At 44.3% G+C, this 63529-nt stretch overlaps 1 protein-coding gene across 1 annotated transcript; it reads right to left on the reverse strand.

Annotated features, from left to right (window-relative positions):
* Positions 1-9119: 9119 nt before the first annotated feature.
* Positions 9120-23310, reverse strand: LOC120932251 (sulfate transporter-like). The gene is made up of 3 exons (XM_040344506.1): positions 23178-23310; positions 13155-13754; positions 9120-11048 (listed from the first exon to the last, which is right to left on the reverse strand). The coding sequence occupies exons 1-3, from the start codon at positions 23184-23186 to the stop codon at positions 9453-9455; spliced, it is 2205 nt and encodes a 734-aa protein (XP_040200440.1). The 5' UTR covers positions 23187-23310; the 3' UTR covers positions 9120-9452.
* Between the last annotated feature and the right edge of the window lie 40219 nt (positions 23311-63529).

Here is a 63529-nt window from a genome sequence, read left to right on the forward strand (position 1 = left end):
TAATTTTGGCAATCAAAAACACAGTAGGGCTTATTTTCGGGGTAGTGCTTACCATTTCACGTTCTGTCTTCTTGCCCCCTCTCCCTGCCTGCCTGGCAGGAATCCCCAGTGTGAAGTGAATCAAACACGGTTGTAAACTCCAAGAATCCTTTCTATTACAGTAGAATATCATGAAAAAGGTATGTGTTTCTGTGTCACATACCTTCTTACAGTGCCACTCGGCGCTTCCATAGACGGCTGGAGCTCTCTCCCACGATCCAAGCATTGCAGAGGGAGGGGGGGCAGACCTCCCCACCGACAGGCAGGAAAATAAAACATCAGCTAAGCGCCCCTCTGCGCCTTCCATAGCCCGCTGCGATCCAGCTTTGCAGAGGGAGGGGGGCCCGAGATCCCTGCTGAACGCCGAGTGTCACTGTATATCGAAGGTATTTGACTACAGATTAGATTACAGAAACACACACGCTAGGTCTTATTTTCGGGGTATGGCTTATATTGCAGCCATCCTTGAAAATTGGGGTAGGTCTTATTTTCGGGGTAGGTCTTACTTTCGGGGAAACACGGTAGGACCGTTTTCATCAGACGAACCGATCGTGTGTATAGGGCATTAGAGTCTGCAAAACACTTGAGACTGGGGCAGAGGTTTACCTTCCAGCAGGACAACGACCCTAAACATTCAGCCAGAGCTAAAATGGAATGGTTTAGATCAGAGATATGCAATTAGCGGGCCTCCAGCTGTTGCAAAACTACAAGTCCCGTCATGCCTCTGCCTCTGGGTGTCATGTTTGTGGCTGTCATAGTTTTGCTATGTCTCATGGGACTTGTATATCTGCAACAGCTAGAAGTCCGCTAATTGCATATCCCTGATTTAGATCAAAGCATATTCATGTGTTATAATGGCCCAGTCTAAGTCCAGACCTAAATCCATTTTATAACGATCGTGGGTGTCCAATTACAGCGGGAGCGGGTCTCTGGTGGTACACGCACTCCAGACCCAGGAAGAGGAAACAATGTACAGGTGCTGTGGCTCAGATGAAGAGGGTCCTTCTTCGTAATTCGTAAGCCATTAGCGATGCCATCTGGTTCAGGTCCACTTGCTGGAGCACTGATAAGCCTTTTTTATAACGTTCATTTGTGAGTATTACTCTTGTTACATTTTTTAATACATTTTATCTTTGGTAATGAACAAGGTTGATACGCCCTCCTTTTCTTTCTATGTTGTTTCATGCAGCCAGGTGCAGTATATGTACAGTGGGCCTTCCGGAAATGTTTAAGGTGCTTCAGATAACAGGAGGCGGGGCAGGGTTTATGATCATGTGGCCGCCATGGTTGGTTGTCACAGCGGTCACATGACCCACCAAGAGGCGGCATATTTGCGTGCTGTCAGTGCCAACAGGTTAAACTTGTAGGCCCAGATTCAAGTAGAATGGAGCAATACTTGCGTGGGCAAAGAGCAAAGATTTTTCTCTGCGCCCACGCAAATATTTCCATTTGCCCAGCGATTCACGGAGCAGTAGCTCCGTAACTTGCGCGGGCGCTATGCTAATTAGCCCTGCGTAAGGGCGCCTAATGTAAATGATCCCGCCGGGGGCGGGAATCATTTAAATTAGGCGCGCTCCCGCGCCGAGCTAACAGCGCATGCTCCGTCGGGAAACTTTCCCGACGTGCATTGCGGCAAATGATGTCGCAAGGACGTCATTTGCTTCTAAGTGAACGTGAATGGCGTCCAGCGCCATTCACGGTTCACTTACGTAAACGACGTGAAATTTAAATTTCACGGGCGGGAGGCGCAGCTATACTTTAGCATTGGCTGCGCCTGCTATTAGCAGGAGCAACCTTATGCTAAAGGCGCCGTACGGAAACTCCGTACCTTGCGTACGCAGGGCCCGCGCAACTTTTGTGAATCGGTGGTAGTATGCAATTTGCATACTACACGCCGATCACAAAGGCCGCGCCCCCTAGCGGCCAACGCAAGAATGCAGCCTGGGATGTGAAGGCATAAGGAGGCTTATGTTTGTCACATCCTAGGCTGCATTCGGTGTAACGAGGTTCCTGAATCAGAAGCACTCGTTACACCGGAGCAAGTAAGCACTTGCGCCGCGCAACTATGGTTGCGCGGGCGCAAGTGCTTCTTGAATCTGGGCCGTAGTGTCTATGGTGGTAACATGAATAAAGCCTCAATTATTTTTGTCCATATAGTAATTTTGGGACGTAAGTGCTTGTCATGAGTATGAACTTTCTAGCATAGGACTCTACTTAAAGCGGTAGTTCACCCTCCTTTCCATCATTAGACCATTAAATTCGGCATCGTAGCGCGAGCTACGGTATGCCGGTCTTAAATTTTTAATCCCCGTACTCACTGTGGTATCGTTGATTGAAGAATCCGACTCCCGCGGGGAATGGGCGTGCCTATGGAGAGGGAGGATGATTGACGGCCGGCTCTGGCACGTCACGCTCCCCGAAGACAGCCGGAGTAGGTCTCGGCTATTCACGACGCCTGCGCACAGGCTATGCGCAGGCGCCGTGAATAGCCAAGCCTATTTCGGCTATTTCCGGAGAAGCGTGACGTGCCAGGGCCGGCCGTCAATCACCTTCTCTCTCCATAGGAACGCCCATTCCCCGGATTCTTCAATCATCGATAGCACGGTGAGTACGGGGATAAAAAATGTAAGACCGGCATACCGTAGCTCGCGCTACGATGCCGAATTTAATGGTCTAATAAAAAAAAACTTTTTTTTTTTTTTTAACAGGGTGAACCCCCGCTTTAAGCTCTTTGTTGTAAATGCCTGTTTGTACATTGAATATACATTATGTACGGTTATTAATTTCTTCTCATATAAAATTTGTATTATTTCTATACTGGCATCTATATGCTTAGGATTCCTGTTATATGCTGATTGCAGTAGTTCTTCTGCCTTCAATTAGTTTGTTTCAATTATTAATTTTTTTATGCAGGAATCCCCTCTGTTCACAGAGACCCTGTCCTGGGCGGAAACACTGCCAACTTTTTTAACAAGCGTACTCTTCCACAGCAAAGTTCTGTTATTTACCTACAGGTTTAGTGCAATATCCTGTTTGGGGAGGGACATTTATTATACCCCCCACACACAAAAGAAGCCTACACAGATATAAAAAATGACCTTGACTACTAAAGCATACCCCAAAAACTAAATTTTATATTTATTTTAATCTCACGGAACGTGAAATGTTCACTGCACTTCTAACAAAATCATTAGGTATTTTCTGTATTTAATGACAGTGTTCTTAGCCTGAAAAATAAGAAAATTTATGCAGCCACCACATCTAAGCACATTGGGAGCACGAGGAAGTGTTCATGGCTATGCAAATAGCAACCCTAGGAAAACTATTTCAATAGCCAAATCATTAAAGCGGACCTTCAGGCCCCGTACACACGACCAAGTTTCTCGGCAGAATTCAGCCAGAAACTCGATCGGAGCCGTATTCTGCCGAGAAACCCGGTCGTGTGTACACTATTGGCCGAGGAAACCGACGAGGAACTCGTCGAGCCAAATAGAGAACACGTTCTCTATTTCCTCGTTAGTCAATGAGGAAACTTGGCTCGCCAAAAACTATGTGTTTTGCCCGTCGAGTTTCTCGGACATGTGTACGGGGCCTTAGTCATTTTCATCTTCCCATCTTGTAAATCTTCTGCCCTTGTTGTTTGTGGTGGACAGGATAGGATCAGATGGCGACAGGTATCAGCAGACATGTGTCCACTGACATCCGTCGATCCATAGAAGAGACTGGTGGGTCTGATCAGGTCCAAGTGAAAAACTGACAGTCTGATCTGATTGGGTCGCATGTATGAAAGGGGACTAATGGCTTCCAGAGTTGCTGGAGGAAAAAATCTGATAAAACAGGTGTGTGCTATAACAGTTACTATAGCATCTTGATAGTTCCCCCAGGTTAAATACTGTAATGATGAAAGTGTGATTATTTGCTGGACTGAGTTAAATACATGAAGTAATAACTTAAGAAAAATCTTTTTAGTTCTGAAATTGGCATAGTTCAGTTCCCTGATTATTTTTTTTTTTACTGTTGTCTGCGACAAAGTCATAGATGTGTGCAGCATATTGCATTAGGGTGTGCACCCCAAAGCTCAAACACACAATAACACCACCTGCTGTCACAGGGAGGAGGCTCTGATGGTGGGAGATAGTTGATTGGGAGTATATTACACTGCATCCTGAGCTAGATTCAGGTAGCTTGGCGTATCGTTGAGTGGGCGTAGCGCATCTCATATGCGCTACGCCGACGTAACTCTGAGAGGCAAGAGCAGTATTCAAAAAGCACTTGCTCCCTAAGTTACGGCGGCGTATCGTAAATGGGCCAGCGTAAGCCCGCCTAATTCAAATTTGGAAGGTAGTGGGCGTGTTGTATTCAAATTAACCATGACCCCATGTAAATGAATGGCCGAACGAACGGCGCATGCGCGCGCATGCTCACAATCACGTCGCATATACTCCCTAAGAAACGACGGCTTAATGCGTACGACGTGAACGTAACCTACGCCCAGCCCCATTCACGTACGACTTATGTAAACAACGTAAAATACGACGGCTGTTCCGACGTCCATACCCTAACATGACTTACCCCTGCTTTAGGTGGGATAACTTTACGTCGGACGTACGCCTTACGTAAAAACGGCGTAGCTTACTGCGACTTTCGCAAGTACGTTTGTGAATCGGCGTATCTAGGTCAATTACATATTCAACGCGTAAATCAATGGAAGCTCCCCTAGCGGCCAGCGTAAATATGCACCCAAGATACGACGGCGTAGGAGACTTACGTCGGTCGGATGGAGCCAGAATTCAGACGTATTTGGTTTAAAGAATACGGCTCATAGATACAACGGCGCATCCGTGGACTTACGCGGCGTATAAGAAGATACGTCGGCGTAAGTCCTACGTGAATCTACCTCCCTAAGTATAGGTGTAATGTTTTCCTACAGTTGAACCTAGCCTTTAATATAATGGTAGCATTTACACTGGCCACTGGCACCCCAACCACCCACCTGGTGCCATCTCTGGATAATGCTAATGCACGTGAGGTGATTAGGGTGTGCCCAGGCACATCAGACACACCCTGTGCGCATGCCTATGGGCAAAGGCAAGGAGCTATCTCTCCAACTTCAGTCTTCTTTTGGCAGTTTGGGCTTTGCTGTGAGCTCTTGGTTTCTAACTCTGGAGGAAATTCTTCAAATGCTCATATTGGGAATCCACTAGACCAGGGGTCTCCAAACTGTGGCCCGAGGGCCAGATGTGGCCCTTTGCTAGCCTTTATCCGGCCCTTGGGGCACAATTCCTCCCAATGACATGAGGCACTATTCCTCCCATTGACACCAACAATGGGGCACTATATTATCCACTGATACCAATGATGGGATACTATTCCTCCTACTAATAGGAGAATACTCCTCTTTCTATTGACCACCAACCCTGAGGCCATATTTGTTCTCACTGATGCAGAGCCCATGACATTTTCTTCCCTTGCTGGCCCCAATCCGGCCCTCCTAAAGTCTGAAGGGCAATAAAGTGGCCCTTTGTTTGAAAAGTTTGGAGACCCCTGCACTAGACCAGGCAGCACCATCATCATGTAAGCTGTTAAGTAGTGAGCCATACTAAAAGCTACCCTAAGCCACTGATGTACTCAAAACATGTGCTTATTAAAAAAATATATAAAAAAAAAACCTGACATTTACGATATTACATTTTAAGCTTGTGTTTATTATTACATTACAAGAACTGCATGCACAATGCATGTGTATAATATACAATAATCATTTTGAGATGTAACATACATAAAGATTTAACATACGGTATATATTTAAAAAAAATACTTGTATACTTTCAAAGAAATCACCTAAAAACAATCTAAAAAAACATTATTATTTACAGTTATTTTACATCCAGTAGGGCATTGGTCTTTTCTAATGAATTATTTTTAATTTTTTAATTTTTTTTCTGCTTTTTTGTTGTGTGTTGTTATATCTTTCCTAATAAGTGAGATTTATTCATTTTTCATTAGAAAGCGTTGACAAAAATTATGTTTTCTTGTTCAATTTTACACATTAAAATATGAGATAAGAAAAAAAAAAAAACATTGTGCAGCATGTTAAAATATTGTTCCATGGATTTTGTTCAATCTTATTTTTGGTTTTGAAAGCACATCATTTCACATGTGGCTTTAGTTCTTTTTCATCATTATCCTCAAATTTTACATCAACTTTACTTGAAAATGCTGGCAAAGGTATTGTGAAGAACAGCTGTAATATGCAAAATGCAGTAAACTACAGCAGGAAAAAAAAAAAAAGTTTACTGAATTCATATCAATGAAAAATAAATTGCTGATTTGCTGTCAATGTTTTCTACTCTAGACATTTCTCTTTACCTGGATTTGTGTGGATTTAAACCCAAAAGAAAACATTTATTACTAATATATTAAAAATATGTGCTTTTAAAAAGAAATGTAAAAAAAAAAAATACTATTTTTTTAGATGTGATGGCTGAATTTGTTTTCTTTTTTAAGCTTTCTTTCCTATATTTTCATTCGATAATGCAGCTAGTAAGCTCTCCAGCAGCATTTATCCATTACAGAGATGAGACAACCCATTTATCACTAGCAGGGGTGCTTACAATGACCAGATTATATTTATTCATGTAAAACCTTTATCTCAAAAGGTAAAAAAAAAAAAAAAACTGTAACTGTTTATACTGGAGTTTGGCTTTATTTGTTAGTGTATTTAAATCTGCTAATACATCTAACACTCCCCATCCCCCAGACTGGAAATATTGCTGTTTAAAGGCACCCCTGTGATCCTTCATCCAGAGTGGGGGCACTCTAATATAGGAGGTGTGTTACTAGCCAGATCACCAGGTGAAAAGAGAGGGAAAAATAAATAAAAAAGAAAACTAATATATTGCATTTTGGTTTTGGGTTTATTACAACTTTTATAGATTTGTCAAAATCTGTAACAAAATAATCTAATTTTCTTATGTACTTAACACAGTTGTAAGGATGTCAGTACAATATATAAACATAAACGCAAACATATGTGACACAAGGGAATAAGGATTTGCCAATGTAGCATTCTGAAACGACTGGAACACCGTTGGCTATATTATATATGCTGTTACCTTACAGCTGTAAGGTAAGGGGACACCCTCACTAAACTTCAAAAGGATATTGGAATTCTTTTTCTGCACAACCTTCACGTTGAATATTTCGGCACCAGCACTTTATTGTTGATTATTTTGATCTTTTAAACAGCATTTGGTTTTTGCTGTTTTTCTGCATGGACACTGATGCGATTTCTTAGCATCACTTATGTGTGTTGTTTTAGTTGTGCTACTTTATATAGCAGTGCATGCTTCAATGTAATATCACTGAGCACTTTGTATTTGTGATTGGATGTCATTTGTATTACCAATATCAGCGAGTATTTTTGCTTTGATGTACACATATCAGTTATAGCAACTGTCTTTTCTCTAATTCATTTACCCTATCACACAGCGCAGCACTACTTATTTACCTTAACTTTTAATTTTGTGTTCTATAAACAAAAAAAAAGCAACATTTTTTTAAAAAAAAGCTATATGTTTAACTTTTTGCTATAATAAATATCCCCCTAAAAAATATAAAAAACACATTTCTGCATCAGTTAGGCCAATATGTATTGTTCCACATATTTTTGGTAAATTGATATGGTTTGAGCAAAAGTTACATCGTCTACAAAATAGGGGATATATTTATAGCATTTTTATTATTATTATATTTTTTACTAGTAATGGCGGTGATCACTTTTGACACTTCTTTGGGACCATTGACATTTATACAGCGATCAGTGCTAAAAATAGCCACTGATAACTGTATAAATGTCATTGGCAGGGAAGGGATTAACACTAGGGAGCGATCAAGGGGTTAAATGTGTGTCCTAGGGAGGTGTTTCTAACTTTGGGGGGGGTGGGACTGCCTGGAGGAGGAGACCCATTGCTGTTCATACTTAGTACTTAGTTAGGCCAATATGTGTCTGTTTATATTGATAGATCTCCATTCTGTCTCTCTCAGGAGCGATCGCGGGTGCCCACAGACATCGCGGCCGCTGAGCACGCGCATCGGCTCCGTTGTCGCGCCACAGGTGCATGTATGCGCCACCTAGTGGTCTTAAAGAGGCCGACGTACAGCTATGATGGCTCGCCCAAGGGAGCCAACCTGCCGCAATATACTGCGGGGCTGGTTAAATCAGTGCTTCTCAAACATTTTTCAGTCAAGGCATCCTTTACTAATTATGGACAATCTCGAGGCACCCTTTAAAAATTACAGACAGTCTCAGATTAGTAAGTGTAGTGGTTGGAGTTTCTGATGGGTTGGAGATATTGACAGAACAGCAGCCCTCTGCCTGAGCCCACTGAAGCTCAGCTCATACACATTAGGGCTGGGATTCAGAAAGGACTTACGATGACGTATCTCCAGATACTCCGTCGTAAGTCAAAATGTGCGCCGTCGTATCTATACGCTTATTCAGGAAAGCCGATACGCCTGAATTTTGGCAAGATACGACCGACGTAAGTCTCCTACGCCGTTGTATCTTGGGTGCATATTTACGCTGGCCGCTAGGGGTGCTTCCGATGATTTACGTGTCGAATATGTAAATGAGCTAGATACGCCAATTCATGAACGCACTTGCGCCCGTCGCATTAAGCTACGCCATTTACGTAAGGAGTACGTCCTACGTAAAGTTACCCCTGCTATATGAGGCGCAGGTAATGCAAAGGTATGGACGTCGGAAACGTCAAAACAGCTGTCGTATTTTACGTTGTTTGCGTAAGTCGTACATGAATGGGGCTGGGCGTAGGTTACGTTCTTGTCGTATGAATGGAGCCGGCGTATCTTAGGGAGTAAATTTGACATGATTCTGAGCATGCGCGCGCATGTGCCATTCGTTCGGCCATGCATTTACATGGGGTCATGCTTCATTATAATACAACACGCCCACTGCCTTGCTACTTTGAATTACGCAGGCTTACGCCGGCCCATTTATGTTACTCCGGTATACATATGGGAGCAAGTGCTTTGTGAATACTGTACTTGCCTCTCAATGTTACGACGGCGTAGCGCATATGAGATGCGCTACGCCTATCTAAAGATGCGCCGATCTCTCTGAATCTGGCCCTAGGTCTTTAGAGGGAAGTTATACAACACAGAATCACATGGCACAAGGCTACAGTCTAATCCAGAGTATTGCAAAGCGGGTGCTGACCCAGTGGACTTTTTATAATTGTGTTAGCAGTTATAGTTGTTGCCTACAGTTGATCATTCAAATTTGACCGATGCTGATTTAATTTCTTTATAAGTAAAATCATTTGAAAATATATAAATCAGATTTATATTAAACACTTTACTGAATACTAATTGCTTAATACAACTGAACATTTTCACTTTGTGAAGTCATTGCTTATAGCTTGATCTGGATCAAATGAGAAGGCAGCATCCCTCAACTGAATTTCTTTCTGTTTTTCTTTAAATTGCCTCTCAGAAAATGTCACTGCATCATGTACACTGTGAAAGGCAAGCAGCTCTATATCACCGCTGATGTTGATGAAATATCCTCCATCGTGAAGGGATCGGCGAACTGATGGATTGCAGTTAACAAGGTACACTCGTACACCTATCTCCTCATAGTCACTGCGGACTTCTTTAAGAACACCTAGCCCCACTGAGTCTATAAACTGCATGGCCCCGCAATCAATAATAAGGGAGTGGATGTCAAGCTGTGGTACAGACGTTTTGGCGATTGTCCTCTTCTCGGTTTTAATCAAATTAAACCTAGCAATAAACCTATTGCCTGTAACTCTTGAAGCTGATTCTTCTTCTTTCTTTGCCTTCCTTTGTAATGTAGACACTATGGAGGGGTTAATGCCAGTTTTGCTATAAAGAGAACTTCTAAAGTAGTCTTTGTTGGCATAGTAGAGAGAGGCATCAAATCGAAATATTTTTACATTAGGTATGTTGTTCAGCTCTTTGTATGTGAACTGGTCTTCATAAATCTCTGTTCCGCTCACTTTACCTAATAAAGTTGCCCTTGGCCTCTGAGTACGAATGATCACACAAAGCATGGAGAAGCAAACAGCCACCAATAATCCAATCTCAGTTGAAATTAAGGAAGACGCCAACATGCTGACCCACCAGACCACTGTGTCGATTTTACTAATGCCCCACATTTTTGGAGTGTCAGCAAATTTTCTCAGCGCTCCCCTAAGGCTGCATATGGTTATGACACCTAAAATGCAATTTTGTAGTGAATAGAACAGAGGGGCAATGGCAAGCAGCACAAGCAATAATACAGCTGAGCTGATTATACCATTTAGCTGGGTGTTGGCACCTGTAGATTCTCTTAGAAGACTTTTGGCAAGAGCGGCACAGCTTGCAAAACAGGAAAAGAAAGATGGGATAAGATTACACATGCCTATAGCAATCATCTCCTGATTGGTGCTGATTGTGTAACCATGTTTTTTGGCAAATATTTCAGCAAGAGATACTGTCATTGCAAATCCAATGATTGCAATTGGCACTGCATCAACGGCTATGCTGGAAATCAAGCTCCAATCTGGGGCTTTTGGAACCTGGAATCCAGTGGGAATGGTGCCACAGATTGAGGATTTATATGTCACATTAAAACTGAAATAATAGGAAACCAGTGTGGCCACAATAATCACTATTAGTTCTATTGGAAAGGGGACTTTCATCTTCTTTTTAAATCGATCATTTATTTCCTTGCAAGGGATGATAAGGGTTATTGCAACAATGCTAATAACTAAATCACATATATTAGTGCTTTTTAAATTGGAGAAGATGTCAATCCAAGTAAGAACCAAGGCCCCAGAGCCATCACGACGAGGGATCTTTAACCCAAGGAGATACTTCATCTGTGAGGTCAGAATTGTCAATGACGACCCAGTGACGAAACCACTCAGCAGAGGCTCTGACAAATACATTGAGATGAATCCTAGCTGAAAGATTCCCATGAGGATCTGAAAAGAAAACATAAATAAAATGAAAGTACATCTGTTTTCGTTTTTTTTTTAGTTTAAAGCAAATAAAATGATAAAAGGATAAAGAAAAGGGACTCTTCTTTTTATTTTTTATTTTTTATTTTTTTGCTTGAATTTTTGAATTCTTTCCTTGAAAGTTATAGCAAGGTTTAGCTGTAAGAACGTTTTATTTACAGTGAAATGATCTTAGATGCTTTTGGTGCTCATGGTATACGTATCTGCTCTATGCAATTGTATTGCACAGAGCAGCCCACACCTCCTCTTCTGGGGTACCCCGCCAGGGCTCTAGGCTCCTCCTGCACTTTAAAGCGGAGGTCCACCCAATTTTTTGGCCAAGCAATCACTCGTCTCTCAGCTTCCCCCACCGCCATCCTCGGTGAGGGAATCAGGAAGTGAAGCGTTGCGGCTTCACTGCCCAGTTCCCTACTGCGCATGCGCGAGCGGCGTGGCTTGTTCTCACTGGTCCCCGCTGTCTCCTGGGACCAGTGTGTTTCCCAGAAGACACCGAGAGGGGGGCGTGACTCCCACGGGAGTCTATTCCCGGAAGTGGGTGCAAATATATGTATTAAACAGGTATCTGCACCCCCTCCCCCTGAAAGGTGACAAATGTGACACCGAAAAGTGGAAGGGGTCCGAAAAGCAGAGGTTAAATTTTTGTGTGGACCTCCGCTTTAAGCCCCCATAAGAAGCCGCTTTCTATAGTGGCATTGCTGAGTTGGGCTCCCGCTACAGGTATGCTTTTATACACAAAGAGCTCCCATGTCAACAGTGAATCTGTAATCAGATTAGCTTTCTTATAGCGAACATCTGAAAATGTTAATTGTGCATATTTAATATTCATCCTAAAAAATCCACATTTATACACACATTCGCCCTGAAAAAAAAACAGCATACTTCCTGTGTCCTAAATGGTGGCTTTACAGTATATTTGTAGTGTAAGATCACCTAAGGCACAGCCAGATGTGACTGCTAGTCTCATAACATTTGGAGTACAATTTGGTAATGTCACTACTGTACTGCTAACTATTCAACAGAGAAATCTGCAGTGCAAGTATCTCCCTGCTTTTGTTTAATTCATTCGGTAGCTATGTGCTTCCTATGATGCTCCTGCTGCATATACATCCCCCTACCAGTCATCAGCTTTACCATGAGGAAGCTAAACCCTGCTTCCACTAAGAGCAAAGTATAAGGACCAACTGTTTTGCACTGATAAGAAGTAATGTTAAACCAGTTAAAGTGGTTTAAAACCCTCACATATACCCAGTGAAGTGACAAGACTCAGATGATACATCAAGATGAAACAAATCCTCCTGCATAGGTTGTATCAGTTTCCTCGTCGAAAAAAAAAAAACAGCAAGTTTCTTGCTGGTTTTTCTTGAGAAACTCGGTCGTGTGTACGAGGCCCAGGCCTCGTACACACGACCGAGTTTCTTGGCAAAAAACAGCAAGAAACTGGTCGTGTGTACACTTTTAGACGAGGAAACTGTCGAGGATCTCGTCGAGCCAAAAAGAGAGCATGTCTTCTTTTTCCTCGACGGGAATGGGGAAATTTGGCTCGCCGAGATCCTCGACAGCCTAACAAGGAACTCGACAAGCAAAACAATGTGTTTCGCCCGTCGAGTTTCTCGGTCGTGTGTACGAGGCTTCAGACGTAGACAGATCATTCCCTACTTTGATGGGATTTCCTCTCACTTTTCTATGGGGAATCACCCCACTTGGACACAGAAAGGTATACATTGTATAGAAGAGTATAACATGACAAGGCCTCTAGGTGGGCTTTGGGTGGAAAAACAGGAGCCAATTGCTGCGAACCAAAAATAGTTTAGTTCATAAAAAAAAAACATCAACAGGACAAGCAAACCCATTTTTATAGGTTCTGATAGGCCCCTGTCATTACAACATAGAATCACTGGTAAGAATGGTTTTGGGTTTGAATGGGCTATAACAAATTATATACAGTCCACGGGAAAAAAGGTGTCTGTTTTATCTCTAAAATTTCTGCAATATTTGTAACCTAGTACAACAGAGGGCTGTTTTTAACTGTGTTAATTTTCAAACATGCTACAGAGTATTATTATTACCTACCTGGTATACACCAACAATAAAGGTCAAAGAGGTTGCCACAGTAATGGCATAGCAGCTTTTACCGCACAAGGTTCCATTGACCAGTGTTGCGTTTATTGCTGCTGTGGTAGTTTGATCTGTAACATAGCCGGCTGCTTTTAACTGTTTGTTTACTACCTCACCAACCATAAGGCACAACACTCCGTATGTGCCAACACAATTGTGACGTGATGTTGCTGTTAAGAAATAGATGATGCAGCAGAAAAAGTTGGTGTACAGTCCATAGATGGGGTCTTGATTGGCTAACAAAGAGTATGCAATTGACTGTGGAATGGTGACAATGCCGACTACAATACCAGATGTAATATCGCCAGGAAGGTACTTTTTGATCTTGTAACGTGGAAGCCATGTGAGTACTGGGAAGAGGGTTAAAAAGAAGTTGTAAACCACCTTTGGGCCATCTCTGCAAACCTCTTTAGAAAACTCTGTGATGCGTTCCTTGGTACTGAGTTCTGGTTGGGCATGTTCCTCAAGTTTCACATGCATATAGTCAAATGATTTGGAATCATGATGTTCATTTGACTCTTCAAAATCATTCTTAGAGTCTTCTGGTTCTTCCCCCTGAAAAAAATAAATATAAAATATAGATATATATTTTTATGGTACATATAACTAAGCATCAGAGTGTACTGTCACTAGACCCAATTCACAAAACTAAAATTTACACATAAAAGCCTAGTCACCTCCAGGTTCTCCCAAAAAAACATTGCTGCGATTAGTATGCAAACGTTAGGAAACACCCCCAAAACATTCCACAATGTACTACTGTACAGGGTTCTAAAGTTATACATAACAGTCTCCATATCCTATTAAGAAGTGCCTATCATTACACATTGGGATCAGCTAGAGGTGTTCCACAGCTCAAAGCTTTTAAACCAACTTCCTAAGTTTCAGTAACTGATTTGAAATCATTATCACGTCGTCCTGGCCAATTTAGAAGTTTCTCACATACATGTAAAACTCAGCTTATTTTGCTATTCAACCACTTAGAACCCCCCCCACCAAGCAATTCATATTTTACCAAAGCAAAGTCTCTAGAGAATTAAATGGTAGGTGTTGTAATTTTTTATGTTACAAGACATTTGTGCAGCGTTTTAACTCAAATGTTCAGGAAGAATACACTTTATTACACTTTTAGTGCACGCAGACACAATTTCTGGGTAAAATATAAAAGATGATGTTACGCTGAGTAAATAGATACCTAATATGTCACACTTTAAAATTGCACACACACATGGAATGGCAACAAACCGTTATGTGCATATGCATGCGAAACCTACGTGCACGTTCTCATTTGCACGTAAGCATAGGGGGACGGGGCGCTTTAAATTTTTTCATTTTAGTATTTTCTTTCTTTCTTTATTTTAACGTTATTGCCATTTTAACGTTATTGCTATCACAAAGAATGAACAACATCACTTGTGATAGCATGGGCCACAACAGATCCTTTATATAGAGAGATCTGGGGAATATTAGACCCCAGATCTCGTCACTGCCCTTCAAAGCAGCCAGTCAAACTGAGATCAGTTTGATCGTCTACTATACAAGCCATTAACAGCTTGTAAACAAACACGCCAAAACTAGAATTGACAACCTCCTCATTGCTTCTAGTTGCTGACATCAAAGACGAGGAAGAAAAATGGAAGTTCCTCTCAGGCCCCGTACACACGTCCGAGGAACTCGAAGGGGCAAAACTCATCGTTTTGCTCGTCAAGTTCCTTGTGAAGCCGCCGAGGATCTCGGCGAGCCAACTTTCCTCATTGAACAACGAGGAAATAGAGAACATGTTCTCTATTTGGCTTGACGAGTTCCTCGTCGGCTTCCTCGGCCGAAAGTGTACACACGGCCGGGTTTCTCGGCAGAATACAGTTCCGATCGAGTTTCTGGCTGAATTCTGCCGAGAAACTCGGTCATGTGTACCGGGCCTCAGTCTTCCTAACTCACATCAGCCCCAACTACCCAGTGGGACAGGAGATCCTGGGAAAGGATGCGGGGGGAGATACCCTTCTACCACCTGTAAAAGTGATCAGGCGGCTGTAGAGCTGCTTGGATCTCTTTTACAAGAAAACCCATTGCGTACGCAAAAGAATGATACTAGGATCATGGGGTATATATACACATGTTGGATGGGATTAATTGTTGCCCCAGTGTCATAAAGACTGAGGGAATTTTTTTCCCATTGGGGTCACAGATAGGAATAAAGGGCTACCAGAGTGACCTCTCCTATATAATAGTGTTTGGGCCTGAGCAGTTAATCGACAAGGAAAGGAGGTCAAAGACTTCCTCCACCTGGGTAGCGCTGACACCATCTGATACTAATGATGGTCATACATGCATTAATAAATGATTAATTAATGTTTGAATCAATCTATCCTGATATTAATAATTGATCTATAGTCGACAACCCAATTGATTGATATGTCACAAACAGGGAAGTGGATTTTGAATCATAGTAGGAGGATACAATTGTTGCAAAACAATAGATCATTTTCTGACCTGGCTGATTGGCTTAGTTTGATCAAATCAAATCTAAATCAGGTCTAAATTGTTTGGAATTGAAGGGATGACTATTTGATTATTTTCTGATTTGTTCAACAATAGGATAATAAAATCAAAGTGTATATGGGCACTCTTAGGCGGCCATACATGCAGCAAATTTATTTCCTGCAACCGCGAGTTGCAGAATAGAAATAAGCTTGATTCTCCCATCAACACAGACAGACGGCTATAGCAGCTACTAGTAATAATCACAGGTAAAACCCGGCATGCCGGTTGTACCCAAGTTGATTGATCGATCAACTTGATACATTCCGTCTGCCCATACGCGCTTCTAATCTCATCCGGTTCCTGCTAAACCGGCCGAGATTCAAATCGTGTAAGGGCTGCCTTACTCAGGGTGGACTCCTACAGTGGGGAGGTGGCAGAGGAGTGTGAATCAGTAAGTATACCTTGCTGGGGGATTATGTGGCCTAACTGGAGACATTTTCTCTTTGCCCTTAATGGGTAAAGGGACAGTTTCTTTCTAAAGTGTAAAAAATATTTCATGAACCTAGCCCTGTCAAGGGGTAGTTAAATTGCTCATAAACACTATAAAGATTCCTATACTTCTTTATTATTGGCACCAGAGGAATCACAGACACCGGTTCTTTGAGCACTATGGTGGTTTTTAAGGTGGCTTTTTTGCCTCTTCAAATGCACTTTCAATGTCCAGGGTCACTTTTTTTATTTTACTGATGTCTCCTGCAGGCCTAACATACTGTACACTGTAATAACTACATAAATGAATGGGAGCCATCATATATGTTCTAGTATGCAAGAGTATCAAGCATCAGCGGCATCTCTAAAGATGTTTAATGACCATTGAGTGACTACAGTTGGTTATAAGTCATTGCTCACTCATTGTATATTAATTCTTCATAAAAACAGGTGAAACTCTAACTTAGGGTAATGTCAGCACTTGTGGCTATCTTAAGACCTCACATATTCCTATTTGTCCATTAGTGCAATGAGCTACATCAGTAGCCAATAGGAATATACAGAACACATGAATGGGGGAGGGGGGGCAAGCTTTGTCAATCTAAAGAAGTTCAGACATGACTATGATAAGACAGATGCAAACTGCCTATTACTTATACGCCTATCCACTCTTGTATACCATATTAAATAACCAGACGACACCCTTTTTTTGGAGTAAAATTGTCCGTACCATCCATTTTATTAACAATTAACCATAAACATTTTATTTACAAACAATACTCTCCCAGATAAATCATAACCATGTTGTGGATCATTGAAAGCACTGCCCAAATTTTCTTCAGCGTGGCCACACAAGGTCCCCAGTCGCAGCATGCCGACTCAAGGACAATACCACTCCAAATTCCAACGCTGATACCCATCTCCAAATGCCAGTTAAACCACGGTTAACTGGCATCTAACCAGGGATCACATACCATGATGGTTCCCCACTATGCCATATTGGTCTTAATTTAGAATGCCTCCAAAGATCCCAACCGCTACACCCCTTAGGCCCCGTACACACGGTCGAACAAAACCGATGAGAATGGTCCGACGGACCGTTTTCATCGGTTCACCGCTGAAGTGGCCTGATGGTCTGATGTGTGTACACACCATCAGTTCAAAATCCGATCGGGTCAGAACGCGGTGACGTAAAACACACGACGTGCTGAAAAAAACGAAGTTCAATGCTTCCAAGCATGCGTCGACTTGACTCTGAGCATGCGCGGGTTTTGATCCGATGCTTTTCTGTACTAACCATCGGTTTGGTCCGATCGGGCATCGGTCCATCGGTTCGGTTTTGAAGCATGTTTTAAAATTTTGGACCGAAGGAAAACAGACCGATGGCCTATACACACGGTCGGTTTGGTCCGATGAAACTGAACTTCGGTTCATTCTCATCGGTTCGGTCCGACCGTGTGTACAGGGCCTTACTCAATAACTGACAGATATACATTCCTAAACAAAATTTAGGGCGGGAGAGTAGGAGCTGTTTCTTCGTCCGGTGACCTCCAACTGACCACTGGACATTGGCCCATTCTACCTACCCTGCATAAACTTTATTTAGCCACCCCACTACACTGACCAACTACACCCCACATTAACCCTTATGGCTCTTGCTTTCCCTGCTACCCTGTCCTGCCAGCCCTGCGCCCAATACTGCATCTTTGCTACTATTAGAGAAGCCTTGGATTCAGCTCTAGTAGCAGCGTCAAAAGCTGGCCATACACTAGTAGAATTTTGATTGTTCAAAAATCTACTAGTGTATACTGTGAGGCCTCGTACACACGATAGGTTAACCAGAGGACAGCGGTCTGAAGGACCGTTTTCATCAGTCCAAACCGATCGTGTGTAGGCCCCATAGGTTATTTAACCTTAGGTTAAAAAAATGAGAACTTGCTTTAAAATTTAACCTATGGATTGGTAACTGATAGGTTAGTATGCAAAACCTTCGGTTAAAAACCCATGCATTCTCAGAATCAAGTCGACACATGCTTGAAAGCATTGAACTTAGTTTTTTTCAGCACGTCGTTGTGTTTTACCTCACCACATTCTGACACGATTGTTTTTTTAACTGATGGTGTGTATGCACGACGGACCATCAGTCAGCTTCATAGGTTAACCTAGGACAACGGTCCTTCAGACCGTTGTCCTCTGGCTATCCTATCGTGTGTACAAGGCCTAAGTCTACATATAGGCACCTCTAGGTGTCTGCACCATAAACTTGCATCTGTTTTTAATGGTCTCTTTAAGCATTATGTACAGAGTAGTACAATATTAATACTATTACTTATAATTATACTATTTTTTTGGCTTGCACATCAGTACAGTAATGTAAATCTTAATAGGAAATCTTAATAGGCAGGTTTACCTAGTAAAATATACGCTTTATTCCTGTCCACTGTTGCCACAACAGCAAATTATTTATTGCTATGTTCTCAAATATGAAAGAGTCATAAGGACACATTAAGGTACATCTTGTATGATGTTTCTTACACAACATTTTTCAATAAAATAAAACTATGTTTAAGTGTTGTGGAGGAAAACCATAATTGCTCTAGTAATATTCCAATTGAACTCTTAAAAGAACGCTATATTTTCAAAACACTGCATTATCTTTAAAGATGAATTCCTGGCATTGTATATTGTTAAATACATGACTTAGATCATACAATGATGGAAAGCAAATTGACTGTGCGCTCTACAAGTGCAGTTGTGCTCATTTTCCCCAGTGCTTAGTAAATGTGGTAAAGCTCTGCTAATTTCCATCAGCCAATCATGTGTAAGCATAAAATATGTTTTTTTTTTTTCCTTGCATTTTTACAAATTGAGCCGATTCTGAGAACCAGTAAGCCTTGGGAGCCATCAGAGCAGCCGGGAACATCAGCTGCCTCTCCACCTGCGAGCCTACCTTCTTTTTTTTATTATTTAGTTGTATGCGACATACAATGAAAGGGTAACTTCACAGAATATGTGGTACACACATAGTAACATACATATGATTGCTAATTAGTGAGATCTGAACTAAAGGTAAGTATTCTGAGGATTATAACACAGGAACAACTCTGTAAATATGCAAGGTACCCGGATACCGAGGAGGTGTGATACTAAGGCTTTGCCTTGACGAGTCAACTGATCAGTTACGGTACAATAGGTATTAGCCCCAGAGCCGTTGGAGAATTCGGGTATCCATACCAGGTACTGTGGGGTGGCCAATTGGGGTTGAAACATACCATATTTTGAGTTTAAATGGAAGAAAATGGGTATAGGAGAAAAAGGAAAGGAAAAGAGAGATGGGGGGGGGGGGGAATGGAGGAAAAGGGAAGGGGGAGGGAGGTGGTTTATAGGTGAAGTGGAGGGGGGTAGAAGTTCACCTAAGGAGCGAGGGCCACTTTTAGTTTGCCAAACCAACTGATGGCCATGGTTTGGGACAAGAGCTTCTGGCAGTCAATAGGGCCGTACTATGTATCGCGGAGGTATTCCTCTGAGAAGCGGAACAGGGTCCAATAAAACCATCTGGTCTTATGTTCCTCAGATTTATCCCGGAACGCGGCAGTCAGGTCTTCCATTCGTTCAATGTCATTCACCCTTGCGAACCATTGGGCCACAGTGGGAGCAGATTGCTGCTTCCATTGACTTGGGATGCAAGCCCTAGCAGCGTTGAGGAGGTGTTTAAGCAGAGATTTGTGGTAGCGCTTACTTGACATGGGAGGAGCACAGCAGCAGGATCATTAGTTAGGGAGATGTCTGTGAATTTGTGGATGAGTCATAGGACAGGTTGCCAAAAAGTTTGTTGTTTGGGGCATTCCGAAAAGATGTGAAGAATAGTGCCGATTTGTTGCTCACAACGCCAGCAACGGTCAGATTGATTGGGAAATATTTTGGCCAAAACAGATGGGGTGCGATACCAACGTGTGGTCAACTTGTAGGACATTTCCTGGTATTTGCTGCAAAGTGATGACTTATGGGCAAAGAAGAGTATGCGTTCCTTCTGTGGAGCGGTAAATGTGGTTTGTAAGTCTCTTTCCCACTTGTCTAAGAAAGGAGGTTCTGTGATAGCTTGTATGTCCAGCAGAGTTTTGGAGCCTACCTTCTTCCCCCACGAGTAAATGAACCTCTTATACCTCTTATACCTTCCTACATGTGCTGTGATCTCTGCAATCTTGTGAGTTCCAAATTGTCCATTATATATTAAAAATGTTTTTACATGGCTGCAATCAATGTATGTGATATCAACAAAAGGTTGAAAACATAGTAAAGCAGCCCATACAGTAGATTACTTCTTTTTCTTTCCTTTCACCATGGGTGGAAGGAAAGCAAATCACTTGCTTCCCTCACCAACAGTGCCGCCCCTGCTGGTGGGGGGCGCGGGGGAGCCTTTCCGTCCAGCAGAACACAATGATTACTGCTAGCAGCTATAACTTTGGCAGTAATTAAATATTAAACAATCTGACAGGCTGGTTGTACCCAAGTCAATCGATGGATCAACTTTGGTACAATCACCCTGTCCATACATGGATCAAATCTCATCTGATCCCTTCTGAACCAGGCAAATTTTGATTCATGTATGGCTAGCTTAGGAGTCTGCAATAAAGTGAATATTTACAGTATGTAAAAAAGTGACTTGTGCTGTAGAACAAAAACTGTAATTTTTAATATTATAAAGTAAGTTGTAGATTACAGTGACCTCACACAATCATTTATAGGCATATGTGTATGTAAACCCAAAATCTATTTTTCTTTACGTTTGAAAGATTTTTTTAAGCTATGCAGTTTTCTTATGTAAATAGTTTTTGTTAATCTTTTATAAAGTTCCTTACCTGGAGATCCTGCCTGTGACAGCACTTCCTGTTGAAGTTTTTTTTTTATTATCTCTATTGTTCTTTGTTAAATCTATATTTTTGTAATAAATTCATATTTTTATATACTTCTCCCTCGCCTCCAAAGTCCGACCATCAATTGCTTTTTGCGAGTAATTGTTCCCCCCTTTTTGCTTACGTTATGACAACTTATTATTAAATCAAATTAGCAACACAAAAATCAAATCGAATTCCAATGAAATATGATGCAACATATGAATACAAAAAAAAAAATTCAAGTAAAATATAGTAATATAACCACTTGACCTCTGGAAGATTATCCCCCTTTATGAAAAGTATTTTTTTTGCTTTTTGGTACTGCGTTACTTTAACCACCTAAGCCCCGGACCATATTGCTGACAATTGCGCGGTCGTGCGACGTGGCTCCCAAACAAAATTGGCATGCTTTTTTTTCCCCATAAATAGAGCTTTCTTTTGGTGATATTTGATCACCTCTGCGATTTTTAGTTTTTGCGCTATAAACAAAAATAGAGCGACAATTTTGAAAAAAATTAATATTTTTTACTTTTTGCTATAATAAATATCCCCCAAAAATATATATAAAAAAAATGTCCTCAGTTTAGGCCGATACGTATTCTTCTACATATTTTTCATAAAAATAAATCGCAATAAGCGTTTATTGATTGGTTTGCGCAAAAGTTATTGCATTTACAAAATAGGGGATAGTGTTATGGCATTTTTATTAATATATTTTTTTTACTACTAATGGCAGCGATCAGCGATTTTTATCAGTACTGCGACATTATGGAGGACACATCAGACAATTTTGACCCATTTTTGGGACCATTGGCATTTTTATAGCGATCAGTGCTATAAAAATGCATTGATTACTATAAAAATGCCACTGGCAGGGAAGGGGTTAACACTAGGGGGCGAGGAAGGGGTTAATTATGTTCTCTGGGTGTGTTCTAACTGATGGGGGTGGGACTGACTTGAAGAAATGACAGATCGCTGTTCATACATTGTATGAACAGACAATAGGTAATTTCTGCCCCTGACAGGACCAGGAGATGTGTGTTTACACACACAGCTCACGGTTTTTGCTCTGTAACGAGCGATCGTGGGTGCCCGGCGGCGATCGCGCCGGCCGGGCACGTGCGTCGGCATCAGGGGCGAGCGGGGCGCCCCTATTGGCTGAACGGCGAGATGACGTATAGCTACGTGATCTTGCCTATATTTTGGAGGTCTTCCAACCCGGTTGAACCCCTGGGACTTTTCTGGAGTTTCCATATTTCTTTGAGTCTCTTTTCAGTGTCGTCTAGGCACCTGGTATCAAATTCCTTTCTGAGCTTCCTCCTTTCTTTCCCTCTTCCAGGGGCTGCTGGGTTCGTTCCTTTATCCTTTCTTTTTCCCTTCCCTTTTTGACACCCCCTCTTCTCCTCCTACTTCCCCCCTTGCAGTTATGAGACACATTATTTATATCTTGTCAGCTGATAACCGATTTGAAGTTTGTTATGTTTTTGTATGCTCATTATTGTTAGGCAGACTCTGATGTCTAACCAGCAAAACGGTTATCTTTGTACCCTTTTTTTTTGCTTTACTCTTGCCTCAGTTGTACTATGCAATTTTTGGGTACAGTAAATAAAGGAATTATAAAAAATAAATTAAAATTATGTGACTTTAAAGCCACTTTAAGGCTAACTTACTAAAGGATATGAGAATTGAGTGTAGAATTATTTCAGTAATTCAATCATATACAGATAAAATAAAAACAGTAAACAAGAATTTTCTTTTTACATGATTAAACAATTAAAGTACTTTTTTCAAGTGAAGATTCTCAACCCCTTTACTACATCAGCTTCATTATCTGCATGGATTTTGCATGTTCTCTCTGCTGTTTGTGAGGATTTCCTCCTGCAATCCAAAATACACAGGCAATGTGGCTGAGTTGTTGGATTGAGAGCTCTTTTCGAGGACAAAGTTCATGTATCATCTGTAAATAAGTTTATTGGGGCAAGATTCCCAATTTTTCATATATTTGTACACCTGTAATTATGAGTTATATATCATGTGTGTGTCTTCATATAACAGTGCTGTGCAAGCTGTTGGTCATATGCAAACAATAATAATAATAATTATAATAACAAACCTGTCTCATAATGGGTAGCTCTCCTATTCCAGCCTAGTCTGCAGAGAATAAGGTGTCAAACATACCATGATTAGCACACTCTATCTGTGACAGATTTATAGGTCTGATTGGCAGTTTTACAGTGGATATGACCAATCAGGCTGCTCCTCTGTAAAACAAAAACAAGACAGCTGTCCACTCAAGTTCAGGCAGCGGTTGGAAAAATTGTATTTAGGAAACATTGTGTTCGTTTTCAAATAAACAAGATGAAATTCCAGGTAAAATGCCTATATAACACATGAATTGATTTAGAGATATCGTAAATGCTTACAATTACCATATTAAAAAAGTATGTTTTCATTCCGTGATCTAGACTGTAGAACAGCGAGCTGAAGAAATATTTCACAAAGTCATTTAAAGGTTTTCTTTGCTTTTCTAAGAAACTCGCATAAGGAATTATATCATACCTGGTGTCATCTATGTGTTGAGACCTTAATGACCTTATCTTCATGAGGTCTATCATTTGAAATCTCAAATTCCTTGATCTTCTTTGATCTTCTTTGTTGGTTTTAAATCTGATTAAATGTGATTCTGAAGAAACAGCATTATTTTACATTTTTTATTTATTTTATATAAAAAAAATCTGGTCTCTGTAGCTTGGCCTAATAGAACTTTTAGCTAGGAGCAACACACAGCAGCAGTGCACAACAAGGGTACCCAACAGCCAGGGGCATAGATAAGGGGGGTTAGGGGGGTCAACACCCCCCCAAGTACCTTTTAACAGCATAGAAGCTAGGCTAGTGCAGCCTTTCAGCTGCAGGAGCAGCACATCCACACAGCAGCCTGTCCCTCCACGTACTGATAGGATGGTGCGGTGGAAAAGCATGCTTACCACCTATCCCCCAATTATGTTCCGAGATCTGAGTTTAGAGTGTGCAGCAGGATGCCAGGCACTGGAACACTCTCTATATTACACTACCTGCCACTGAAAGGAACACTGTACTGTGACAGGAAATGCACGTAAATGGCCCGAGGACATCACGGCTGACCTCTGCAAATCTCAGGTAGGAAGTCTTTCTGAGGTTTGCCAAGTTCAGCCGAAGTGTCTCCTGGAACGGATTACTGTATGCTCGTAATCCGAGGTTCCGCTGTAGTGCTATGGAAGGTTGCTATGGAAGGTTGCAGGAAAGAAAATTGCATCATCTATGGCTTGCCTAACTCTCTACCCAAAACAACAATAAAAGTTTTAATATAGAAGAGATCAAAATAATATGTTAGCATAATTACTATGTACTTTATTTATAATTTGTGGATTGTAGACAAAACATTTAATTCAGATTTAAATCTGCTGTTTATTTTAATTGCACTGTTTTATTCCTATTAACTGCTCTGATTCATCATGTTAAAGTGAACTCTTAAGCAATTTTTCCATGTTTGATAAAGACAAAAAGGCAAAAAGCACGTTCTATTGCAGTGTAAGGAAAAGAATAATGCTCCATAAGAATTTTGGCTTGTGTCAGAAAATTAGGCCTGTCTGTGGCATGATACTGTTTCTGTGTGGTAAGGAAGCACATCTAGCTGCTACACATAATACAGCTAGTCTCAAAATACCAACCAAGCTGCTTTTTTCAGTCCTCCCAAGACCTCCTGTTCTCTAGCTCCCTTGTCACCTCCTCCCATGCTCGCCTACAGGATTTCTCCAGAGCTTCTCCTATCCTTTGGAACACCCTATCCCAATCTGTCTGACTGTCCCCTATTTTATCCATCTTTAGACAATCTCTGAAAACCCTTCTCTTTAAAGAAGCTTATGCTACTTCTAACTAATACAACTAACTAACTAATGTTTTACTTTCTCCATCAGCTCATCCCACTCAGCTATTACCTTTTGTATCAATTGACCCTCCCTCCTAGATTGTAAACTCTAATGAGCAGGGCCCGCTGATTCCTCTTGTACCAAATTGTAATGTAACTGTAATGTCTGCCTTCATTTTGTTAAGCGCAGTACAAATTGTTGGCGCTATATAAATCTTGTATAATAATAAATAATAATAATTAAGAAAATTAAAGCGGATACAAACATGCCAGTGTCTTTTATTACAAGTCATCAATATTCATAAACACGATTTTTCTGCAATAAATGTAGTTAAAGTGATTGTAAAGATTTGTTTATTTTTTTTATAAATAACAAATACTTACCTGCTCTGTGTAAGAGCCGGTTCACACAGGGGCGACTTGGGATCCGACTTCAAGTCGCGCAACATGAGAAAATCAATGTAAGTGAATGAGAGCCGTCTTAATGTACACTACTGAAGTCGCTCTGACTTCAGAAAAGGTTCCTGTACTACTTCAATTGGACTACTAGGTGACTTGTAGGCAACTTGTACCCATTGATTTCAATGGAAGTTGCCTCCAAAGTCAGATCACTCTCTTAACTGAAGTGACTTTACAGGCCCCCCCACCCCAAAGCACCCTGTCCCCATGTTGATGAGGACAAGGGCCTCTTCCTGACAACCCTGGCCATTGGTTGTCGGGGTCTGCGGGCTGGGGCTTATCGGAATCCGGGAGCATGCTCGGATAAGGGTCTTGTATGGATTTTGGGGGAACCCCCATGCTGTTTTTTCAGTGTAGGGGGTTCCCCTTGAAATCCATACCAGACCTAAGGGCCTGGTATGCTCTTGGAGGGGGAACCCATGCCGGTTTTTATTTAAAATTTGGCATGGAGTTCCCCCTCATGATATGCCACTGCCCTGGATGCGACTTCAAGTCACGTTGTAAGTCACCCCAAGTCGCACTGTGGTTCAAACTCAAGTCATGTCCAAGTTGCCTCGCAAAGTCGGGAACAAAGTCATGTTGCCCCTGTGTGAACCAGCTCTTAGGGTTTTGCACAGAGCGGCCCTGATCCTCCTTTTCTGGGGTCCCCTGGGGCTCCTGGCTCTTCCTCTGCTTGTGTTCCCCCATGGAGAGCCACTTTACATGAGAGCACTTGTGTGGGCGCGCTCCCAAGTCCTGCTGCTGTGTCCATTGACACAAAGAGCCGGACTCAGCCCCGCCCGTGTCAGTGGATTTGATTGACAGCAGCGGGAGCGAATGGCTCATGTTGCTATTACTCTATCCAATGAGGACCCGAGAAAGTGGCTGGAGATGCTGTGCTCGTTTCCACCGCTGAAACGATTGGGCTCAAGTAAGAAAAGGGGGAGTTCTGGGGGGCTGCTGCAGCACAAAAGGTTTTTTACCATAATGCATAGAATGCATTAAGGTGAAAAACCCGTGAGGGCTTACAGCTCCTTTGAATTTTCATGCGTAAGCCTTGTGGAATTCAGGCCCATCAACAAGGAGTCCAGTATTCTATGTGTGGTATCATTCTCTCCCTCAAACTATGCATGAGGGAAAAATTTGGTGGATTGAAAATCCATGTACTGCCACTGTCATTCAAATATACCTGGACCAACATAGAGATGAGCTGTAGTTCTCGGCAAGCTCCAGTGAAATTGGTCCCTTTATTAGATCTTAACAGATTCACTAGTCCTATGACAGGAATGGTCTTAGAACATGATGAAACTTTTTGCATCCATAGATTCTATCATTTCAATGTGTACTGCAAGCACACTCATGCAGGTAAACGACACTGCTAACCAACCTAATTAACCTGTCCAATGGTCTGTTTCAAAAACAGGGGTTTAGTTAGCACGTATTTACAAACGCATGTGTAAAGCTGCAAGGCCACTTGACGGCGCCCTGTATATTTCTTGCAGTCCTAGTGCTACTGGACAGGTTAATTTGGTCGGTTGACAGACTGGTTGGTGAGTTGAGCTATGGAATGTTCTGTTTTTGTCTTTCATACATTTGCCCTTCCATGTGCTCCTTGCTGTGAAGGCCAGTTATAGGTGGGGCAGCTAGAGGAAAAAAGCTGGGGGGAGGTAGAGGGGGGCAAAGATAGAGAGAGTGAGGTGAGAACGAGTCAGAGGAGGGGAGAAAGAGAAGGGGATAAGAGAGGGGGGACGAGAAAGGATGAGAAAATATATATTGGGGGAGAACGATGGGGAGGAGGGAAAGAAAGTGAGAAAAAGAGGGGGACAAAAGGAGGGTGAGGACTGAGGAAAAGGAGAGAGACTGTTGGGGGGACCATGAAGTGGGGGAGAGAGGAGAAAAAGATTGGAGAAAAAATAGGGGGGGCTAAAAAGAGGAGATAGGAGGGAGGAAGAGAGGTGGAGAAAGAGGGGGGAGAGAAGGAGGATGAGAGAAAGGTAGATGAAAGAGTGAGAGGGGAAAAAGAATGGGGGGTGCGAGAAAGAGAGAGAAAAGTGGTAAGAGAGAAAAGGGCAGAGAGGGAGGATGAAGCAAAGGAGGGGGGAGAGGGAAAGGAGGGGGGGTGAAAGAGGAGAGAGAGAATGTTTGTGGGGGGTAAGAAGGGGAGAGAGGGAAGGAGAAGGGGGGCAGAGCAAGTGATGGTGGGGGCAAAAGGATTGCTCACCAATTATTCCTCCCCCATTGAGGCTGCTTCTCCTTGGCTGGCTTAGGCAGCTATACTTGTATTAACTCTCCCACCCAGCTTCTCGCAGATCCCCTTTCACTACACACTGGGCACACTGGGCAATGCAGGGAGTTGGAGTGGGCGGGGTTAGGCGGACTCAAATGGCAGCACAGTGTGGGATTGGACAGGTGGACGCTGTGAAGTGAGGAAGTGGCTGGGGGAAAGGTAGTGACAGGACAGGATAGGCAGTGCTTACAGCCTAACTCCCGAGCAACTGTTCTTAGCTAGAGAAAATCTGCCTTAGCTAAGAATTTGCTGGAGCTAATTAAGGAGTCGCCTTGAGTGTTAAAAACACCACCCCTGGGAAGAATGGCTTGGCACCGTCTGCTTCCGCTGCCTGAACCTCCGATACTGGATATGAAGTGCCTCTTACTTCCTCTGGGGCCCCACTAGCAGGCAGCGTGTGCTCAGGGGATAGATACTTTGGGCCCCCCAATAATGATAGGGCCCAGGGCAGCTGCCCCGTTTTGCCCTGTGGTAAAGACAGCCCTTTAGATGGATGATCTTTAGCTTGCCCACGTTCCTTGCTTTCTTGTACCCTGTGTTTACCCTGATTTTTTGGTACCGATTTGGTTTTCCATTAGACTTCCCCCTCTGAAAGACCTCTGCTTCTAACCTCAGCTTGTTTAAGTACTCTGCTTCTCCTGATCACCCATGTATGACCCTGGCCTGCCTCCTGACTATTCTGCTATCTCCATCCTCTTGATCACATGTATGACCTTGGGTCTGGCACCTGACTATGCTCCGTGTATGACCTCAGCCCAGATCTTGACCTTGACCATGTTTCTCCAGTTTCCCTGTACCACTGTAGCCCTGCACCACCCTCATCCATTGCCACCTACTACTGAACCTGACACTGCATGAGAACTAAATAGTGGGACACTTGCCGGAGTAGCCACCAGCAAACCAGTCTATCAGCAACTGTGCTTCTTTGAACTTTGCACTCCCTGTCATCACCTCCAGGGGTACTTGGACCATAGCCGCAAGCTCTTCCATCACTTTGGCCTCCAACCAGGTACATGACAGAATCAATTTTTAATGATGAGAGCATGGTTCCAAATGAGCGGTAGATCCATTTCTTAACACATATGTTTTAAAGGCATTGAACTCCGATGGCTTGCACATCTTTTCCAAACATACATCTCTTACTTTTACCCAGCCTAGATCAAGTCTTTCTGCATTTGGGGTGTTGTCAGGACCATTACACTTATGTACTCTGAGAATATCGCTCCCCATCAGGACTAATATTTCAGCATTTATGTACATATCAGGAATTTTATCAGCCAAGTGCCTTTAAAGGGGATGGTATAAGCTCCTTCTAGATAAGGAATCTCTTCCTTGTTGTGAGGTAACTGATCACTTTCAATTAATGTTGGCAAGGTTATGTGCATATTTCCTTTGTTCAAGGAGAAAAGGCCCATCTGTTGAAAGTCTCTATATGACCACAACAGGTATTGATAGTAGTGTTTTCTGAAGATATCAAAGAATTTTGGTTTAAACAGAGATCTGTTGCTTTGTTCATCTGTTATAGAATACATCCTAGTAGCTTTTTCTGGTTGCCCTTTTGGGTTTATCTTGACTAGTCATACCTTTGCACATCATTTGGAATTGGAGCCTTTAAAAGAGATGGGGTGAACACCCCCCGATTCGGTTCACACCAGAACCCTATTGAAGTCTATGGGACCTGAATGTGAAAAATCAAAAGTCCCCATTTTGAAGGCATACATCCATGTTATTAGCCATAAAAAGGTTATGGATGCCTAGCTACTGCCCTGGGGGACTTGTACCAATGCAAAAAAAAAATTAAAAAAGATTTTTATTAAAGAGGTGCAGGGGTGGGTGTGAGATAATTATGACCCTACGAAAGGTACCATCTCATATAGAACAAATATCATCTAGAGCAAGATTAGGTGGGACTTTGCATGTACTGTACCCTGTAGGGTTTAATGCATACACAAACCATGGGAATTAAAAAGGGGAACAAATCTTTATTTTACATATACAAAAAAATTGGTTGAATGAAGTTAAAAATACAACTGGTTAAATTCATAGTTACAGTTAAAGGGGTTGTAAAGGTTTGTTTTTTATTTTCTAAATAGGTTCCTTTAAGCTAGTGCATTGTTGGTTTACTTACCTTTTCCTTCTAAATGTTTTTTTTTCTTTGTTTTCCTTGTCTAAATTTCTCACTTCCTGTTCCTCCTTAGTAAGCTGTTCAGTAACTGTTCTGGCTGACTAAACACCGCTTGGATGATGGTGTCAAGTTTACTGAGGAGAAACAGGAAGTGAGAAATTCAGACAAAGAAAAAAAACATTTAGAAGGGAAATCGAAGGTAAGTGAACCAACAATGCACTAGCTTAAAGGAACCAATTTAGAAAATAAAAAACAAACCTTTACAACCCCTTTAAATTGTCCAGGGTGTGCTGGCCCTTTCTGAAATATCTGCAAATAATGGCTTAGGCCTCGTACACACGACTGAACATGTCCTCTGAAACTGGTCTGGCGGACCAGTTTCCGTGGACATGTTCGGTCGTGTGTAGGGCCGACCGGACAATTTTCCGGCCGACCGGATAGGTTTCCAGCGGACAAATGTTTCTTAGCATGCTAAGAAACATGTCCGCTGGAACCATGTCCGCCGGACATGTCCGATGGTCAGTATGAGGTCTGTACGAGGCCTTACACGTTTCGCGTGATAATCCGCTTCATCAGGGCTTTGGATTAAAGCACAAATTATACATATATTGTAATGATATACAAACACATTATTGGCAAAAAAACACGTTAGAAGGCTGGCCGCAGCCTGAGTTTGTGGGAGGAGTCTAAGGCCTCGTACACACTATGGGACCGTTTTCATCGGACATGTCCGCTGCCGGATTTTGGTCTGATGGCTGTACACACCATCAGACCAAATTTCCCGCGGACAGCGAACGCGGTGACGTGGCCGCGCCGTCGCCGCGTCATCATCGCGGCGACAGCGTGACCCTGGAAGATCAATGCTTCCACGCATGCGCCGAATCACTTCGACGCATGCGAGGGCTTTCGGCCGAGCGGACATGTCTGGTGAGTCGTACAGACGACCGAACATGTCCGATGGACAGGCTTCCAGCGGACATGTTTCTTAGCATGCTAAGAAACATTTGTCCGCTGAAAACCTGTCCGAAATTGTCCGGTCGGCCATACACACGACCGAACATGTCCGCAGAAACTGTTCCGACGGACCAGTTTCAGCAGACATGTTCGGTCGTGTGTACGAGGCCTAAGAGTACTTAACACTCCCTCCCTGTCAGGGCTGGGTTCGGCGTCGGATTCTGGGTAGGAGGGGGTGTGTCATGTTGGCTGTATGGGGGGGGGCATGGCTGCCCGCTTGTCCACTCCCTTCTCCTCCCGGGGCTCACGCTGGTTATCATGGGGGGAGACGCATCCATTCACTTCTCACAGGGGGTGATTGTCACTGCTGTAGGGTGTCACAAGCTGGCAGCATTAGGGGGGGCGGCTATCCACCTGCATCTCCGGAGGTTATGCTGGCAACTGTAGGGGGGGGGAAGTCCACCTTTTTCCAAGTTAGAGGTATGGGAGGGGGGCTGTTCACCCGCATCTCCATGGGTCACATGGGCAGTATTCCCTTGCGTTGCATGCAATTTGTCATAGCTAACTGTTCAGCATTTTCAGTCCAGGTGTTTCTATCATTTGGTTCCATCATTGGTGTTTCTGTCATTTCGTTTCTGCGTCATTCCTTGCGACACATGCAATTTTTTCCGTAAAACATCCAGTTGCGATTCTGTCCCAGTATTAGTCTCTCTGCGTGTACCTGTCTCATTACTGTCATAGCGTTTCTGTCTGCCTGGTTTTCTGTCTTGACATTTCTGCCTCTGCGTTTCAAGCACAGCGTTTCTCTCATAGCGTTTTCTGTCATTGTTTTTTCTGCCTCAGCGGTTAGTCTCTGAGCTTCTGTCATGGCGTTTCTGTCTGCCAGGAATTCTGCCTCTGCGTTTCTGCCCCAGATTCTGTCACTGCTTGTCTGCCCTAGCATTTCTGTCTCAGTGTTCTGCCCCAGGTTTCTGTCTTTGCGTTTTAGTCTCAGCATTCTGTCATAGCGTTTCAGCCCCAGGATTTCGGTCGTTGCATTGCTGCTTCAGCGTGTCAGGCTCAGCGTTTCTCTCTTGCCATTGCTGCCCCAGGTTTTCTGTTTTATTTTTGCTATTTCATTCAGTCTCAGCGTTTCTGCCCCTGGTTTCTGTCACAGCGTTCTGCCCTTGGGTTCTGTCACAGCGTTTCTGCCCCTGGGTTCTGTCACAGCATTCCTGCCCCTGGTTTTCTGTCACAGCGTTTCTGCCCCTGGTTTTCTGTCACAGCGTTTCTGCCCCTGGTTTTCTGTCATAGCATTCTGCCCCTGGGGTTTTTGTCATAGCATTTCTGCCCCTGGTTTTCTGTCACAGCGTTTCTGCCCCTGGTTTCTTGTCAATAGCGTTTCTGCCCCCACGTTTTGTCATAGCGTTTCTGCCCCCACGTTTTTGTCATAGTGTTTCTGCCCCCATGTTTTTTGTCATAGCGTTCTGCTCCCACATTTTTGTCATAGCGTTCTGCCCCCAGGGTTTCTGTCATAGCGTTCTGCCCCACGTTTCTTGCTTTATTTCTGCCTCGGCGTGTCAGGCACAGTGTTTCTCATACATTTCTGCCCAGGCTTTCAGTCGTTGCATTTGGCCATAGCTATAGTATCATGCGTTTCTGCCCCCAGGTTTTCTGTCATAGCGTTACGGACCACACGATTTCTGTCACAACATTTGTCATTGCATATCTGCCTCAGTGTTGCAGGCGTAGCTTTCTCTCATACCATTTCTGCCCCAGGTTTCTGCCAGATTTTGCCTCAGCGTTTCAGGCTCTGTGTTTCTATTATAACATTCTGCCTCAGGTTTCCGTCATTACGTTTTGCCCCAGCGTTTCTGTCATAGCGTTTCTGCCCCAGCGTTTTCTGTCATAGCGTTTCTGCCCCAGGTTTCGGTCATAGCGTTTCTGCCCCAGGTTTTCGGTCATAGCGTTCTGCCCCAGGTTTTCGGTCATAGGGTTTCTGCCCCAGATTTTCTGTCATAGTGGTTCTGCCCCTGGTTTTCTGTCATAGCGTCTCTGCCCCTGGTTTTCTGTCATAGCATTTCTGCCATAGCTTTTCTGCCCACGTTTTCTGTCTTGGCACTACGGCCCCCGCGTTTTCTGTCTGGGCACTACGGCCCCCGCCTTTTCTGTCTGGGCACTATGGCCCCCGCGTTTTCTGTCTGGGCACTACAGCCCCCGCGCTTTCTGTCTGGGCACTACGGCCCCCACGTATTCTGTCTGGGCACCACGGCCCACGCATTTTCTGTCTGGGCACTACGACCCCCACGTTTTGTCTTATTTCTGTCTGTCATTACATTTCTGCCTCAGCATTTCAGGCTCAGTGTTGCTCTCATACCATTTATGCCCCAGGTTTCAGTCTTTTTATTTTTGCCTCAGCGTTGCTCTCATACCATTTCTGCCCCAGGTTGCTGTCCTATTATTTTTTTTTTGCCTCAGCATTCAGGTTCAGCGGGTCTCCCATACCATTTCTGCCCCAGGTTTTGTCATAAGTTTTCAGTCTCAGCAGTTCTGCTGCCCCCACGATTTCTGTCCCCCTCAATGTCTGTCATAGCATTTCTGCCTCCACGATTTCTGTCTTAGCTTTGCTGCCCCCACGATTCCTGTCTGTGTTTGTTTGTCTTGGCGTTGTCGTCTTCGTGGTTACCATGTCTCATTGTACTTTGTCCACGTTGCATCTGGGTTGATTAGCTAGTGCTCACATCTCAGGATCTGTCACGTCTACAGATTCTTACGGGCTGAGGTTTTGTTTTTTAATTGATTGTTGACCACAATTTTCTCGCCTGTTTACATACGTCATACGTTGTACGTTCATTCATTACACCTATACGATTACCCACCACAGTCCGTGGGTACACTAGCCCTGAGTGTTCAGTTAAATTGCCTGTCTCTGCGCGGCAGGTTACTCAGGCTCACGTGCCAGTCACACTGGGTGGGGGTGTCATTGGGTTCATTCATGCGCAGCGGTCTTGATGTTCTGCTCATATTCTCATACATAGGTAGGCACATAGGTCGTTGTTGTTTCATGTCTGTTTTCTGTCTTGTCTAGGTTGTGTCAGCGCACCCCCAGTTCCTGCTCTTCTTCCATTTCTGCCGGCCATGTCATCATCCCTTTGGGTCCGGTCTATCAGATCTTCTGGTTATGACTGAGCCATGGGTGTTCCTTGTCGCAGGTGGTGGTGGAATCTCCCATCCTTGATTCTCTGACGTCCCTACTGTGGGTACTTTCAGACCTGCTTACGGGGCTCATCACTGCATCATCAGGTTTTTCATAGGGTGGTGGCTTCAACTGACAGTCATGCTTTCATTACCAATCAAGTTTCTGGAGGCAGCTTTTCCAGGGGTGGTTGGTCTGGTTTCTCTACCTGCATGCTGTAGGTGGGGGGCTGGGCCTCTTAGGTACCTAGGGGCAAGTTCCAATAGCATTGGTACTATGGGCTGCTCTCTCCTGCAACACTTTTTTATTAGGTAATTGTCCGTGGTCTGGCATTCAGCACTTGTCATGCTTGTTGGGGGGGGGGGGGGTTGCCATAGGTAAGTCTATTTTGTACATCTTCATCGGGTTGTGCTTCTGCCTGTAACCTGCTAACCAAGTCTATCAGGTAGGAACGGGTTCTGTGTGTCGGTATGGTTCCATGTTTAGGTTGTTGTTGCCTTAGCGCATGGGCCTCGTCCTTCTGCTTTGTCAACATATCTATCAGGTATCCAGCACTTCAGGCTCCTGCCAGTTGTCAGTTTTTTGCAGCTCACCCGCTCACTTTCCTATATCAAGTATGGGTAGGCCAGGGGTTGGGGGGTTTCCTCACAGAGTCTCTGGTGTCCGGTTGTAGCATTCGTTTGTTAGGCATTATTGCAGGGGCTTCCCGGGCCAGCTCTGGTTCAGTTGCCCCCAAGTATCCTCTCATCATAAACGCTTCAGGCTCTCGGCTGGGTTGTCGCAGGCAGCAGGCTCGAACCAATCTTTCTCGGGGCATTGGTCGAGTTCAGGGCTGCTTCACGCGTTCGGCAGGGGCTTCCTTCTATCACAGGTCATGAGTCAGTAGCTTCTCCGGTCTTATCGGCTACTTATCGGGTATACATTCGGTTGCCATCCGGGTGTGTGCTGCTTTACTTCTTGGTCACTTATCTACCCCTCTTCACCTAAATATGTGTCTTTTGCCCTCTTTCAGGCATACCTACCAGCCGGCCAAAGGCACACTCCAGGCCTTGGTTATTAGGGTTATCGCATTCCTTACTCGAAGACTCTGATTACAAGTTAGAAGGCTGGCCGCAGGCTGAGTTTGTGGGAGGAGTCTAAGAGTACTTAAGACTCCCTCCCTGTCAGGGCTGGGTTCGGCGTTGGATTCTGGGTTCCCACCCACCCATTCCCTCAGCTTTCATACATTCTCATTGTACTTTTTCTTATTCAGGGTATGCCCTCTTTTAGGCGCACCTACCAGCCGGACAAAGGCACACTTCAGGCCTTGGTTATTAGGGTTATCGCATTCCTTACTCGAAGACTCTGATTACAAATATAAGAATTGAAAAATAACTTTGTTTCCAAAGTGACACAAAATAGTTAAAAAAATGAATAACTAACAATATCACATTATTTTAATTTCTTATAACAACAACCTAATAAAGCTTGTTACATGCACCAAAGCAAGATATGGGGGGAAAGGATAGAAAGAAAGGGAACATTTCTAAGGCAAAATACTATAAACAATACGCAAATTGAAAAGATGGTTGAAAGTTCACCTGTATAGTATTAGCGACCACACTGATGGAGGTTGAGCCTGTGGAGCCGGTGGGGATATACTTCTTATCCTCCCGATGTGAAAAGGGATTCCTATATGATAATGGCAATCAACATAAATTTTGTAATGATGTCAGAGAGAAGGCTGAGATAAACTAATAATCTCCAAGTGAAGAGGGAGGAAGAAAAAGGGAGGGAAGCGAGGGAAGAGAGGGGGGAAGGAAGAGAAAATGGGCAGAGGGAGGCACAGAACTCCAGAGGGGTGGGAGCGGGCTCATCTTCCCAGTGATCTGCCAGTGTGGAGTGGGGACCAGGGCAGTGGTGCACACCCCATAGGGGATCCACCTTCAGTATGTACCACCAGGCAGATAGGCGGTGTGGTGGGTCTCCTCCCACTGGCATAAACATAGAAGGAGACACCTAGATGGAAGGCAGGGAGGTGGACAAATTCCAGCAGTGCACCGGAAATGACACGGCTGCAATGGTGCTTCATTTAAACCCAGTGGCAAGTAACTTTGAGTCTATAAATCCACTTGGCTTCTATTTGTAGAATTTTTTGGTCAAAGTCACTCCCCCTTTCTGGGGGGTAAACTCTGGCCAACACTTGGAATTTAAGGGAATCGGTTTCACAGTTATGAAACTCAGCAAAGTGTCTTGGTATGGGTTTCTCTGTAATACCCCCATGTATGTCCGTGTCATGGTCTTTTATTCGTCTCCAGAAGTTCCGTAGTGGCCTCCACAGTCACATGTGAGCAAATATACTATACCAATGGTATTGCAGTTAACAAAGTGATACATGGTCAAGTTTTCACCCATTGGCAAACACAGGTGTTTATCTGGTTTAATAAATTGGCAATAGTCACACACACCACAGAGGTAAGTGCTGCACAGTAGCGAGCCACAAGGATCTCATTTTTTATGTGTGAAAAAGTGTCTTGACACCAAAATGTCATGAAGAGATTGATTGCATTTGAATGTAACATGTGGTTCAAGCTTTATAAATAAGCTCAACGTGGGATCATCTTTCAGACGATGTCAATGGGTTTTGAGAGTGCGTCTCAATGCAAAATGTTGGTTGTTATATTTGGTGATAGGGTGTAAATTTTGTACACTGGAGGAAAGTGGCAATTCACCTTGAAAAAGTAAAAGATCACAGGGATTATCTAGTGCATTTCTATATGCTGTTTTGAGTGACTTCTGGCTGTTGTCACGGTCCATGAACCGTTCTCATAGGCTCGAAGCCTGTGTCTGAAAGTCTGCTTCATAATTGCAGTTACACTTCGCTTGTAAGTATTAACCCTTGAGTATCGAACTAATCAGATGCGAAGGATAATCACTCTGGAAATGTAGGAGTTGCCCGCTGTGTCTTTACGATAAGGATTAGTGGAAATGTCTTCCTTGGTGGTTTTATGAATAATCAGGTCCAAAAAAGGCAGAGTATCACTGTGCCAGTTGAAGGTAAAAGGAATATTGAAATCATTACAGTTTAATGGCTCAATGAACGTTATCAAACATTTCCGGGGTCCTGTCCAGAAAATCAGTATATCGTCAATGTACCGTCGCCACAATAATGTGTGGCACAGGTACATGGAATACAGATACGACGCAAACACCTCACACTCCCACCCCCTAGGTACAGGTTAGTGTACGATGGGGCTCACTTGGTCTCCATCGCCACTTTCTGCACCTGAGGGTAGTGGGAGTCGTTAAAGGTGAATGCACTGTGCATCAAAATGTAAGTACAACATCTCTACAAAAAAGGTGTTATAGTGAATAGCATCAAGAAAGCATCACCTTGTCGTGTGGAATACTGAAATAGAGAGCCTTTACATCAATGGAGGGATCCAGAAATATAGATAAAATATAGATAAAAATAATTTTAAAAAAATGGTATGAGTTCCCCCCCCCAGTCCATTACCAGGCCCTTTTGGGTCTGTTATTAATATTAAGGGGAACGCCATGCCAAAATTAAAAACAAGATGGTGCGGGGGTCTCCCAAAATCCATGCCAGGCCCTTCAGGTCTGGTATGGTTATAAAATGTAAAAAAAAATAAAAAAATAGATTGGGGCTCCCCCCCAACATCCATATCAGGACCTTCAGGTCTGGTATGGATTTTAAGGGGAATCTCACGCCAAAATAAAAAAATGGTGTGGGGGTCCCCCCAAAATCCATACCAGACCCTTATTCGAGCACGCAATCTGGCAGGCTGCAGGAAAAAGGGGGCACAATAGAGCCCCCCTGAACCATACCAGGCTACCCCCCAAAACACCTTGTCTTTGGCCAATCATGGCTCTCACAGCAGAGCGCGCTGTGATTCTCCAAAGCATGCAGGTCAGGTGCATGCTTTGGTCAATCAGCAGCCGTCAATGCACTGCGATCTCACAGTGCATTGACGGTCTCACAGAGCATTATGGGGTGTTCCGCGGGCGCTCGAAATTCTCAAAATATACGGCTCGAAATATACAGCGTTAAACATGCAGTAACACAATGAAATAGACAGCGTTAAACTTGCAGTAACACAGAACTATATAATGCGTTAAACTTGCAGTAATGCAATTAAAAATATGGTCCCTACACTCACAGCGACTGAACTATCCCTACATTCACACTAATATAAAGGTGAATGGTCGCACTACACTCGCAATGACTGAACTATCCTTATATTGTCATTAATGTAAAGAATGATGAATGGTCGTACTACACTCACACTGAACTAAACTGATATTCTACACTGACAATAGAATCAGAATAGAACACAATAGCACACTAACTGTTCAATAGCACTGAACAGGGCCCTGTTCTTTCTCTCTCCACGCCGCTATCACACTACAAATGGCCGCTATGGTAAGAATACTTTTATAGTATGGGGCGGGATTAAAAGCAATCAGCCATGATTGGATACAGTCTCCATGACAGCATTCCAATCATGTCTCTGACAGTGCTCTTTGCCCTGATTGGGCGAAGCTTTCATTGCTTCAGCCAATCAGGGCTTTCAATGCCCTGTGCGGCGGCGCAGTGCATTGGGGTCGTTCAGCGGGCCAAACAAACGGTCGACCCTTTAATTTTGGGGTGTGGAGAACTTCCCAACAGCCAATGTTTGGCCCGAACTCATGCTCATGCCAAACCGTTTGCTCATTCTTAAAAGTCACCTGTGAGACTTAACATATAAAATGTGTTATTGCTGTGTTTCATCCGAATTTCACATGTTCATTAATTAACACTAAAAGGGGGAGATGTTATGGATGATATATTTGTTTATATGTAACTCTATGATGCATATCTTTTGTACTTGCTTGCTGTGTTGTGTTTCCTGTTCCTGCTGAGAATTTTTCAATGAACATGGCCTCTGTGCACTGTGTGCAGTAATGGCTTGTGCTGCCTTTACGTACATCACTTGAAACTATCACATTCCCTCTGTTCTCAGCTGCATAAGAGCTATGGGGAGAAGAAGCACACTGATCTTCCCAGTGATCAGTTGTAGCTGTGAAGGGGGGGGGGGGAGAGGACAAGTCTGATCATTGGAGGAGAGCACACTGAGTTCCCAGCACAGCTAGGGAACTGACCACAGTGAACTCCTGCGTAGTGTGGTCAGTTTTTAACAGGAAAGCAGAGGGACTGGCAGTAACACCAGGGATTTCATACAAAGGAAGCAATAATAATTAATCCAATTCAAAGGCAATTATTTAACATGATAAAGAGTAGTTACATTTATTTAGTCTTAGGCCGAGTACTCACGAGCAGACATGTCCGATGAAACCGGTGCCCGGGGACTTCTGTTCGATGGCTGTACACACCATCGAACAGAGGTCCGCGCGTAAACAATCCGCGGGGCGTGTCCGCGGTGTCGCCGCGTCGATGACGGGGTGTCGCCGCGACAATGACGCGGCGACGTGGGTGGCCTGCCTTTAAAATGCTTCCACGCGTGCGTCGAAGTCATTCGACGCATGCGAGGGATGGCGGGCGGCAGGACATGTACGGTAGGTCTGTACAGACGACCGTACATGTCCGGGAGGACAGGTTTCCAGCGGACTGTTTTAAAGCAAGTCCAGGAAACAGTTGGTCGCTGGAAACCTGTCCGATCCGCCCGAAAATGGTCCGCTCGGGCCTACACACGGCCAAACATGTCTGCTGAAACTGGTCCGCAGACCAGTTTCAGCAGACATGTTTGGTCGTGAGTAAGGGGCCTCACAGATACAACCGTCTCTTTGAGGGTAACCTTAAAGCGGGGGTTCACCCGAAAAAATTAATTTGATATTAGATTGAGGCGAGTTGTTAGAAGCAAAATCGGGTGTTTTTTTTAAATCATTGCAGTACATACCGTTTTAGAGATAGATGTTCTCCGCGGCTTCCGGGTATGATCTGTGGGACTGGGCATTCCTAATTGATTGACAGGCTTCCGACCGTCGCATACAGCGCGTCACGAGTTGCCGAAAGGTGATCTACAAATTCAGGAGAAGACTTTGTTCCAGAAACTCAGTATTCTGGGGCATCCCCACCACACATGAAACATATCACCCCTATGGTTACATCCTCGAAAGCACAGGGGGGATGTTGTTGGGTAGATCTTGGCTAGTTTTGTGGGAACAAGATACCATCTGGAGAGAACCTTTATACTAGCTTCCACAAGGTTGGAATAAAGGATCCCCTTGTAGAATTGAAAGAAGTTTCTATTCCAGGTCTCTAATTTCCATTGTTGAGAGAAATCCTCCTCCCATGCTAGCAGGAAGGAAGTCTTGGAGCCAGTGGATGAAAGTGCCCTGTATATTACCGTGATTCCTCCCCTCTCCTCATCAGCCTGGCAGCACTATTGTTCGTATGAGGTAAGTCGGGGGCTATGAGCATGTGCTGTCCATAGTTTGTGTAGGAAGTTTGAGATCTGAGCATAGCGAAAGAGTTCCGTCTGAGGCATGTCTAGCTCATTGGTATAAAATGCTTTAGGGTGAGAGCCCATGGGTCTGAGAAAGTGTCCTATTCTATACATTCCCTTATCGATCCACCATCTGAACACTTTTACATTTAGCCCTGGAGGGAATGCCGGGTTTTGGAATAAGTGTTTTAGTGGGGCAATGGGTGATGTCCCAGAGGGCAAAAGAGTGAGAGAGTGTTGGGGACAATATAGAGGGTCTCAATGTTTTAGGGCACCACAATAGATAGTCTAGGGTGTGGAGTGGAACCGCTTGGCGTTCAATGTGTATCCAATCAGGTAATTCTGAGCGGGAGAAAACTGTTGAGATTTGAGCAAGTTGAGCCGCCTGGAAATACCGAAGTAAGTTCGGGAGGCCCAGGCCATCCTCCTCCCTAGTCCGGAATAAGACCGATTTCAAAATTCTGTGACCCCTTCCTCCCCAAAAAAATTTAATAATTTTATTTTGGAATGGTTTTAGATGTGCCCTAACCAGGGGGATCAGAAGTGCTCTAAAGTAGTATAAGAAGCGTGGGAGTAGTGTCATTTTTATCGCATTGATTCTGCCCAGCCAGGAAAGAGATAACTGAGACCACCTGGAGAGATCGATTTCTAGTTTTTGGAATAGCTGGGGTTAGTTAGTTTGATAAAGGAGTTCCACCTTGGAAGTCAGCTTAATCCCTAGATACGTGATGGACTTGTCGCTCCATGGGAATCAGAAGCCCTCCCTAATCCTGGTGAGCAGAGAATCCAGAATATTAATGTTGAGTACCTGGGATTTACTATAGTTGACTAAAAGCCCCAAAACTTTCCCGAAGTCATCCAAGAGCCGGCATATATTAGGGAGAGATATCAGAGGAGATGAGACGAAGAGAAGAATGTCATCAGCGAATAGCGCACATTTATGGGACCTAGAACCACATATAATGCTGTGAATATTTTGGTTATTTCTAATGGCTATCGCTAGAGTCTCGATTGCTTTGGCGAAGATTAGGGGCGAGAGCGGGCATCCCTGTCTGGTGCCTCTGGATATTTAGAAAGATTCTGAGTAAAATTCCTGCAAACGCACCTGGGCCTCTGGGGTGGAATATAGGTCTTGTAAGGTATTGGTGAATGATTCTCCAAATCCCCAGCGCTTCAGAGAACCAAAAATATAGGGCCAGTGAACAGAGTCAAAGGCCTTTTGGAGGTCTAGGGAGAGGAGACAACCCTACCTAGGAGAATCATTGTCCCAGTTTGAGTTGGGAAGGGATACAATATCAATCGCTCAACGGATTTGGTCCGGGCCCTGTCTTCCCGGGATGAATCCCACTTGGTCCTTATTGACATAAAGGCTGATGAAAGAGGATAGGCGGTCCGCAAGGATCTTAGTCAGAATCTTCAAGTCATTATTTATGAGCGAAATCGGTCTGTAGTTAGATACTGAACTAGGGTCTTTCCCTGGTTTAGGGATAACAGTAATATACGCTGAATTACTTGAGTTGTCTAGCCGGTGACCTCGTCGAAGAGGGTTGAAAAAGCGTGCCAGATAAGGTACAAGTGTCGCAGAGAAGGTTTTGTAGTAAGGGACTGAGAGTCCGTCCGGGCCAGGAGCAGATTGTGACTTTAGGTTTTTGATAACTGCGCATAACTCTTCCGACGAGATAGGGGCTTCTAACTTCAAGCGATGTCTGTCTTCCAATCTGGGAATTTGGATGTTATCAAGGAATTTGTCCACCGTGTTTTGGGAAGGGTGCTCGCCCCTGCCATATAGCGATTTGTAGAAGGAATGGAATTCCTCCATAATACGCTGTGGGTTCTGGGATAAAGTTCCACCATTCATTTTAAATTTGGGGAGGGCAAAGGAATGAACCTTCGGTGTGAGCCTACCCGCAAGCATGGATCCTATCTTATCGAGTAGAATCGAGCTCTATTCCAACGCAACCATTTTTCAGCTTTTGTAGTTAAGGCCAAATTCAGGGCCGTGCGGGCCTAGTTCAGAAGTTCTACAGGGACAGACCTAGGATTCACTTTATGTTTTTTGCTAGAGTAGAAAAGTCTTGTTCTAATTTTGCTATCTCGTGTTTTCTAGCCCTGTGTATCTGGGAGGCCAATTGTATGAGTTTTCCCCTGATTACAGCTTTATGAGCTGCCCAGAGTCAGGCAGGTGTAGTGTCGGAGACATCCTTAGTGAGAAAGTAAAGTTCTATTGCGCTTTCAATTTTTTTAGTTCTGATCGGGTCACTCAAGCTGGACTCATTTAGTCTCAAGCGACCGGGTGACCATTGACCCGAGGGGCGCTGCAGAGTTAGGAAAACCATGGAGTGATCCGACCAGACAGAGTCTCTAATGTGTGACTTGGAGGCCAGAGGAGGTGGGAACGAATATGTGATCTATATGCGTAAAGGAGCAGTGAGGGCTAGAGTAATGAGTATAATCTCTCATTGTTGGGTTGATCTCCCTCCAGATGTCAACAAGGCCGTGATCAAAAAAGAGTTTAGCAATACGTAAACTTTGTTTAGTGGGTTCTAGTGGGGAGTCTGCCCGGGGGGCGAGATTTGTCCAGGCCCTGATCAAAAGCAGTGTTGGAGTCGCCTCCAAGTATTACCGTACCTTCCAATAAGGGTGTCAGGGTCCTCAACATTGATGGAAAAAAGGGAATTGACCCTTGTTAGGAGCATAGTATGAGAGGAAAGAGTAGGTATGGTTATCCAGTTCCCCAATGATCAAAATGTACCTGCCCTCCGGGTCTTTATGTTCCGATTTAAGGGAGAATTTACATTTGTGGGAAAAGAGAATGCCCACCCCTTTCGTTTTGTCGTCCGCATTGGCCAGATAAAAGGTAGGAAATTTAGAGTGTATGAATGTCAGGTAGTATTGTTTAGGGAAGTGTGTTTCTTGTAGTAGGGCCACATGTATTTTTTGGGAATGAAAGTATTGTAGAACTTTTCACCTTTTGACCGGGGACTTTAGGCCTTGAACATTATGGGACACCACCTTCAGGGGGTGTGACTCTGGGGAGCAGTTAGCCACAGAAAAGAGGGGAGAAACAAACCAGCACAACAAAGGCACCCACCGTTTCCTCTCAGCAGGCTGCAAAGCATTCCTCCTGCAAAAAGACGGTCTCCAACTTTGCTGGTGTAAGTGGCGGGGCCCCTCCCAAGTCAGTCACTGCAAAAGAACAATTGTTAGAAAGACACAGGTGGAAGGAAGAAAAGAGAGAGGAGAAAGAGCCGAGAAACAAGAGAGTTTCCCGGGGAGTGGAGGATATAGGGTCCTCCATCCTTAAGGTGAACCAAAGAAAGGCTCTCCTCCACGAAGAGGGGAGCAATCCTGTCAAGTGAAGGGTGTAAAACCTGTTCTTCAAGGCAGGATAGGGTGCATGAGCACTACTTCAGCCGAGAAGGCCAATTAAAATCATATATTTTTTTTAGCGAGGACAAAAACAGAGAAAAACAAATCTAGAACCGTAACCTATATAAGATAGACTTCCCGAGTCCTACAATAAAGTTAGAGAGGGATGGGATGAGGGGAATGGGCAGGAATGGTGGAGGGGAAAGGGTAGGGAAGGGGGAGGGAGAGACTAGGGAGGGGTGGTGTAGAGGGGATGGGAATAGGAAAGGTGTGGAAACCATCTGATTCAAGCTAAGTGTGCAGAAGCAATAGGCGTGCAAAAACAGGAACCAGTCCTCCCCCTCCAGTCAGAGTGTTCTGTTCGGTGAAATGGATGAAAACCAGAATAACAAACCCTTAGGGGCGAAGGCCTCATGTGGCTGCCTAAATTGAAACAAGAAAGGGCGCACAGGGTCAATTTAGCCCAGTGAGGTGCGAAAGGAGCCGTCCCTGTACTCAAAAAACTAAAAGGAAGTCCCGGAGACCCAAGCGGCTCATGGTGGAGGAGTGTCCTTGGACTTCTTGGATCTGATGGATTCCCATATTGGTTGTAAAGGGCTGGTAGGTAACTGTCTTATCCACAAGTTGGGAGCAGGTCCAGAAGGCTGGAGATTCGGATCTTGTCTGATGAGGCCCAGCTTCAGTAAAATAATTTCTCCCTCCTGCAGGGAGGCAAACATATAGGGTTTGCCTTTGTAGATGAGCTTGAGTTGGAATGGGAAGAGCCACCAATATTTGATTTCTTTTTCTATCAATATGTTGAGCAGTGGTTTGAGGGCTCTTCTCTTCTGAATGGTGGACGGAGATAAGTCGGCGAAGATTTGGAGCTCATGGCCCTGGAATGAGAGCTTAGACATGGCTCGTGATTTGCGCATCCCCTCTTCCTTAACAGTATAGAAGTGTGGCTTCACCACAATGTCCCTGGGGAGGCCGTCAGACCTTGGGGGCCGCAGGGCCCTATGAGCTCGGTTGAGCTCCAGCCTGTGAAGAGGGATATCAGGAATCAGTTCCTTAATGAGTGACCGAATTGTGTCAGGGACATCCCTGTAGGACTAAGGGAGACCCCTAACCCTAAAGTTGTAGCGCCTGTTCCTGTTCTTGAGTTTGTCAATTTTAGCATTGGCTGTCTCGAGTTGATCCTGCAGGGTCTGGATGCAGTTAGTATTTTGGTTTGTTCTTGCAATGGTGGTTTCTAAATGGTTTTTAACTAGTACAATACGGGAACCTATGGTGTGGAGGTCTGTCTTAATGTCATTTGTAATCTTGGTGGCTATATTATGTAAGCCCCTGTCCAGGAGTTCAGCAAATTTAGTGAACATACCTGCTACTGACACAGGAGAAACCAGGTCTGAATCCCCAGGCTGTAGTAGCTGCTCGGGGGGGGGGGGCGGCTTCCATGGGGGAGAGACCCAGTACCTCCAGGGTCTGATCCAGCAGGCATTCTGTGGAGGCAGGGGAGACAGGACCCAGGGCAGCTGTACTCACTGTGAGGCCGAGCATCTGTGAGTGGGATGAGGCTGCGGCCGGAGTGCCAGGTAGGCGATCCTGGGCTGTGTGAAGTGGAGCGGCCGCCATCTTGGGACTCGCGGCCCACTCGTTCTCTGTCCCAGAGGAGTAATTCAGGCTTCTCCTCATGGTCCCTGAGTGCATCGGGGTAGTCTGCGGGGTGTCCGCTATCTGCGCGGGGGGGCGATATGTGCGGAGAGCGGGGGTGCTCATGACGCTGGAGGTCTCGGTCGGCTTGAGTGGCACAGAGCTCACTGACTTGACTAGGCATCCATGTCAGGAGCTGCCACGCATGCGCCCTCCAGAGGAGGATTTTTGACTGCATTAGGCATACAGGGTTAAAGTGATTTTAAACTATGTGACTGTACATGTATCCCCTCCGGGCAGTCTGCCATTCACTACAGTGGATTTGTTTTTTAAAAATGAAAAAGTTAAAGGGGTTTTCCACCCATTTTGTAAGTTTATTAAAAGTCAGCAGCTACAAAAAGTGTAGCTGCTGGCTTTCAATAAACCGACACTTACCTGCTCCACGGTTCCAGCTCCTCGCCGGACGGGGCTCCGCTCCTCGTCCCCCCTCGCCGGCCGGCGTCTTCATGCTCATTGTGGGCACCCGGCCGTGACAGCTTGCGGCTTCACGGCCGGACACCCACTGCGCATGCGCGAGCGGCACTGCGCATGCGCGAGCGGCGCGGCCCGGCGAGGCGCCGTCTGATTGGACAGACGATCGCCGAGGACCTGTCAAGTGTCCTGGAAGATCGCCTACAGCAGCCCCCTCTTGTAGGTGATTAAGCTTAATCGCCTAGGCGATTAGGCTTAATCGTCTGCCCGGAAGGAGGAAGTGGGACAGGAAGTCCCACTCCTCCTGAAGCCCCCACTCCCCCCCCAAAAAAAATTACATGCCAAATGTGGCATGTAAGGGGGTGAGGAGTGGGATAAGCGGAAGTTCCAAATTTGGGTGGAACTCCGCTTTAAATAATTTTAATTTTTGTCACACCACAGTGCAGTCACATGATCTCCCTGTGCTAGCCCACCAAGATCTATGGAGAGAAGCCCTATGGTCAGCTGATGACACAGGGGAATCTCGGCCCCTCCCGCCTCTCTCCATAGATCAGGACCGGTTAGCACAGGGGATCACGTGACCACACAGCTGGGTGTGACACAGCGGTGTGACAAAAGGTATTTAACCTTTTCATTTTTAAAACAACAAATCCACCGTAGTGAATGGCAGCATGCTCGTAGGGGATGCTTGTATATTAGCTGTCTTATGCAGCTGAATAGCGGTGGGTAGGAGAGCAGCTCTCATGATGACAGGGAGGGAGGGGGAGAGAGCACTAATGCTGCGTACACACGATCATTTTTCGGCATGAAAAAAACAAAGTTTTTCGGCATGTAGAAAAAACGTTGTTTTTTCCAACTTCATCATTAAAACGACATTGCCCACACACGATCGTTTTTAAAAAATTGTCTAGCAAAGCATGGTAGCGTACAACACGTACGACGGCACTATAAAGGGGAAGTTCCATGTGGATGAAGCCACCCTTGGGGCTGCTTTAGCTGATTTCCTGTTAGTAAAAGACAATTCACGCTTTTCTGTCTGTTACAGCGTGATGACTGTGAATACTCCACGAGCGCTCCCGTCTTATAACTTGCTTCTGAGCATGCGCAGGTTTTTAACGTTGTTTTAGCCCACACACGATCATTTTTAACAACCCGAAAAACGACATTGTTTAAAATGTTGTTAAAAATGCAGCATGTTTTTAAGAACCCGAAAAATTATGTGAAGCCCACACACGATCATTTTAAATTACATTTTTTAAAAACTTTGTTTTTTTCATGAAGAAAAATGATTGTGTGTATGCGGCATAAGATGTGGATGATGGAGGCACAAAAAACTGACCACGATAATCAGGGCTCAGCAGCCCTGATTACTGTGATCGGCAGAGGCAGGGGAACACAGGAACTGGCAGGATCAGTCAGGTTTTTTACAAGATAGGAAGGGAAAAATTACATAGCACAAGCACTGTGCTATACACAGCATTCTTTAAAGGAACAGGATCTAATTTTTTTTTTAGGGTTACAAGCACTTTAACTTCTGTTCATAGCAGAAGTTCAGAAATCTTTATTGCTAAGGCAACTAAGGGGGGATCTGTGAATAATGATGATGATTGAAAGTCAAAATTCATGTCTTCTATTCTTCTATTCTGGAAGCTTCACAGTGTAATTTTCCATAACAGTCTCCTTCATGCCACCCCCTTTTACCACAGGCTTTATTGCAGCTACGTAGCCTGCTAGATGATTAGCTTCACAACTCAGAAGAGGTAAAATCTATTTACACATCACATCTGTTACAGAGATGTTTTCAAATTACGGAGTTTCTTTTTTTTTTCTTCTTTTTTGCATGCTTTAATTATAATGAAGAATCATTCACTGGTTACATTGCAGTGCATACTTTGACATCATTTTGATAGTTTACAGAAATTCAAGCAAAATGTTGATTACAGAATACCACTTGAATACCAAAATGTACTAGATAGGCTCTAAAATACAGTAGTGTCACTTGCCAGAAAGGACTTTAGAGAGCCATGTAAAGAGAGTGTCTGAAGAACCGTAGCCAACAATGTTTGAATCGCTTTTAAAATATTTAAGGGAGGAAGGAACTGGGGATGGAATAGCATTGGAGGGGAAATGGTTAATGGGCAAGAACAGAAAGATCTAATGAGGTGACTTCCAGTTTTTAGCTGAAGTGTATATTCTCTAAACATTTAGGCTGCATTCACACCTGGAAAACATGCTACAATGCCCAACACGCTTACAGTGCCATTATTTCTTAATGGTACCCCATTAGACGAAAGTAGCAGTCTGTCAAGCATTTTCTGCTTGACAAAACACACAAAGAACATGTTTGGTCCAGTGCCAAAATGTGTTAATCCAGCTTCTTTGGTGCATCCATGTTCTGTCGCACCCAAAACATGTGACATAAAATGTGTTGCTATGCTCATATGTGAATGTAGCCTAATCATTATGGAAACAATTTAAAAAAGGAGATTTGAACAGGTTGTAATGTTTACAGATATGACACAGAAACACCTTGAACAAACTCACTGAACTTCTAAACTGATAGACATCTCGCAAAATTCCTTATGTTTTCTAACAACAGATTTATTTCCATGCAAGTAATTGCATTTGTCATGCTTTTGTAGTAAAGAAACCTAGAACCTATCTCTCACTTGGTTCCTCCTGCCTGTAGCAGATTTTTGTACTCATTGCTGTACTCCGTTGGGGGGAGATGGACCCCGCCTGCCCAGCACAGCTAGATCCCGTGAGGGGTGCTGGGGATGGCAGATTCCCTCCTCCCTCGGGAGTTTGGATCTTCCGCGATAACTTGCTGAGATACATTTGCTCCTTCTTATCTTCAACATGTAATGTGTCTTTTGTATTATTGCTTTTTCTGATGTTAACAGTTGGCTCTGCCTGCAACTTTGTCAATATATTTTTTTTCTGAATTATTAATAAAAAAAACTATTGAAAGAAAGAAACCTAGAACAAAATGTAAATCAGCAAGATGCATCCAAGAATTGTATAATATTTCAAGAGTATTTTAAAAAAAAACGACTATGACAACATATCAGAATTCTTGTTTCATTTTCATATAAAGAAAAAAGTTGAAATTTAATGGTGGCCACAAACGCTTAGATTTTTTTTTTTTTTCGATTGATGTGTGAATTGATGAAAACAATCAAATCTGCAATCAGATAGATCCCCTGAGAGAGGGGAGGGGGGAACACAGCAGAGGTGGGAGGTGGAGAGCACTGGGGGGCAACAGAGAGCATCGGGGGAGGTGGAGAGCACTGGGGGTGGCAGAGAGCATGGGGGGAGGTGGAGAGCACTGAGGGGGCAGCAGAGAGCATGGGGGAGGTGGAGAGCACTGGAGGGGCCGGGAGCACGAGGAGGCAAAGAGCATGGGTGAGGTGAGGTGGAGAGCCGAGGGGGGGGGGGCAGCAGAAAGAAGCAGGAGCAGTGGGGGCAGCTGCATATAGAACAATTATTCTCTCCATCTTCCTCCTGCAGTCTCCTCTACCTCTTGCAGGCCACAGGCATTCCGACACTGCAGGAGGAAGATGGAGAGAATGTTTGTTCTATATTATGCAGCCGCCCCCACTGCTCCTCCTATCCAGGTTACAGGGGACTACACTCACGTTTTCTGTTTTCTGGAACTTCACAACAGAACAAGGCATCTGCTCTGGCTCCTCCCCCTTTACAGTCACGCCCCCCAGCTTTGATGGATGATACGGCCGTAAAGAGGCCAAAGTAGTCTTATCTAGCTCCTCCCCACGGCGCCGATGGCTGAGCTTAACTGGCAGCCGGGTGGCCGCGGAGAGGCTGCATGAGAAGCGCGGGTTTAAAGAGCAGCCTGGCGGCCCCAGTGGCCGTGACCCACCGGGCAAATGCCCGGTTTGCCCTATGGCCTATCTGGGCCTGGCTGACGCTGAATATTATCGATCATTTTGCATCATTTGGCAGCACTGCAAGATACTCTGCTAATATTATTATGAGAATAGTACAATTCTATGCCAGTTGAAAATAGATAGAGATTTACCGCTGGAATCTCCAAAAATAAACTTTATTGGAGACTGCTCAGGCTGAGCACAGTGGGAGGGGCCTAAAGGGCCATAGCTAAATAAAACCTGAGCTTACTCCCCTTATACATAGCACACATAAGCCACAGTAATTTTACCAACACAATATGCTTTAATGACTGCACCACACGCAAAAGAAACCTAGGTGCATGCACAGAGGGCACGCCTGAACTGAACCGTGCCCTAGTTTGACTGTTCCCTCCCCACTCTTCTGCTGGTCTGCCCTCACACACACAATCCAGGAACGCTTACATCAACCTCTGCCAACCTAACCATATTGTTCACTGCTTCTGTGTTCAGTGTTAGACTAAGACACATGCTTGGTTTACTCGGCAAGAACCAGCAAGAAAACCACTGGCAGAGCTTTCTGCGGAGTAAACCGAGAGTGTGTACGAGGCTTTCAGGTTTCTCGACAAGAAAACTGCCCAGAATCTAGACAAGAAAAATAGAGAACATCACCGCGCACTTGCCTTTCAAGAGAACCGCGGTTCTTTTGAAAGGAGAGTCTGTACACTCGGGCGGCAAGAGATTATTGCCAAGAATCTCGTCGGGAAAAGCGATGTTTTTTTCCTGACAAGATTCTTGCCCGTGTGTACAGGGCTTTACCCGTACAAGCCCACCCGTCTGACTCTGCAGAAGAATTCCAAGGGAAGGGATAAAGGCTTGGGACACCGCTGTCTTAAGGGAAAACTGGCTACATGCAGGGCTGTCTTAATGAGAGGGCACACCTGGGCAATGCCCAGGGGCCCCAGCTGCATGGGGGCCCCTGCATTTTTCCAAAGCAGCTGGTCCTTGAGCTAACGCTGCCCCAAAATTGGGGGCCCCATGGTGGCACTGAGAGTGATGGATGCACAGGGGAGGCAAGCTGGTAGCGGTGCAAAGGGGCCATAGTGATGGGGAGGCATCAATCTAGCAGATATATTATATGCACAGAACAGCTTTGTTACTTTATATATGTAGTATTTTCCCACTGTTTCTTTGCTGTACAGAATGATTGTTCATGTCATGTAGTTAATGCAGAGCTCCACCCAAAAGGGGAAACTCCGCTTGTCTGCCTCCTATCTTCTTGATATCTGTTTACCTGCACTGTCTTCATTGTAGGGGCCCCAGATCATTACTTTGCCAGGGGCCTATGATGCTATTAAGATGGCCCTGGCTACATGTGGCAGTCCCCCCCTTGTAAGTCCCCAGTAGTGCTGCCCTACTCACACTGGGCCCTGACCCAATTCAGCCATGGTCATAAGGCAGCTGCATGCAGAGCGGTACTGCATAACAAAGAAGTTCCTATATAAACGCCACTACTCCCCAGTCTCCTCTGGATGATTGGCAAGAGACCTCTCTCCACAACATGATCCTTTTGCTTCAACCAACGCATTTTGGGCAGGTGAAACAAAGGGACTGCTGTGTGACAAAAGGTATTTAGCCTTTTAATTTTTAAACAACAAATCCACTGTTGTGAAGGGCAGCATGCCTATAGGGCAGGGATATGCAATTAGCGGACCTCCAGCTGTTGCAAAACTACAAGTCCCATGAGGCATAGCAAGACTCTGACAGCCACAAACATGACACCCAGAGGCAGATGCATGATGGGACTTGCAACAGCTGGAGGTCCACTAATTTCATACCCCTGCTATAGGGAATACTTGTATATTAGCTGCAGTATGCAGCTGAATAGTGGCGGGAAGGGTGGGCAGGAGAGACGCTCTTGTGATGACAGGGAGATAGGGAGAGGGAGGGAGAGGACAGAGGAGAACTGCGGATGATGAAGGCACGTAAACTGACCACAGTGTCAGGGCTCAGCAGCCATGATTACTGTGGTCAGCAGAGGCAGGGGGACACAGGAACTGGTATGATCAGCCAGCTTTTTTACAAGATAGGAAGGTAAACATGAAATAGAACAAGCACTGTGCTATACGGCATGCCTTTAAGGATCCACTGATTAGACTGCACTAATGGGCTGTGCTGACAGATTCACTTATGGCATAACTAATGGGCTGTGCTGACAGATCCACTGATAGTGGCACTAAGGGGTTGTCCTGACAGATCCACTGAGGGGCTTTTTGACAGATCCACTGATGGACTCTATGACATAACCACTGACAGGCTGTGTGACAGATCCACTGATGGGATGTATGACAGATCCACTGACGGCTGTATGACAGAACCACTGATGGGCTGTATGACATATACACTGAGGGGCTGTATGACATATACACTGAGGGGCTGTATGACAGATCCACTGATGGGCTGTATGACAGATCCACTGACGGGCTGTATGACAGATCCACAGACGGGCTGTATAACAGATCCACTGATGGGCTGTATGACAGATACACTGATGGGATGTATGACAGATTCTTTTTATTGGAGGGCATTTTGTGCACTTTAATATGTGTGGCAAGGGTTAAACTCAATCTTCCCCTTCCAGGTACAGCGAGTAACCACTGTATGTTTGCACTTGTGACCAACTGAGATTAGACACAGCTGATCACGTGGTAAAAAGTCAATTTCATTGGCTGTTTACCCTGATCGGAGATGGGCTGTGTACTGCGGACACGGCTCATCACCCATCACCATGATACGGGCCCCCGGGGGTGCGCATTAGATGCGCATCCTGAAGGACGTCATAAGATTTCCACTTAGGATGGGAAAGCCCCTGCCTGACCATCAATGTGCTATTAGCAGGGAGGAACTAAAGGTGGAATAGCAAGGGAAGGAAAATGGCTAATAGACAAGTACAGGAAGATCTAATAAGGTGATTTCCACGTTTTATTTAGTCTGCATTCACACCTAAGCATAGTAGAAACAACTAGCAAAAAACGTCTTAATGCAAACAGCAGTTTGTCAAGCATTTTGTGCCCAACAAAACACTCAAATTCACAAAAACACAGTGCGCCAAACATGTTTGCCTCAGTGTCAAAATCTGGTAATCCAGCTTCTTTGGTGCATTCAAGACAGTGGCCTGTCACACATGTGACATAAAATGTGCTGCTATGCTCAGATGTGAATGTAGCCTAACAATTTACAAAAGGAGATTTGAACGGATTGTAATGTTTACAGATATCACACAGAAACACCTTGAGCAAACTCACTGAACTTCTAAACTGATCATAAACTGATAGACAGTCTTGTAAAAATTCTTTAAGTTTTCTAACAACAGATTTATTTTCATGCAAATAATTGCATTTGTCATGCTTTGTTGAGAGGAAACTTAAAACAAAAAGTAAATCAGCAAGAAGCATGCAAGCATTTTATAATATATAAATAGTATATTAAAACACATGACTAATCAGAATTCTTGTTTAATGTTCCTATAAAATAAAAAGTTTAAATTTATTGGTAGCCATAAGCACTTTGATTATTTTTTTTTTTATCTGATCGATGTGTGAATTGATGAAAACAATCAAATAGCCATATCTTCCCTTCCTATTTAGACTCAATTTTGATTGGATTTTTATCAAACTGAGCTGATTGGCTGTGGCAGAAAATTATCGATTATTTTGAATCAATCGCCAGCACTGAGATACTTTGCTCATGAATATAAATGTATTTCGATCAAACCAATTATGAGATAGCAAGGGGGAAACAGAGATGTGATCGATTACTTAAGTTACGATCCTATCTGAACTATTGATCGTAATTCAATTCACCGTGTATAGCATGTCAATCGAATATGTTGCCAGCTATCGACTGATTATTCCTATTGGATGAGATTGATCTGATAAAAAACAATCGTTCATTGAAATGTGTATGGCTACCGTAAGAGGCCATTCACACCTATGCATTGTGTTTAAGTGCAGTAAAACATATGTTTAATTAATGCTAGGTTCTTATCTAAGGAGGTTGTGGTTGATGTGTTTTTCCAGTGCATTTGTGGTGCGTTTTTGAACACACGTTTTTGAAGCATTTTGCTATTTATTTATATTTTGGCTAATAGGAAAGTATAATAGTTCTGTTCATGAAGTGCAACTTTGATGCAACTTTACACTCTCTAGCACTCAAGCAGCATCAATGCTGCATCAAAGTTGTGCATGAACCTTTATTTGTCCAAAATCGCATGTTAGGGTTAGAATTAAGAGACAGCATTGGGTTTAAATGTTAGGGTTAGGGTAAGGGTTAGGGTTAAAGATTAGGGGTAGGCTTAAATGTTAGGGTTATGGGCTCGGGTTAGAGCTAAAGGGTTGGTCTTAAATGTTAGGATTACAGGCTAGGGTTAGGGTTAAAGGATAGGGTTAAGTGGTAGGGTTATGGTCAATGGCTAAGGTTCGGGTTAAGGTCTAGGGTTAGGGTTAAATATTAGGGCTAGAGTTAAGAGCAAGGGTTAAATACTAGGGTTAGGCTTTAATGTTAGGGTTAAGGGCTAGGGTTAGGGCTAAAGCCTAGGGTTATGGTTAAATGTTAGGGTTAAGGGCTAGGGGTAGGGTTAAAGCATGGGTTTAGGGTTAGATGTTAGGGTTATGGTAAGGGCTAAGGTTACGGTTAAGGGCTAGTTTTGAGGTTAAAGGCTGGGGTCAAGGTTAAATGTTGGTGTTAAGGGATAGAGTTGAGGTTATATGTTAGGGTAAGAGTTATTTTTTGGGTTAGCAGTAATTGTCACATCAAAGTGGTGCAGGAACCTTAATATGTCCAAAGTCCCATGTTAGGGTTAAGATTAGGGTTAAGGTCTAGGCTTAGGGGGTTAAATATTAGTTAGCATCAAAGTCATACTCCATGAACAGAACTGTCATATTTGCATGGTAGTCCAACACATTGATACAATAGGGGACAATGTACTCGCACTGCAGCAGATAACAGCACACATGCCAATGAGTGGTGGTGGCTTGCCATGGAAAAATGGTGCACCCCTTTGTGCTGCATTGTGGTGCAGTAGTAGCCCATTGATTCCACCACAATGCACAATAATGCACAATACAGTTCGAGCTAAAGGAGCTGGTGAGAGTGATATCTAATCCGTACACCTCGGGTCCGCCGTGACCACACTACAGTATATACTACTACAGACGTTTTCTTCGAGAGCTGCTTGCTGTGATTTTACTTGCCGGCTTTGAAGTGATGTGATGTGAGTGTAATGGTTGAAGTTTTTCACATAGCGTTTTATTTTACAATATTACACTATTTGGAGCACTTTTTATTTACATGTGGAGAGATCCTATTTACATGTGTAACATTACCCCCAGAGGAGATGCTGGTTTTTTTGGGTGGCACATTTACCTTGTGGCTCCCCCAAATTCCATGGGGTGAATGATGCGTATTGCATTTAGTAGAAGTAAAGGAATGTCCTCAACAGGTGCTCTTTGCTGTGCTCTTTATTACCCAGCTGGGTAAAAACAATAAACTTGTGGTGAGGAAAGTAAAGTTGAAGAAGAAAGGAGAACTGCAGATTCAGGCATGATGATAGGGAAACAGTCCTGCTCCCAAGCGTAACACTTTCTGCACCACTCCTATGTGATTGGGTCTAGCGTACCCGGACAGGTCTCTCTCACTGACCTGGCAGCCAGAGTATCACTCGAACATTTGTAGGATAAAGTCTCTGCCACAGACCCTCCTTGGTGAACGTGAACTTGAGGAAAATTCTCTGCCACAGACCCTCCTTGGTGAAAGTCAGGGAAACACCTCTGACACAGGCCTTCTCTGATTTGTAGTTGCGGAGCTAGTCCTCCTTAAATGAATTGCACCTGGATCTCCTTCAGCTTGTTGCCCAGGTACCGACTGACAGGTGATCAATCCCTCAGCGTCCGGCTTCCTTGATCCCTGGTGGTTTGTTGGGGCCCTTTTGGACCGCCAGCCTCTCAATGGCACTCCTCAGACGGACTCCCCACCGAACAGCAATACAGCTTGGGATCCTCAAAGGTGGGAACCCAGTCGCACACTGGGTCCCCGTCACTGTTCAGATGCTCCAGGCCATCATGGTCCTGGAACCAGGAACACCACTTGGCACGCACGCCCCGGCAAGGTAGGCCATAACACCGGGGCAACGTGATGTGGTCACCCTTAAGGTGGGTGCCACACTCGAGGAAGAAGACCCAGAACCAATGGCGTTTGACTCATAAATACCCCTCCCCAGCATGAACAGCGAGGCCAAACCCTGCTGATTGGCTGCTGGGAAAGAGCACACAAACCTTGACTCCACTGCTGCCACCTGCAGCACTGGGGCTGGAAGAACACCCCAGCGCAACAGAATGTGCCCACAGCATAGCCAAGCTGAGACAGAGGCCCTGTTTTGCACATAACAATTAGGATCAGAGTTTAACTACTCTCTGATCTACCTCTAACTTTAACCAGTTCCCGACGGCCGTACGACTTTGTACGGCCGCAGGGTGGCTCTGAATCTCTGGGAGGCCGTCTTTATACGGCCGCCCCTTTCCTCGTTCCCCGCGCGCTCCCGAGCGCGGATCGGGGAACTACTGTACTGGACGTGTCCCTTGGACACAGCCAATTACAGATCGCAGTAAATAGTCAATCACAGCAGCTATTTACAGCGCGATTCTGTGGCCAATGAGAGATGATCTCAAATGTAAACATATGAGATCATCTCTCATTGCCGGCTCTCCCTCCTCACACAGACATGGCGTGTGAGGAGGGAGAGACAATCTGTGAGTGATACATAGTATTGCAAGTGTTACAACCTGTAAAAAAAAGTGTTACAAAGTGCCCAGTACCCAATCAGTGCCCAGTGATACCTGTGCCACCAGTGTCCATCTGTGCCACCAGTGTCCACCTGTGCCACCAGTGTCCACCTGTGCCACCAGTGCCCACCAGTGCCCACCTGTGCCGAGTGCCCACCTGTGCCGAGTGCCCACCTGTGCCGAGTGCCCACCTGCCGCCTCAGTGCGTATCAGTGCCCACATGTGCCACCTCATCAGTGCGCACATGTGCCACCTCATCAGTGCCCACCTGTGCCACCTCATCAGTGCCTACCTGTGCCACCGCATCAGTGCCCACCTGTGCCACCTCATCAGTGCACATCTGTGCCGCCTCATCGGTGCACATCAGTACCCATCTCAGTGCCCACCTGTGCCGCCTCATTAGTGCCATCTGTGCTGCCTCAGTACCATCTGTGCCGCCTCATCAGTGCCATCTGTGCCGCCTCATCAGTGCACATCTGTGCAATCAATCAGTGCACATCTGTGCTGCCTCATCAGTGCACATCTATTCCACCTCATCTCTGCCACCTCAGTACCTATCTCTGCCACCTCAGTACCCATCTCTGCCACCTCAGTACCCATCTCTGCCCATCTGTGCCACCTCAGTGCACATCTGTGCCACACACCTGTGAAGTCGCCAGCAACAATGTCAAAACGTCTCTTTTCCGCCGAGCAGGCATATGAAATTATTTCCGTGGCTGACGAGAGCAACGGGGAGCTCTCTTCTTCCGATTCCCATTTGGATTGCGATTCGGATGTAGACTACGAGCCAGTCTACAGCAGTGGAACCGAGACAGGCTCAGAGGGGGAAGATAATTAGCCCGCCAAAAGAAGGCGCTCTGGTTCCAATCTTCTTCTGTACCTAGATTATTTGATAGACACTACCCTGAGGTATACCATGCGCCAAATCCTAATTCTAAGTCCAAAGGTGTGTCTATCCTGCTGCATAAACATGCAAACTTTAAAGTGTCCCAGCAATACACGGACCCTAAGGGGTGATTTTTGTTCCTTAAGGGAATGTGGCATAATAGAGAAATTACCTTGGCAAATGCTTACTTCCCTAATTCAGGCCATCTTGCATTTTGTCGTCACTTAATAGACGAACTAAAGGGCTTTGCCACTGGCTGTATTATTTTAGGAGGGGATTTTAATATTCCATTGTTACCCCTACAGGATACCTCTAATGGCAGGTCTAGCATTTCATATTCTATTATACAGAAAATTAAATCACAGCTGAATTCTTTGGCCTTGGTGGATGCTTGGCGCCTGGTATACCCGACGGGCAGAGATTATACGTATTATTCCCCGTTGCACAAAAAGCATTCTCGTATTGATTATGTGTTTATTTCGCAACGTGACTTACCTTTGCTCCAGGCAGCCAATATAGGCATACAATCCCTTTCGGATCATTGTCCGGTATCGATCTCTCTTTCACAATCAGATAGGCCTTCTAGACCATGCAGCTGGCGGTTAAATTCCACCTTATTGACGGATCCCTCTACCTGCCAACAAATTCACGAGGCGCTTATTATTAATATTATATATTATATAATTATTAATTATATTTTCAGCTTAATAGTACAGAGGATATGTCACCTCTGACAATTTGGGAGGCCCATAAGTGCGTCCTTCGCAGCGAACTTATGCGCCTTGGCTCTCTTAAGAAAAGAGAAGCTGAAAAAGTTACTTTGTCATTGGCGGAAAAAATTGCCTCTTTGGAAAGCCAACATAAACAGTCACATTTGGAAGCGCTCTTGTCGGAACTGTTAAAGATGCCGGAAAAACGTAACTCCTTACTTAATCTTAAAGCAAAACGTATTCTCTATTTCAAGAAGGGCTTTCACTATGAACATGGGGATAAGTGTGGCAAATTTCTTGCGAAAACCCTTAAAACAATTTCTCATGCACATTCTATTCTCTCCATTAAGAATTCTAAGGGTCAACTTATACAAAAAACTGACCAGATCGCGTCACAATTTCATGCTTTTTATACCAAGCTTTATAATCTCCCCTCGATACATAAACCTGCAGAGCTTCAGGGAAATAGAGAATCCATTCTACGAGAATATATCGTGGAGAGTGGCATGCCTACTTTATCTTCGGCTGAGAGTGATTCCTTGGAATCGCTGATCTCAGAAGAAGAACTTATGGTGGCAATTAAGACTCTAAAACCGGGTAAGAGCCCAGGCCCGGATGGGTTTACGGCCCATTACTACAAAACTTTTATAGACATCTTGAAAGCTCCCCTACTCCGTGCCCTGGAACATATCCGAATTTTTTCATCAAACTCAAGCTCTTTCACGACGGCATATGTAACATTGATCCCAAAACCAGCAAAGGACCCTAGTGATTGTACAAGTTACAGGCCGATTTCATTGTTGAACTTGGACCTAAAAATACTGGCGAAATTATTGGCATCTAGACTGACACCTCTCCTCCCAAAACTTATAGGCCCAGAACAGGTGGGATTTATGCCAGGAAGGGAAGCACGGGATAATGTCATAAAAGCCCTTAATCTGGTTCATTACGCACATACCCGGGGAATTGAGGGCCTTCTCCTGTCAACTGACGCGGAGAAGGCCTTCGACCGTGTCGCCTGGGACTATATGTTTGCTACTTGCAGACATATCGGGTTGGGATCGCACATGATGGCATGGATATTGGCCCTATATCATAAACCTCGGGCACAGCTTAAAATCAACGGCACCCTCTCAGAAGCAGTGAATATAAACAATGGCACAAGGCAGGGATGTCCTCTTTCCCCTCTTTTATTTATTCTATCATTGGAACCTTTTATTCGCACAGTCAATGCAAACCCGGAGGTACAAGGCTTCCAGATAGGCCAGCGGGATTATAAAATGGCAGCATACACGGACGATCTTTTATTTTTTTTGACACGGCCTCATGATTCAATTCCGAATCTTTCTAAAGCCTTTAAAATTTTCAGTTATATATTTAATATGAAAATTAATGACTCTAAATCGGAAGCTCTTAATCTTACACTGTCACCTGATTCCTTAGAGAGTGCACGTTCTTCCTGCTCGTTTAAGTGGGTAACTTCATCTATTACCTATCTAGGAATCAAATTGGCGGCTAATTTTGGGGATATTTATAACATTAATTTCCTTCCTCTGCTTAAAAAAATCCAAGTAGATCTTAAAGGCTGGTCCTCTAGACCCTTCTCCTGGTTTGGCAGAGCTGCCATACTGAAGATGGTAATCCTGGCCAGAATCCTATATCATTTCCACTCTCTACCTATCCCACTCGCAGGTCTTTTTTTTAAACGACTTCAGGCTATTGTACGCACTTTTATCTGGAAGGGGCAAAAACCTTGAATAAAGTTGGACACGCTTTCAAAACTTAAGGAGGAGGGGGGTATAGGCCTGCCTGATTTTAAACTTTATCACTCCGGGATACATCTAGCCAGAATTATGAACTGGAACTGTCACAGGGGGCAGAAGGATTGGGTTACACTGGAGGAAGCATCTTCCACATTACACCTTAGATTCCTACCTTGGATTCCTTGGGGGAAACTTCTGCAGAGTTTGCAGCGGCATCCCTTGGTGGGGTCCACGCTTAGAGCGTTTCATAAGATGATGAAATATCATAAACTGTCCACATGTCCCGGTCCGCTTACCCCAATCATTCGTAATCCGGACTTCATGCCTGGGATGGACCTGCACTTTTCTGCACCCACTGACCAATCGATGCCCCTCTTAATGATACATTGTATAGAGGCTGACACCTTAAAATCCTTTGTTTCTTTAAAACGAGATGTAAACCGCCAGAGCTCCTTTTCATTTTGGACGTACCGTCAGCTGCATAACTACACACAGGTTTCCCAGATCAAAAAACAGTTTTTTAGACCGATAACTCCCTTTGAACAAATTTGCCTGGCTGGAGCTCTGGTCTTAAGATCCACTTCTCTTACGTATTCCTGGCTCCAACTAGACAGGGGGGGGATAACTTCCGGAATACGAACACAATGGGAAAAGGCGCTAAAAATAAGCTTTACTGATAAGCAATGGAAACGTGCCTGCATTTTCGCCCATAAGTATTCGATTGGCACGAGATTGCAGGAGATGTCGTATAAACTTTTAACACAATTGTATGCCACTCCGGATAAAATTAAAAAATGGTACCCGCTGACATCGGATTCTTGCTGGAGATGCGAGCAAGACCAGGGCACCATTATGCATATTTGGTGGGAGTGTCCCCGCTTGAGACCTTTCTGGGATAAGGTGTGTGAACTGATCAAAGCCATCACGGATACTACAATTTTCCATACACCCGCATGTTGTTTACTTCATATCGCGGATTGCTCCATGCAGCATTACAAAAAATCTTTGACTAGATATCTCCTGAATGCAGCGAAAGTCTTGGTTCCCAGGCATTGGAAATCGAAAGATATTCCCTCCATCCCTGAATGGTTTAGCTCCATAGAAAATATTTACCATATGGAAGAAACTGTTGCCATTGCAAGGGAAATGTCGGAAAAATTTAATCAGACATGGTCACCCTGGGTGGCGTTCAGGCGTTCTGATCAGTACTCACAATTAGATATGGGATGAGAGTGCTGTTTTGGCGTTGATTGTTTTTTTTTTTTTTTCTTTACACTCCTTGGTATGTTGAGACCTTAGTTAGTTTGTGCATCACAGTGTCATTCCCTCCCTTTTTTCTTTTTTTTTCTCCTCCCTTTTTTTTTCCTCCTTTAGTATTAGCTAGTATTGGGTAATATCCTAGGTGGTGATGTTTTCCCTTTGCTTTCTTTTGTTATAAGACATAAAAGTTGCTTATTGTCAGATATATTTTGATTATGTGTTTTGAGTGGTACTTAGGTACCCTGGCTGTATTTTCTATTTTGATTTTCTTTCTCTAATAAAAAAATAATTAAGAGACAGGCTCAGAGGGGGAAGAAAATTAGCCCGCCAAAAGAAGGCGCTGTGGTGAGGAGGCAGTGGCATCCACCAGCCCCGTCATGCCATCCACCAGCCCCGTCATGCCATCCACCAACCCCCTTCATGCCATCCACCAGCACCGAAGTGCCATCCACCAATACCGAAGTGCCATCCACCAGCACCGCAGTACCTCGGCAGCAAAGGCCAAGGACCCATGCAAGTCTTCCCTATGCCCTTCAGTACCCCTTGTGGCTTCCTCCAAATTCCGGAGAAGCCAACATTCCCCCTTTCACTGCCCAGTCAGGAGTCCAGGTGAACACGGTCAATTTTTTCCCAATTCATTTTTTTGATTTATTTTTTACTGAGGAACTGCTATCTAGCATTGTGGCCCAGTGCAACTTATATGCCCAACAATTTATTTCCAACAACCCAACATCGTCTTATGCCCGTCCCTTCAATTAGAGAGACCTAACAGTGGAGGAGTTCAGGATTTTTTTAGGCCTCACCTTTTGCATGGGACTCAACCCAAAAAACTAAAAGCATTCTTTTTGGTCAAAACGCCCCATTTATCACATGCCAATCTTTTCGGCAACAATGTCCAGATCCCGATATTTCATGATCATGAGGTTCCTCCACTTCAACGATAACACCCAGTGCCTTCCCCGAAATCACCCACATTTTGACAGGCTTTTCAAAATTCGCCCCTTATTAAATTATTTTTCTGAATTATTCCCCCAAATATATACCCCGGAACAACACATATGTGTAGACGAGTCCCTCGTTAAATTTTGTGGCCAACTGAAAATAAAACAGTTTATTCCCAGCAAAAGAGCCCGCTATGGGGTTAAGGTTTATAAACTTTGTGAACGAGCCACAGGGTACCTGTATTCCTTCTTGGTCTACGAAGGGAAGGACACCCAGCTGAATCCCCCCGATTGCCCAGACTACTTGGGAACAAGTGGAAAAGTGGTTTGGCAACTTATCAACCCCCTCCTGGATAAAGGATACCACCTGTACGTGGACAACTTTTATACGTCTCTTCCCCTGTTCCACAACCTTCATCAGAAGCAGACCCCGGCTTGTGGCACGGCAAGAAAGAACAGGAAAGGCTTTTCTCAAAGCCTTGTGAATAAGAAGCTGAGGAAAGGGGAATCGGCAAGTCTGCCCAACAAGGAGGTTCTTGCAGTGAAGTGGAAGGACAGAAGAGACGTATACATGTTGTCGTCCATCCACAACGATTCCTTTGTAGAAACCCGCAGAAGGCGTGGCACCACCATCCAAAAGCCAACATGTATCCGGGACTACAATTCATTCATGGGGGGGGTCGATTTTAATGACCAAATGTTGGAACCATACCTTGCCACAAGACGCACGTACCATTGGTACAAAAAAGTAGCAATTTTTTTTTTTTTATTTGGCCGTCTACAATTCCTATATCATTTATCGTAAGTCTACCCAAAACCCCCTACCCTTCCTTGGCTACCAGGAGGAAATCACCACTTCCCTGATATTCCTGAACGGACTACCCCGAAACATCCGATCAGATGATCTAAGTCGACTATGCGAACGACATTTCCCAGATAAAGTCCCCCCCACAACATCAGACCGACGAGGTAAAAAAAAATGTAAAGTGTGTGCCAGTGAAGGAGTCAGACGAGAGACAGTTTATTTTTGTTTCCGAGTGTCCTTCGCAACCAGGCCTCTGTGTAACTGACTGTTTTCGACGTTACCATACTAAACTAAATTATTAGTTTAGTATGGTAAACGTAATCCTGCCTTCACACACCTTCACACCCCTTATGCCACTGCCTGCTTTGTAACTGACCCCGGCTTGTTATTGGACCACGCTTCTGCCTAACGATTTTGTAATACCCCTGCCTGATCTGGAATTGACCCTGGACTGTTTTTCGACCATTCTTCTGCCTAACGATTCTGTAATGCCTCTGCCTGATCTGGAACTGACCTCGGACTGTTTGACCATGCCTTTTGCCTGCCTCTTGGACTGATCTTGTACCCTGCTACTGGACTAGTGGGATTCAACAC

Source organism: Rana temporaria, chromosome 3, assembly GCF_905171775.1.
Source record: "Rana temporaria chromosome 3, aRanTem1.1, whole genome shotgun sequence".
Classification (NCBI taxonomy): Eukaryota; Metazoa; Chordata; class Amphibia; order Anura; family Ranidae; genus Rana; species Rana temporaria.

What these genes read in the sequence shown, in the direction of transcription:
- LOC120932251 (XM_040344506.1), bottom strand. An exon ending in TTATTGTTGGTGTATACCAG is followed by an intron (nt 11,049 to 13,154) that starts GTAGGTAATAAT and finishes TTTTCTTTTCAG; the next exon opens with ATCCTCATGGGAATCTTTCA.